Consider the following 54,021-nt stretch of genomic DNA (forward strand, 5'->3'; position numbering starts at 1 on the left):
AAATTCCTGATGGTGAATGGATTACAGTCTCATTAATAATTATAATATTGCCAATTTCGATTTATATAGGGATTTGATATATACTAATTCAGTTTCATTTGGCGTGATTTTTGTAATCCATTGCAGTTGTTTCTCCATATATGCACATATGTATGCATGTGTGTGTGTGTGTGTGTGTGTGTATATACATATATATATATATAAGAGCAACATTCCTATTGCTTCCACGTTCAATTGTTTAAAGTGAAACATTTCACCTAGCGAACACCCTTTTTCACAAACATTCACTTAAGGACATCGGTTGTACTGAACGCTTTCGCTTTTGTAGACTGCACAAACAGTGAGTGACGTGAATCTACTGCGCATCATACAGCACGGCGGCTTTGAAAATGGAAGCTGGTTGGACGATTGCATTTAGAAATAATGTCAGGTTGCACGGTGTAATCGTGGTTAAACAATGCAATAGCATCAACAAAGCGCCGATTAAAAAAGCCAACCTGTCTGTTTAGCTTTCAACCTAAAATGAAAATGTCCAGCAGGTGAGTTTCTCGTGATTCGGTGTCTTTTTCAGTATGCACAGCAGGTGAAAAGGCCGACAGTGCGTTTACTGAAATAAAGTTACATAATAATTCAGCCAGCATTTTGTAATGCAATTACTATATCTTGTTATTATTATGTTTTATATTTTGCAATAATATAACTACGACAATGAGCGGTTTACAATCTATCTATCTATCTATCTATCTATCTATATATATATATATATATTAGACCCGAATGCTGCTTGGTTAAACGTGCACATGCGCGAATCTCGCAAAGGCCTTCGGGTGCTGTAGTTTATTTATTTATTTCTTTTAAACTGGTACCTGTTATCAATGAACCACATCAATAGCAAATGGAATTGAAACTACAGCAGTTGCGTATTAAAAACACACACTATTACGTGGCTTATCATTTACAGATATTGAAAACACACAAATTAAAATACCCTCAACTTGTCATTCTGCTCATGCCGTCAGTCTGACTTGTGTTTACGCACAGAATGAGGTGCAGACTAATTTGGGTAGCTGCGCCTTTGATGATAGATTGTTGGTGAATTCACATTACTTCTGTTGAACCGTGATTTATTATTACTGTGTTAGTTAGTCTGCTACAAAAGCAGCTAACAAACTGAAAAATTATTGGTCTTTCTTTCCAGCCTACGTGGCAGGTTATTTGGAACCAGGGTGATTAAGGTTTCGATCTCAGACACATGAGACTGTATTTATTTGCATATTGCATATCTATTTGTGTGTTACAGCCTTTGGGCAGTTTACAGTCAGCAAGTGGGATGTTCCGATCAGCCCACGCATCCCAGCATTCCTTGGTGCAGTGGCTCCAATTTGTACCTTTATTTTACTGGTTGAAAAAAAAATGATGTATGTCATGATTTTTAATGACTACCCTACATATTGAACATCCCATAAATTTGCCAAGCGTACATGTGTGATAATTGCAGTTTGAAAGAAAGTGACGTGCTTTACCTGAAAGTAGCCTTACTTTCCAGTCATTTGATTGCCAGTGCTATCTTCCATGCTTAAATATGCAGCAGTCTTAAACAAATTCTAAATGAGAAATGTACATGTGGTTTTTGATTGTGTAAGTTCCAGCTATATACAATAAAGAGATGACTAGTGAACCTGCACGATGTTAAAGGAAAGGATTGTTGAGACTGCTCTCTTGAGTCATGTATAGGCTTCATGTATAAATCGCATGAATAATGTAACGTGCTGTCTACAGTTAGAAGATGGGTGGCTATTGTTTTTTTTTTTATTAATGGGATTTAAAATATTAAACTGTCTTGAGACTTTGCTATAACAAGTTCTGGGAAGGTCGTCACATTTCAAGTTTGAGAACCCCAATAAATCCTTGATTCCCCCCCCCCCCCCCCTCCCCTCGATCCTCACTGTTATGCTGAGTTTCTTAACTCACTGTTTGAGATTGACTAATGAAAGTAAACCGCCAGAGCTAAAATATTTTATAAAAAATGTGCTATCAAAAAAAAATAAAAAACACACAGACATACAGTGTTTTAATGAGTGTAAAAAGTATTGCCACATCACTTGTAGGTCCGCTGACATTGTTGAAACTTTTTTGATTCAGTGGCACTTGCTGTAATTTGAAACGCAGTAAACACAGTCTTTTAAAAACAGCTTTTATTACCACTGAATCCAGTTCCCCCTGCAGCCAGGACAGATTCATGATGTTAAAATTGGAAACAAAAACCCATTATGTGGTTTAGTCCTCTACCTTAAAGCACTGTTTCAATTTTATGACCTGAGACCTTTAGTGCTGATTATCTCCCTTTCAGAATACCTAAGATTTGGGGTCAGTAATTGCATGGTGTTTGTTGATTATGAGGCAAGCAAAACAGTCTCTGGTATTTCTTTTTGTAATTCCTTGAATTTTATGTTGCTAGACCGGCCGCTTTAGGGCTGTAAAGTGAGCCAGCTAGTAAGAGCTGGTAAAAAGGAACCCCTAATAGGTAATCACATACAGTGTAGATAAACCTGTTGAGGCTTTTCACTTTAAAATGCTTAATATACAGATGTAAATATATAGACTATTGTATTTAAAACAAAAATATGGTGATTTCTGTTGTTTATAAAGCAGTTTTGTTTTTAACCTGTTGCATTGCATTGCAAGTGGAAAATCTATTTATGTTCATTCAATATGCAGACTGGAAAAATAATTACTTTGCTAATAGACTAATGGAAAACTAATAGAAAACGATGATAAAGGAACCAGCTGTCTGCTGGAGATAAAGGTGGGGGCACACATTGTTGTCCAAATTGAAGAATACTTTAATTGTTTAGAATGTTACTGTTCGTGGCAGTTTAATCTGTAATTAGAACCATGACTTTTTCAAGACAGATTTGGAACGATTGCTGTGTCCCGCATTCCTGTTGTCATGGCACTTATAAATGATGAGGCTGGTGCTTATTAACTTGTCAGCTAATCCTCAGAATTAAACTCTTCTTTTTCTCACCCTGTATGTTCGATAGTCAGTGCTCCACCCAATAGCACTGTCAGGGATCACTGGTGGGGCAACTGTAATAGAAAACCTGTGTCGTCATGCCAGTTTTCTTTAATTTAAAATTAAAATACCCTTGTAAATCATTTTTCGGCACCACAAACAAGCTTTAAAATATATATATATATATATATATATATATGTACAAAAAAAAGTTTCACCCAATGTTTTTTTTTTTCAGATTCAAATAAAAAGTGTAAGTGAAGAAAATGTCCCTTAAAGGAAGTAAAAAAGATCAGAAGTGGTAAGTGTCCAACACAGGTGTGGATAAGACAACCTCAAATTCTCAAGCGATAGCGCTGAAATTGTTAAGGGCAGTTAAGGAGATATATGGGTTTAATCTATTTAGTGTGCTCCAGTGATCTGATATAACTAGGGACATACCTAAATCGCGATTTCGCGGATTTCGCGGAAATCGTGAAATTGAGGGATCACCGCGAAATACACCTCTTAGGGGCCAATGCATACAAACAAGTACGGAGAGGAAAAAAAAAGGAAACTTATTTAAATGAACTACTGCACAACGCAAGTGACGCAAACTACGTATCTTCTGTAGAAAAAAGGGCTATCTTCTGTAGCACTTTTTTATTCCTTTGCCGTCCCGTGTGCATTGCACTTAATTAAAAAACAAACAAACAAAAAATGTCCACAAGTAACATTTACAAAATATATTATCCAAAGCAGTTAACGTTCTTGTTTACTATTCAAATGACATCAATGCATCTTTACTGCTTTTATGTGACCTGTACTGTGCAGGAGGGGACAAAGTTGGTGCTGCATTGTTTTGATTTAGGTTGCTAAAATCTAGTTTTCAGCATTGGAGGTAAAATAGTAGAAATGGACGACAAAAAAAGCAAAGTATATTTCGGCTGATGATCGTTTTAAGATATTTCCCAGCTACATGCAGACTGAGGTCATTGTTTTCCATATCGTAATGTGTATTTGGAGAAAATACGATCGATCGCTATTTAGCTTCAGAATCACACATTAAACAAAAGGCTACTACAGAGGCTGCTGAACAGAACGTAAAATAAACAGCTTTCAGAAACCAAACTGTAAAGTCAGCGCAGACGTATTCCTGTCTGCAAGTTAAATCAGTACTAAAAGTATCCAGCACAGCCACCTTGCTTCAACCTGCTGCTTACAGTTTGAATTTTAGACCCGAATAGCCATGTCTTCTTTGTTTTGACTCGGTACAAATAAAATAAATGATTGGATGGGACAAATAATATGACAACGAACGTACTGCATACATTGACTTCATTAAAGTATGCCAGATGCCCTTGTGTAACCGAGTTTTTGGGCTGTTTCTAATCGATTTCCACATCTGTATAACTTGGCAAAGCTTTGCCTTAACTTCCAACCAATTCAGTGGATGCAGACGTGCAGTCTCAATGTATGGGCAAGTCAACTGCAGGGGGATGCTGCATGCTTGCCTTTAACAAATGCCAGCACTCTGTATTAGTAAGGAAGCAAGTACCACTGTTTTTAGGCTTTATAGTGTTCTGAAATACTGTCTACTTAGGTTTATTTAATGTTTAAACATGACCGCGAAATGTCTGCGAAATCCTAATTTTATTCCGCAACATACCCGTGAAAAATACGTAAATTTACCGCGATTTAAGTAGACCCCTAGATATAACACACTGTTAGCAAGGTTTCTTCTAGATATGATGAAGCCCACATTAAGTAATTGTCTTGCAACATAATAACTAGTACAATTACACTTGTCCATAAAGACCATTAAGGCTGGGAAAAATACTGTTCATAGCCAGAGGCAGGTAAACATGATATTAATGTGACCAATTTTATTATAGTAATTTGTATTTGTGTTTTTATGATATTGCTTTATTTCGTAACCAACTATGCTTATTCAAACCATTTCAAAATCACTTGAAAAATGTGTTGTATGTAATACGTGAGGTAAAAAAAAACAAAAACTTTAAAAACTTTTTCATAAACTTTTTCATAAACTTTTCTGCAGCTCTCACAGAACACAGCTATATATTGAGGTCCCATCGACATGTATGCCAATTGTCTACTCTCCAGAATACAACATTACTTTCATGGGACTTGAAAAAATGCATCCCTTTGATGCCGGAAAATGGGGGAAGGTTATTGGCTTTTTAAAAGGTATGCTGCATAATTACGATAATGAACACCTATTTGTGAAATAGCAGCAAGAATATTCCTGCAGTAGTAGAGAAGATGAAAGTTGAATGCAGTTGCAGGAGAAAGTTTTGTCCAATGTCACCTTTCAAATCTGTGAGTTGGAGAGAAAGATTGTGTCACGTCTACCTCTGTGGTGGAGCTGTGCAGTACAGCATGGATAATTAACAAAGACTAAAAACATGCGGCACGCTGCTGTTATACATGAACTGAAGGTCAAGGTGACTGAGATGTTGCCATGTGTGCATCTATGTCAGTGGTGTGCAGTGGTCCTTTTTTGTCTGACTAATTATCTTTGAAATCCATAACATTTAAAAAAAAAAAAACAACAACATTAGAGAACTATGATGCAGGGACACGTGTAATAATGGTACCTACTTAAATACTGTTGAAAATGTGTATATAAAACGGAACCCAATGACAGTGTTTTAGGCTCAATTCAGTGTGACCAGGGTAATATTGAATTATATTATAAAGGCATATCTTTTTGTAATTATTCATTTACATCTTTTTGTTTAAACATACACTATATCTATCTGTCTATCTTAGAAGAACAATTGATAACGGATGACAACATTGTGGAAGCCCGGGAGGCCACTGAGGATGACCTCCTAGTTGTCCACACAAGACGCTATCTTAACAAATTAAAGGTAATTCTTTTTCCCAATGTCCCATATATCTGGTGGTATGCAGAAACCATATAATAAAACCCAAATTAGAACACTATGACCACAAGCCATTGACCTTCCTGTTTCTATGTGGTACTCACTCCTACAATCCTCCCAGTCTTCATTTCAAGACCTGTCTTTGTACTGTCGGCAAAAGATTCTAGGCAAATACCAAAGATTAGCAGAAGCAAATTAAAATCCACTGTGTTACAGCTCAATAGCTTTGTTGGGTGTTGGGTGTTACCTCTTGTAGTCTTTGTCAAGGTATACTAACCTGCTAGTTTAGGGGAATAATGGCTGATCAATTTTAGCTAGTACCTGTTAGATTAATAAAAAACTGAAATGTAACATGGTTTGCCTTTTCTTTTTAAGCACCTCTAATATTATTATTAAGATTTACTTTATGTATGTATTTGCACTATGATATTGTGTGTAAATCTTCATTTTTATACTTTTACTGTTTTATTTATTAAATATTCAAGAAAGGTTTCCAGCATCTACAGATTCAATCTTAAAACACAAGTCACAACCACTTTAATTACAGTAGGGGGCACTGTTAGGCATGTTTGTTTGTTTTTTTTTCATTCCGTTGTACCGTCCGCTGGTAAGACACACAAGGGGTCATGAAAAAACAATAGCGATACGGTAAATTGTGAGCGTTTTTAACCCCTTAAGGTACACAAGGAATTTTGAGGTTTTTCAAAAGGTTTGTTCTTAAAATACATTTGAGAGTGGCTCAAGTACCACAAGGAGGAAACTGACAATTTGGATCACCAGATCCAAAACTTTAAATCCTGTTTCGGGCACCTTATTGCAAAAATAAGAAAGTTAACTTAATGTTATTTGTGGGACACATATGTCTCTTGTACCTTTAAAGGGTTAGAAGGCAAGGGAGGCACATTTTCACAGATCCCTGCAATGCAACACAACAATGGGCAAGAACAGCTGCCTGTTTGCCTTTGCCATGTACAGTAGCTGTGATGGTATCCGTTCATGAAATGGGTGACATTTATTATTAAAATATTCATTCATTTTAAAGATGTGACTATATTTTCTCCTTTTTTTTTAATGCATACAGAACCATATCTTGGAAGGCTCACGAGAGGTATCCTAGTAGATCATTCTGTGCTTCTGTTGTGATTCAATATACAGTTCAATCAAAATGTCAAATAAAGTGGATCCAGCGACTCTTTCTTGTAGTTAGTTAACATTTTGCCTGCAGTAATCGGTACCATTTGACAGTCATAACTAAAAACAGTAGTACAGAAACCGTCGCATTTGTGAATTCCATTCCAGGAACACCTTTCCCTACCACCAAGCTGATTCTGTGTTGGTTTTCTATGTGCTTTTAGATTTGAAATTGGTGATGCTTGTACTGCATACTGTGTTGAGAATGAATAACACCATTTCTCTCAGCAATGTAGGGTGTTAAACCCTTAACAACTTCTGTGTACTGTATATGTTGTATAGGATGAAAACATGCAGAGTTGCTGTGATGTGTCTCTGCACTTTGCAGCATCATCAATACTGCCAAGCATATGTATTTTTTCTCCTTTTAGTGGTCGTTCGTAGTGGCTACCATCACGGAAATCCCTCCGCTCCTGCTCCTGCCCAACTTCCTGGTTCAAAGAAGGGTGCTGCGGCCACTGAGAACTCAAACAGGAGGAACGATCATGGTAAGAGTGCACTGCCTGCATTCCCTTAGAGAGCAGCGCCTACCGTTCTGCTGCAGTGGGGTTTCAGAATTCTGCCCTTGAGAATGCCACCCTTCTGTTCTGCTGCCTCAGCCTGTAAAATACAGCAACACAGCACTGCAGTGTTCTCTTTCAGAACTGGACTGAGTGGGGTGTTAGGGGTGGGGGGAAAGGGTGATGACAGATCGTACTCTAAGCTATAGAATAAAGTACAGCATCACGGCATTGCAGTACTTTTTTTTTTTTTACCACTGGGCTCGAGTGGTTGGTGAGGGCAGACATAAGCAATCACAAATTATATTGTGCAGCTCCGTAACGCACTTATAGTTTGTTCCATATCAGTGGTATTTTTTTGTGCTGTTAGACCTATCTTTATACCTCCCAAGTTATCAATGGTTGTCAGACTTTCTGTACTTCATATCAAGCCACCTGTCATTATCTCAAGCGCTTGGTAAATGTAAGCAATTGACAACACTCCAGACAGGGTCTCGCTGTGTATTATCCAGTGAAAAGGGCTTGAAGAGACCCTTCGCAACTCTTCTATGCATGCACTATACCTTTCTGTTTGACGGATCTAGGCATTAATGCAGAATCTACATTTTGGGTGTCTACATAAGGACCAGTTAGCTGGCACAAAGAGTATTTATATAGGAAGGCTGAAAGACAAACAAATGTAATTTTACTGTGTTATTTTCCTCTGCCTATCTTTTTCTTGTTATGTTGAGAAGCATTCATCTGACCTCTGTTCTGCTGGACAAAGGAAGGCTGTATGTAGAGAAAACTGTTCAGGGAAAACCCATATGTGATGTGACCACATGTGTGATATGACCGAAAACAGAATCTTGTATAATAGCTCCCCCGACAGCCCGTAGCTCGCCTTCCTGCTCTCAGAGAAACGTCCGTACAGGGAGGTTAAAAAGACTTCCATTGACATAGCAGTCCGAGCCATGTCAGGCTTTACTGTGCTTGTGAGCTCTACTGTTTGTCTCATCAAGCTCTGGTATGACTAAACTCATGTTAAATGCATGCCACTCATTCTCTTCCCAAAGCATTGCTTATATGTCATGTGTGCAGTATTTACCGGTTTTAGTGCATATACATGTTTTTTTTAATCAGTGTTTCTTGCTTCAGATTATAAACCCTTTAAAAATCTAATGAATGGGTCTTTGTCAAAGATAGGTATTATCTTAAATGTGCTGGCATTTGCTAACATTAGCCTGTTTGCTAGTTAAATGTAAATTCGTTGAGGTAAATTTGCCAGTATGCAGCAGTTATTTCTGCAAAGCCGGCTCATTAGGAGTGTTGGGTTTGTTTACATGGTGTTAGCACTTACTTGACATTCACAGAAGTTAGGGTCTCATCCCATGCAAGCAGATGTGGCTATCAACATTGTCAATCAAAGTTTACAGGGTCTTGAAATAAGATGCAGCCTTGCAATAAAGTGTGTCAAGTGCTCCTTTCATTTCACATTTCTGCATGGCTGAAGAAAAGTGGGCGTCCTCTTGGGAGCTGGTAAGCTACCTTCAGAAAGAGAGAGAGCAAATTACAGGAGGCAAGTGAGAGGGGAATTACTTCATTGATTAAACTCCAAACATGATAGGGGACTTTCTTCTTATTTTTATTCTCAGTTTATTGGTAGTTTGTTTTCACCAGTTATTACTAATTTGGCAAATTAGAAGCTGTTTTGCTGTAGGATTTTTTTGGGCTATTTTTTGTCTATTAAGTGTCGAATAGCCATTTTCTTTGTGGACTGGTTTGTGCATATTCAGCAAAAGCTGAAGGAGAAACTGAAGGCCATTGCACCAAGGAAGACTATGTAAAGAGTTTATTAAGAAGTCAGTAGTGGCCCCAGAGGCAATGGACAGGCCAATGAATTGAATACATATGAAGCAGTAAAATAGTGGAAAATTGAATTTGCTGAAAGCCTTTACTATGTGTGGGGGGGAAAAAAAGCTATTTATCAAAGTTACAGCACAACAGATTAATAATTTGCCTAGCCTAAAACATATTTGGCATTATCTGACTTTTAGCAGCGAATGCAATACTGTACTATGATGTAGCATTCACTTGTGCTACATGAGAAACGCGTGCTTGATAAAGTCGGAAGCATGACTTGCCTGAAAATGTTTATTAAAACGATAAATCATCCTCCGTCTCTTAATAAAATGTGAAGTTAGGTAGCAGTAGTATTGCATGAGGTGACCTCCTCTTCCTCTTTGGCAGCAATACCCTTTCCACACACGCTATGCGATCAGTGCATGTTAAAAGCACAATCTCGTTTTCAAAACCTGATGGTCACATGCTATTTAGGTAGAGTGAATAGGATGTAATTGACTCTTGATGCTGAAAACAATTAAAAGAGCTTATGTGTACCGTATGTTAATAATATTGTGTTATGTAACCTGCTGTGTTTAGTGTTAATTTCAAGATGATGAACTGACACGCTGGTTCAACTCCTCCCAAACCTTTCTTTCACTCGACATCCTGAAGAACTTTTTTGGGGATGTTTGATGTATAAAGAGAGACAGGAAGTTAAAATGCTATAATTCCATCAAGGTGATCTGCACGAGAAAAAACAAAACAAATTAGACCTTAAAAAAAAAGTCAATTCCTGAGATGAAATAACAGAGTTAAACATTTCTTGTAATTTGTCATTTTTTTTTACAATATAAGAAGCCCATTGTAATGCATTTGATTGAAATAATGAGTGTATTAATCTGGAACAAATATGGAGGGAGTCCATTTAGCCAGCTGTACACAAAAACAATTTTTGGTTTGAAACAAAATCACTTTTGTTGAGAAAAAAAAAGCATCCTGATTTTCTGCATATCGTATATCTTCACACCTTTCCTTAATGTATAAGGCGTATACTATTTAAACAAACACAACATTTTTGATTACCTTGTCGGAGAAATTATAATGATTTAATTTCCTCTGGGACTGAAATATACTCACTTTACAAGCCATGCGTGAACTATAAGCAGAGCTTTAAATAGGTCATTATGCACAGACATGTGCTGGTTTCAATCCCTTCCATGGGATTAATTACAATAAAAAAAAAGAAAAACTACTTCAGTTTTACACACAGGGTAGGTATTGATGTATGAACTGCAAGACCCGTTAGGTATTTCAGATGCTTATGCACTGCTAAGTGTAGTTTCCTTTTCTATACATGGGAGTGGGGAGGTGTTGCTCGATTGCTGTTTGGAATATGTTGTGGTTTCCTAAATTTCCAAAACAGTAGTATTACAACAGTTTCTGCCTTGTATGATGTCAACAATAACTATGATGTGAAACAAAAAAAAACAAAAAAAGAACATATTTACCACCAGCCTGAAGGGATTTTATTACTGTTTAATTTGAAATAAATTACACAAAAAGCAGAACTGGTAATATAATCTTCAGTTGCGTGATATTGGATAAAAAACATTTGCAGCCCTACATAAAACCGTGTTTGTCATGTTTTATATATATGTTACTGTTCTGCACTTTTATAGATCATTCATTAAACTGTGCTGATCCTATTTGAGTGCCTGGATATGGATATGCAGAGTGCCATAACATCAATGTAATGTGCGAAGCAGCAATTTTAGCAGTGGAATTGTATGTCTGCATGAGGATTCCGGCTCCTGGAGTTTTGACCGATGACTGTGTTGTGAAGCAGATCACTTTATTCCCTTAGGTATAACTGAAAACGTAATGACCCTGGAACTGAATTTCAGTTTTACTGCTGCTCACTTACTATAAGCCATTTACTTTTATTTGTTCTTAGTCCTAATTGGTATACTTGCAAGGACTGCAGTGTCACTGCCCAGCATATGAGGTTTTCCTCATGGACAAACCTGCAGGGGGAGATGGGTAAAAGATTTGCCAAACAAGGCAAGTCACGCCAATGTGCACTCGCAAATGATTATTCTCTTAGATATATTAATAGCCAGTAGCTGGCTTTTGCAGTGTTTTGGGGGAATGCTTTGTTGTAACAATCTGCAACTGTGCATATTTCAGTCCCCCACCATTATGAAAGTGTGTGTGTATTTTCAAATCAATCCAACAAGTCAATCTCAAGTTGTAAGAGCCACAAGCCTGACAGTGAAACAAAGCGAGCAGCAAGAACTCGCATATATATATCATTTCATGAAATGTTTTTTGCCTTTACAAGTCATGCAAGCATGTGACATGGATCATAGAACAGCACAAGTTTTAATGTATGGCTCCTGCAGGCTGGATAATGAACATTTAAATGAACATTTAAAGCCATTCAAATGAGAAATTAAAACATTTTATGTGTTAAACTAACTGACTGCTGACCCCAGTGTTTAGTCAGTACCATGGTTATTTCTTAATTATTCATAGCAGCAGTTGCCACGCATATTGCTTTGTAAATGACTGATGGTCTTTCAATGCAGTCCCTAGCAATCTGATTGTAAAATTTGCAATTTATAGACCTTGTTTATTTTGTTTATTTGTAGGCAGGCAAGCTGGCTATTGACAGAGGATGGGCGATCAATGTCGGTAAGTAAAAATAATATTTGTACACATTTAAAAGCGTGTAAGCTGTGCTGGCCTATAGACCTAGAAAGCTACTTTGTTTTCTAAACTTACTTCATTGCTAGAAGAAATTTTCACCTCCAGCATTATAGATAGGGCAGTAAAAGCATCAGGATTAATTGACTCCAGTGTGTCATTAAACTTAATTCTTTACAGTTTACTTTCATTGAGTGGCAAGACTCATGTTGTTAGTACTGAAAATCAACCCACGTTCAATTATTTTGTACCCATTAGAGCCATTCATGCTGTTATTGTTTTTGGAAATGTGTTTCAGTTAAGCCACCACAACACAATTAATTTTCTATTAAATAATCACGTTAAAGTTCCCTTGGGAGTATGTTCTGTTATGGTCTTGTTTGAGGTGGCGGATGTAAGTTTCCAGTGAACAGTTCTCCTTAAGCATAGAGAAATGGAACATGTTGCTTGGCCTTAAAAAAAGAATTAACGACATTACAGACATTATCCTGATAGTATTCCATAACAGATTATGCTTATAAAACACGTAAAGGACACTGTAAATAGAAACAACGGACAAGACCAGCATGGCAATTTAACTACACCCTAGTTAGGTTGTGTTTTTTCCAAGAGTTTTAAAATAGAAACAAAATAGAGAAACACAACAGGTTCGGGTTGTCTGGTCCTGACATTAATCAGAGTCGCCCAAAGATGATGTGTTTTTTTTAATCTTACCTTTTACCTGAAACTCAGTTGGAGCTACAGAACACAATAGTTGCTTGGCAACATGGTCATGTGTGACAGTGCATGAAGATCCAATACATTGGTCAGCAGAGTGTATTAGCAGTGGCAAAACAAAGGGAAAGTGGTCACTAAGAGAGACAGCTGAGGAGGGAATAGAGAGCCCTGTCAGGTGTTACATATTAATGACTGAACGGATTAACGTCCCTCGAGACACATTCCAGCACCTTGTGGAATCGCTGCAGTGGTCATCAGAGCAAACTGTGGTCCAGCCTAATAGCAGGTCTAGGTCCTAATGAAGTGGCCAGGCAATGTACAACACCAATACAGTACAGTGTGTTCCAGCAACAATCACATTTTTATATACTGTTATTAAGATACACTGTGTTCAAATATACTCCATATGTGCTACAACAAAAGAAGAAAAGGATTACAGGAGAGTTCCCTTACTCACTGTTTACAGTCCCATTTTCGTGTGTATGGTCGTAATAAGAAATATACATTCCTGTTTTTTTTGGTTTTTTTTTTTTTTGGCAAAGCCTGTATTTGCAAATCATTTGGGGATTTTTATTTTTTATTTTTGTGTGTTGAGCTGAGAGAGGAACATTACTCTTTTAGGAGTTGTTGCTGCTGGCTCAGCCTCTTTCTGGATCTCCTGATGAATCAGGAAAAAGGAAGCCAATCCTTTACATTGATAAACATTATTTTGAAAGAGGTTGATTTATTCTGTGTATGTGTGTCTATCATCAGCATGCATGTCTTGGTGCCACGAATGCCCAATTTCATTTAAAGGTTTTCCCTTAGGGAGTATATTTAGGAATTCACTGATTAAAAAAAAAAAATGATGCAAATTCTTTCAACCCGTTACGAGCCAGTGTCCCAATTTCAAGACAGGCTGCTTTGTAATTTCTTGGAGCATTTTTAACTGGCTTCTACCTGCTATTTTAATTTTTTCTTTAACTATATTGTTATGATAACTTACTCCAATTATGGCAATGTATCAAATTGCATAAATACATTTTATTTGGTACTTACTGGGTTAAGGGAATGCAATGCTAAAATGAATTGAGGATTCATTGTGAATTCATATCCCACCATTAATTGCACATTTCGGATGCTGTAGGTGGTGGCTTTCACCATTGCTCCAGTGACAAAGGCGGAGGGTTTTGCGCCTATGCTGACATCACGCTGGCTATCAAGGTAATAAACATGTCTTGTCCTTTGCACTGAAATCATATGCTAGGTGTAATAGAATCCTTGATTTTAGGACTACTTCCTACAATTTATTTAACTTAACTGTTTACTGTTTTTTTTTTTTTTTTATCTCTGACAGCTCTCAAATTATTGTTGTTGGCACACATTTTGGCAAATACCTTCACCAGCCTGAATCAAAAGTCCTTGTGTAAAAAGTAATACCAGTAGAAATGCGAGGACTTACATTTACACAATGTAAAGTACCACCATAGAGCACTACTTGTTGAATGGTGTGAGAAAAATGTCACTTGGCTAATTAATTTACTACAGAACAAGACAGTGAAAAACACACACACAACAGTTCAACAATATTTATATTTTAATCTTCTTAAATTCACAGTTTTTGTTTGAGAGAGTAGAAGGAGTATCTAAGGCGACAATTATTGATCTGGATGCGCATCAGGTAAGCTGCAGTCATTGTCCATGTTGTTTGTCACTGAAACTGCTGTAAAACTAATCAACACAGTAGGCAAAATAATAGCCTTTAGTTAAGAGGAAGAATCAATTCAATAGGTTGCTGGTGCCATACCAAGAAGTTGCCATAACTGTGGAACACACTTTGAAGTGCAATACTCATATATCTTTAAATTGAACTATTGCTGCCTTATCCCCAAATCCTAAAATACTGTTTCAAAATATCTTCAATGGAATTTACAAATATATCGTATAGTATAGAAATACTGATGTGTTCATGTTCTTTTGTTGCTTTTTGGAATTTCTTTATATTTTTAATAAGCAGTAATGTGTGGCTAGGTGCTCATTTTACCATTCAGAACCTGTGACTTCTTTTTATGCTTGGCTTTAAAACCTTCATTTTTTTCAGTTTGCTTTGCGATAACGAGAGCATCCATTAGGAAGCTAGGTCAGGCCCGTTGAAATCTGGGAAAGATAAGATCGTTGACAGGAATGTAACCTTCAGCTTAGGTTTCGAACCGACTGGAAGAAATGCTGTGAACTCTCGTCTTCAAGAGTCTCCTCTGTCACCACAGAAAATGTATTCCGATAACAAAGCACGTACTGTATAAGAAAAAGATTTACATAGGCAGAAGGAATCTGTATATTACCATACTGCAATGAGGGAAATGGCATTTTGGGAATATATAGCACCTATTATGAGTGTTATGATCTGGAGAATAAAACAGGTTATGCACTTTGAAATGAAATCTGATTACAATGGCCTGCCATATGAATCATGATGCGCATAGTTACAAGTCCAGCCATTAAAGCTGCAGCACACTTGCCAGAGTACAGAGAGCACCACATACAAATGATGCACTGTGAATTGTTCTGTTGCCATACCTTTAATATATGATGTTTTGTGAAATGAAACAAATACTGTTCTGGGTTGTTTTTGGCTTCTTAAGCAACAGTTTACTAAATATCTAGTTTAATCAGAACATTCTTTAAATAAATAAGTAACCCCTCAAGTAAAGATGTGTGAATAGTGCCTGCCGAGTTTCCTTGTGTATGCTGAGATGTTTCCTGAGGTAGATCTGGGTTCTTGTAGATGTAGTGAGTGCTCCTCCAATCATTGTATAGGCACTATGATGGTTCATACTGTGATAAATTGACATTTCAATAGAGTTGGAAATTCTACTTGCAGTGATAATGCTGGAGCTGGGTTGACCATTCTGTCATGTTAATAAAAATAATGTGTAAAAAATAATGTAATTGTATGTAAAAATAATGTGATATCTTGTAACAATTGTAAGTCGCCCTGGATAAGGGCGTCTGCTAAGAAATAAATAATAATAATAATAATAATAATAATAATAATAATAATAATAATAATAATAATAATAATAATAATAATGTTGATGGGCCAAGTGATTAAAGACGATTGTTCATGTTTATGAGAAAAAAGCAAAAAAAATTAAAAAAAACGCAAACAATTAAGATTCAGCCTAATTTTTATATTTAAAATGTCATATTTGTGTCTCAGCAGTGCTCTTCACAGATTTAATCATCATATTTCCTGCTCACCAAGCACCTGGCCTGATTAAAACTGCTAATTTGTGGTACTGGGAAATTGAACATGAAACCTGTGGGGTTGTTGCTGAAGCTGTGATGTGTTATAGACTGGTCTAGGTTGTCATAGAAACACGGAGCAGTTCAACCCTAATGCATTGGGGTTCTGTCAAGAAAGCTTAATGACATCCTTTGCTTCTAGTGTACAGTATAATTAGCCATTTACCTTAAAATATTTTCCCCAACAATCAGGTGTCCCCTTTAAACACACATCAGTTCATTAATTGAGACGTATGAACAGCTTGCCATACTGTATGTACATCTTCAGGCTCACGACTAACCCATGACCGTCTATCATCCCAGGAGACCTGCATTAAAGGCTCTTGTCCCATACGCCACAATTGGGTGCCTCCAACATATGCTTTTGATGCAAGATCTGCAAGACACAACTATACGTTTGCTGCATCATTTTACATATTGGGTTTAGGCTTGTTCCTGGTGAGTGCCCTATCATATTAATTCATTTTGCAATTCTCATTTTACCGGTGCTTGGAAATAATGCCCAAAAGTAGCCAAGTACAATATCGAAGCTGGTTACACTACAAACATTGGATACAATATGAAATAGTGACTGGAGTGTGGGTGTTCTGATTAATATAACACAGTGTTCCATTTAAAGCCCTTCTCAGGGAACATGTACTGCACATTGTGGGCATTGCCAGTAATTCTAATTCGAACCGCTATTGTTGTATCCATGTCACTAAATAATATGCTGTGCGCAGCAGTCAAATAGCGCTTTCTAGAGTTTTGCAAATACCAACCGACGCCATGAGAATTGTTGCTGGGAACATAATCCACAATCATGAAGCACTTGAGCGCAAGAAGGATTCTTCGGAAGGATTCTGCTCATTGTGTGCCAGCTCCATCATGTGGTGAAAGTTGCCATATACGTCTGACATGAGACTAAATACTACACTTAACTGCTGTATGGTATGCATGTTTTTAGCTCTGCAGCATTATTCTTTTAGACGTGGTTAACTGATATGCATAGATTAGTACAAAATAGCAACTCCAGTTAAATTTATTGAACCTCTGGTTGTATTTATAATACAATTTATAATTGTTTTAAAGAACAGCCCTACAATTTAGCTGCAGAAAGGATTTTGCCTCCTCATCAAATTAGATGACAATGAAGCGTGTTTCAAAAGGGTCTTGGCTCCAGCCCTGAATTGTTAAAAAATTGCCTGATTATAATTCTGGCTCTTACTTATCGACAGAACAAGACAAGGTATTCTGATCAATAGTCATGCTCAGTAAATAATTCATGAACGCTCTGAAGAACAAGAGACTTGAAATCTGCTTGGGCATAAAAAATGGGAAGAAAATGCTGACTCTGCATCTACCAAGCTAATAAACAGAGGGCAGAAAAGTCAGAAAACCTATGCACCAATTAAGAGCCACGGGTTTGGACCTGAAAAACATTTTATATGCTATTACTGGAGGACTTCTTAAGAGCTGTTCTCCTGAGTATTGGAGTGATGCAGTGTGACAGGTAGCAGGGTATTATCTGATAAAGATAATCATTTGATGTCTTCTCGACAACTTTATCTTATCACCTTTTATAATTCTTTGTATAATTTTGGGGGATTCAAGATACACACTTTTTTCCCGTGTCTTTGCAAGACGCTCTTATCAGTAGCAAACCGCAGTGATCAAATGTAACTGAAATGCCCGTACAGCTACGCTTTGTATTTATGATTTGTGCCATAGACGAGGGAAAGAATAACAATAGTTTTTCATGTGTGTTGTCAACAAAATGTTTTACTGTACTGGAGAGTTGTGCCAGTATGAATACAAGAACGTTATAAAGGCGTTGTAATTATAGTCCAAGTACTGTTCCAGTGCCTTCATAAGCTGCTACACGTAAAATACAACTGACAGCCTCCAATCAATAAGGAACAAAGGTGAAAGGTTAGGGTTCATTTTGATGGTCAGTTACTGTAACCTGCCAGTCATCTTGATTACAGGTATGTTTTTTTTTTTATAGTATGTACTTGAGCAGCACTAGACAACATTCACTGACTTTATTAGGAACTTTTAGAGCAAAATGTTTAACCTCAGTTCAGTACCATATACTGTATTTTTCATGAAATACAGATTATTAAAAATATAATTATGACATGTTGTTTACACTGCAGTGTTTGTGTACCTGCCATCATCTTATGCTAGATGCTCTTTTTTGTTTTGAACAGTCATGCATTCCAGTTCACAAAGAACCAAAAATAAATAAATAAATATATACTATATATATATATATATATATATATATATATATATACTGTATATATTACATAATAGCATTAATTTGATATCCCGGCCCCTGGCATTACCTGCTACTGTATATAACCTTTCTTTCAACATGGGATACTTATTGTATCTGTTGTATTGGTTCATTATCTATAACAATAATGTCTACGGCTTTTGGTATTAATGCTTAAATTCAGTTGAACAGTTACCACAATCCCACAGTATAGATTGTTGGAAATAAGCCCTTCTGGCAAAGACAGAATCTCAATCAGTCTAACACTCTTCAGTGCACCATACAGTTCCTGTCGTCTTGATTATAAATGTATGAATCCAAGGCAGGGCCTCCTCCTTTTGGGAATTCCAGAAGTGAGCTGCACACGCCGTCATCTGTAAGATGAGTGATTCATGACGTCTTGAAAATACACTTTCATTTAGATTTATAGGTGCCCGGATACACTCAACATATACTTTCCACATATTTCTTCAACTCATTTAATCTACAATCCCAATCAGTGGCTGGTGGATGGACCCGGTGGCATTCATCACATGGGTTTCCTGTGTTGTAACAAGTGACACAAACGTCAACAAGGTTGATTTTTAATTATTTTTTACTCAGCGTTTTGTAATTAATTTAGGTTTCCTTTGAAGATGATGGATTTGATCAGTTCTGCCTGAAATAATCCAATTAACAGCAGATCAGGCACATTGCCTTGTCTAGGCAATTGAAGTCTGGCGTGAAAGGATCTCTTCCTTGGGATTTCTTTACAGTGCTTAATTCTTTGTTCTCCTGGATAAAAACCTTGAGATGCAGCATCTGGGAGTCCTAAGGGATGGTAGCATATCATTCAAATGTTCCATATGCACACCTTAGAGATTGCATTAGTCAAATACAGTATTCGGTAATCAGTAATCAACATTAGCTCGGCAGTTAAAAAGCGTGAAGAAATAGATGAAAGCTAAAGTTTAGTTTCTAACAAGTTTTACCTTGAATTAATTGGTTCTAGACACACTTGAACTGTTTCAGACCTATTTTTCATACTGTATACAGTTATAGCTTCATTGATCTCAAACCACACTGTTCAACCATACTTCTTCCTCGAAACAACATGCTTGGTAGATTTTGTGCAGGGGGTTTTAGGGGTATTTAGGGCAGCAGTGTGGAGCAGTGGTTAGGGCTTTCGACTCTTGACCAGAGGGTTGTGGGTTCAATCACAGGTGGAGGACACTGCTGCTGTACCTTTGAGCAAGGTACTTTACCTAGATTGCTCCAGTAAAAACCCAACTGTATAAATGGGTAATTGTATGTAAAAAATAACGTGATATCTTGTAACAATTGTAAGTCACCCTGGATAAGGGGGTCTGCTAAGAAATAAATAATAATAATAATAATAATTGATTCAGGGGTCACCATAATCATTTTGTCTTCATTTGAGCAAATAGTACACATTTATTGATTGGCTTATGGTGTATACCCGAAAAAGGGTATTTGGTCGAACTGTCAGTCTGTAAAGAAATGCGATCAGTAGATGCAGATTGTTCCCTATGATGTTCCTGTGATTAGCCATCTCATTGTACTGTGCAATGTAAAAACATTGAACAGTAGGCTGCTACCCCTTGGGGAAATTGAAATAATAGACCTCTCCCTTTGAAACCTAGTATTCTTAATGTGAAAGTGGAGCTGGAGGGGGATTCCTGAGGTATCATTGAATGTCTTCCACTTTCAAGATGTCCGCGTCTGGCTAAATTCCTTGTGGACGAATCCTCATCCATTGATGGAGAGTTCTGCTTGTGATGGAGTGTTTGGAGTTATCCCTAAAGATGATGCTGGAGGGGGATCCTGCTTTTTCATTGTCAGCCAGCTGTCAGATTTTGCTTAAAACCCTGCTTCATACTGATGTACAGGTGCTTTAGTGGCTAAATATTTTCCCTATATCTATATCTATATTTGAAAAGTAAAGAAGTGCAATTTCTTGTTGTTTTTTCATGGAGAGATTTTCTGTAACACATTTTCTTGTATTGCCCATGGTTTAATTTCCATAACTTTTCACTGTATTGAATAACTTTAGATAGTCTTTTGAAGATTCTGCTTTCCTCTGGATTGTAGATACATAAATAATGTACCGGAAGGTAACTTTAACTTCTGATGAACTTGACTGATTAGAGTGAAATACTTCATGCAGTGAGACAGATAGCAGGTGTGGTCCTGCAGTTTTATGACCTGTTATGCTGTTTTGAGCATACTAATATTTCACATGCCACTGAAAACATGCTCAAAAGGATTTTATTATTTCCTTGGTGATGCCACAGGACAATAAAAGGTAAAGCAAACTAAAAATAGACAAAAGGAAACAGGAGCTCAGAAGTTTTGCATTCTTTTCAACGGGACAGATCCTGATGTCAAGCAATTCTTTTTGCTGAAGCAAAAAACTACTCTCTGAAGAGTCAGATTCTTCAGTAGTGGATCGAACAAGCTCTTTTTATCTCCACTAAAGAAAGGAAGGCAATGGAATCTGAATTGGTCTACAAAGCGTCCATGTGTGCGGGCAACCCATGTCAAATCTGTATTAGTTCTGTACAATCGAGCCAAAAACAATGCAGTCACGCCTTGCAAAAATAATTACTGCTTAGTAAGTCAGCAGTCATCAGAATGATTGTCTTATGTGATGGCTTGAAAGCTCTGAATAAATGCATGTCATTTTGGATGAAACACTTTGTCATCCAAGTAAACAGTAAACATGCGTAGAAGCATTCTGTCGTTTTTGTGACAAAACATTTGATATATCCAGTAGGTCTAAGGAATGTAGTCATATGACAAAACCTAGTACATTGGTGCTAGAAACAGGCTCCAAACAAAGCTTTTGAAAGACTGCTAGCTGTTTGATATACTTAATATGTTAAGCTTTTACTTACATAGGCAGCAGCGTGATATGATGACACCTCACCTCCAACTGAATACGAGGATTTCTTTTGTATTGCCACATCTGACAAAGCTCCAGACCATCTAATGTGTGGATTTTATTGCCAAAGTGTTTGTGTTTCACTGTTATTTCTGTGTTAAATGCTGCAGTGTAAGCAACATGTTGCATTCACACGATCAAAAACAACTTTTCTTTTGTACCCTCGGGTTTCAGGGAAATGGTCACGAGAGAGATTTCATGGATGACAAAAGAGTGTATATCATGGACGTCTACAACAGATACATATATCCTGGGGACGGATTTGCGAAGCGTAAGTCAAGCCTTCCTGTTTGATGCCTGTCTGAAATATTGTCTACGAGAAAGCATGGCTGAGGCACCTAGCATGGATCGAATAAACAGTCGAACCCCAGTGGAAGTTCAAATTAATCTAGTGACTTGCAAGGCAATAGGCAGGAAAGGAATCAGTCATTGATTGAACCCCTATACGTATCATTGCTCAGTACTCTTGCATTACCGTGCAAATCATACTACGTGCTCCCAGCATTGGGTTTGAGGATCATTTACCTTAATGAATGCTGGTGGCCTGTTTTTGAAGTCCTTGCAGTAAGACTTGCCTTACATACTTCATGTAATTGAATGTTTGCAAGCAATGTACAAACAGGCTTTAAAAAGCTGCATGGCCGATCTGTCAAGTAATAGTTTATGAGTTGGGGAGTTTTTATTTTGTTTTTTTTTTACAAATCTTCAAAGTTGCTATAGCTGGTTCAGATATTGAAAGTATCAACAGTCATTCCTGTATTGTGACAGTAGATCCATGTAACAGCATGAACATTACACTCACTTTAACAAGTGTTTGTTTTTAGCACCAGCCCTTTCCAGTATTTTTCTTTGCTTTGAAAGAATGCATAATTAAAGTGAAACAAAACAGAAGTACATTAAGACATTTCCTGTACTAATTGCTGTGTGTTATTGATTTGTTTGTTTTATGAAAGTGCAGAATGTTTGTTTAACTCTTGCAGAATCAGGGGGGATGATGTGATAAGTAAGTGTGTCTGCGTCTGTTTACCTTTAAAAGGAACTGCAGGACTGATATATAGCAAGATTAAGCTCATCATTGAGGTTCACTAAAGTACCATTCAGTGAGCTAATTAGTCTTAATTAGTTTGCATGATGACAAGAAGATAACATTAAAATCATTACAATGTAAATTAACTGAATAATGTTAGTTATAAACAAACTCTTTTTAATTTCACAGGATGATGGACCGGACTGTATATTAAATAGCAAACCACTTACTGTAAAGCCATACATGTTTGCAAGCCTTTTATTATGCTTTTTTCACGTATGAAAGAAAACCGTAAACATTTTTGGCACGAATATCAAATTCCACCAACAATATATACTTCATATATTGCAACAGCTGGCCAACATTTCTGGAGCAACATCGGTTTTATGGGTGTGATTCGCCAAATATTTTGGTCGCAAGTATTTATGGCTTTACAATGTAGTTCAATTCATTTGTTGTCCAGCAGGTGGCAACACCTTGGTCACCATCTAACCCACTACATTATAACAAGGAGCCGAACAATAATTGCAGACCTAGGAACTGAAATCTATAAAATTACTAATTTGTGGAAGGAAATCTACACATAATGTGATTTGCTTTATTGAGTTGCTAAGCTTTAAAAAGAACTCCCTGCTAGACAAAAACTATGCAAAGTAGCCTTGGTATGACTTCAATTTAATATCAGAAGAGTTGCTCTCTTTGTACTCAGATATAGCAGACACCTGAGGTGCAGTATTTTTAAAACCTTGTCAATAACCAGTGCACTATCTTTTTAAAGTTTTCATTATTAACAACATTTTTGTACTGGACTATTTCCCCATTGTCATAAACGAGTTTGATCGTTCTGTTTCTGGCTTATTAAACATGAAATATATTGACATTTGAAGTCTGTTTATTCAGCTCAAAGTCAGTAACATTTATTGTTTTTAGATTTTATATATGATGTTATAAGGAAAACAGTAAAAAAAAAAAAAAAAAAAAAAAATCAACAAAACTCAAAAACATCTTGCTAATAACGCAACAGCAGACTCCTATATGAGTTGTAGGTCTCTGTGCATTACACGCCTGCGTTTGTCTATTGTGATGTGATTTTTTCTTTTATTGAACATAGTATGCTGTTGGAAGCAATTACTTTGTTAAATAATTGCGTTAGTATAGTTTCATGAGTCTTCTAGCAAGTCGGTATAAAAGTACTTTTGTATTGATTTTAGTTGCAACATTAAGACCTCTCTTATAACAATAAGAGACACCCTACACATAACTAATACTGGGTCATTAATAAGCTGGAATGCTGCTTTTGAACTCATTTCCCTTCTCAGCTAGCATAAAGGTGAGTGTTGCATTTCTGCACAACTAAATAGCAACATGTAAGTGTAACAATAGCATTAAGCTTCCATATTTGTAAACAGATGGTTTAAATGTTTAGTGACTAGTTCAATGTTACTAAACAGAAGCGTGTAAACCTGCAAACACCCCTCTAATAGCAATACATAAATATATAAGTAGAAATGAAAAAGCAAAACAGATACTGGGAAGACAGCTCCATCTTGGAGCAGTGTCCGAGATATTTAATGACCCACAATAGAAAGGTCAAAACCATGGTGGAACTGCAGCTATATAAGAAGCAGAGGCAGGTAGTGAGAATGTTGTATGTAATTCTGAATATTCTGTCTGCTACAAGGTATCGCATTCAAGTGCACTGGTTTCATCTGTCTGTAATACTTTGAGTATTTGATACAGATATTTGGGTGAACATATCTGTTTGGGCCCTCAGGACATTCCATCCAATTATATCCTTCTATAGTGTTCTGCACCACCTTTTTGTCTTCATCTGACAATGCCATAAATGTTTACATGTGTGAATTTGACAAGGCGGGTTTGGTTTTGTATGATTTCCATTTCTGTTTTTTATTTATAAATCCAACAAAATCAATTAAAATGCTCAGCTACAGACCTGTATCGAATCTAGAAAGGGTTGAACTGTAAACCATGTTACTGATGTTTTGTTTATTATAATTAAGAGCTTGAATTCTGTGAGAACTGTGCATGGTTTGTATATGCAATATTCTTCAGAACTTAATATCAAATGAGGGACATTTTATCCATCAGGATTAAATCGGGAGACTAAAAAGTTTACACTTTTTATGTTTTATTCAAACCATAACTGTCAGTAGTTTATACTTTTTAGTAGCTATCTTAATTATTAAGCTATCTTATAAGCTGGCTGTTTTATTAGGCTTCTTGTTTTAATGTGGAGATTGAAAACACCATACCTTCATGGCTGATTCAAATGCTGATTCTCTTCAGGGGCTATAAAGAGAAAGGTTGAGCTGGATTGGGGTACTGAGGACCAAGAATATCTGCAGAAGGTGGAAATGCACGTGGAGGGAGCACTGAATGAAGTGAAACCAGACGTCCTTGTCTACAACGCAGGCACTGATATCTTGGATGGGGATCCGCTGGGAGGCCTTGCCATTTCTCCTCAGGTGTGCAGAACGACTTACCCCTGTCATTATCGACCAGTTTACCTGCTTCCAGTGATCTATTAGGCCTTGGAAAGTTAGGGATTGATTTTACTGTTGATGTTTTAACTGATGCCTACAGTCCCTAGTCTTAAATCCTTACATCGCTTGCTTAATTAAAATAAGAGATTGGGAAGAAAAAGGGTGAAATGCAGACTGTTAAAATATTAAAGGCCAGTCAGCATAATGGATGTCATGGGTAGAATACCTCATACTTCTAATGCTGTCCTATTATTTTAGCATCAAGTGCCGTGAGTTAATATAATATTTATATCATTTTTTACAGTTTAAGAATACAAAATTACAGACACAGGAAAGAAAAGGATTATAGCATGAACCATGCACCGTGCTTAAGGCTACAGCTATGGCCAAATTTTTGCATTACCTATAATTTTAGGATTGAGACATAATTAAATTATATATATATATATATATATATATATATATATATATATATATATATATATATATATATATATATGATATTTTATTTAACATAATTTAATCACAGAATCTACAAAATTATATTACAAAAGTCTTAGCAAAATGTCATGTTAGATTTTGAAATGTCACATTTTTCAATTTTTGTCAGCTTTCCGTTAAGTATAAGGAAAACTACAAAGCGGTATATTATTCATTATGTTAACGTAACATTATTCAGCAGGTTTCAGTCGACTTTATGGAGCAAAACTAGTTAATTCTATAGGGTGATGCAAAACTTTTGGCCATAGCTGAATGTTAAATCACAAGCAGCTATAATTGTCCCCCATTTATTATTCCTGTAATATTATACCTCGCCTTCAAACAAATATTGGGAGAGTGTCTGTAATGTCACAAAACATTTACTCTTCAGTTTCTCCATATTACCTTTTCATTTTAAGCCTAAGAATCACAAAAAGAAACTACAATATTAAAAAAAGCAAGCCTTTCCCATGGTTCCGAGTAGAAGAAATGAATTGATTATTCTGCAGGCAACTCAATTAGATCAGCCTGTCTTGATTGCTGAGGATCAGCACACTGCTGCTATCATCCCTGACTCCAGTGTCAGGACTGCACCAGTACCCTCCCACTGCACCTCGTTGCCAGGAGTAACCAGTGGATAGCACTGAGGACTGGAGGGCCCAGATCCTGGTTTTGAAATAAATGCTTTAAAGATGTTTTACCAAAACTAAAAAATTGAGGAATGAGGAAAGCAGGAACAAAGAGTAGGTTATTTTCTGTACAGCTTTAGTTACAGCACCAATCCCTTATTGAGCTAAAATAATTCACCCCGCCCTATACCAACTGACAAAAAAATATGCATTTTTCCACATATTTAACATATACTTACTAGCAACCTCATCTCTATGAGCGTCACTGAGCAAAGTATACTCAGCAGAGACAAGAATATATTAAGTGCCTGATGGTCGGTTCCTCTTTTTGAAAAAAGCTTTGCTGTGCATGAATGCCTTCAAGAATATTGTTTCAGTTTATATTTAAGAAGATCCTATTGAAATATGCATTGCACTGTTCATGCAAGAACTTTAGATTAATGATAATAAAAAATATGATTCTCTTGAATACCCAGGGCATTATTAAACGGGATGAAATCCTGTTTAAAGCTGCTCGTAGGAGGAAGATCCCGATCCTCATGGTGACGTCTGGAGGCTATCAGAAGAGGACTGCGCGGATAATAGCTGATTCTATAATTAACTTGCATAACCTGGGGCTGGTGGACTGTGACTCCGCAGCAAGTGAAGCCAGGCCTTCCCAAGTCCCTTTTATGATGAGCAAGTCAATTTCATCAGCTGCAGCTTTGTCATCTCGCTGAGTATTTGCACTAATTGTACTTTTGTTATGTGATTATTACCCCCAAACAGTAGCGTGTTTTTATTCTCTGTTTTCCTCTCTCTATGGTAGGTTTATAATACCGTGGTCTACTTAAAGAAAACTACTAGAGTGACTGGGGCTTCAGCTGATAGTTGTCAGGCTTGCTGTCCATCTAGGTTGGACCAGCTTTTTTTTTTAACAAGATTTACTAACTGCACTACTGACGGAGGCAAAAAAAGTAGTTTTCTTCCACTTTAATATGTACACTTAAGATTTATTTTGCTCAGTTAAGTCACAATGTTTACACCTATAAACATAATTTCCTGGATAGTTTTTAGAATGTAGGCAGGAGGAGCTTCTAAATCCAAGGTTCTAAGCATGGAAAGCCAGGCTGTTTGGGGTTGGAATTACTGACAAGATGGACTTCCATTACATTTGAATTAATGTGCAGAGGCATTGTTTGTGTGTGGGCTATATACTCCATCATTCAGATCAATGCTTTTCTAGAGGTAAACACATAACCCAGATTCTTAGGTATTTGATTATGTATGTTTCTCTAGGGTGTCTTTTTAAGAATCAGGTTTTTGATATATTAAAAACAAAAAAAACAGCCTTAGGAGCATCTTGCCTCCATTTCTGTGAATATCCATTTTGGTAGCGATATTACCTAACGGAGAACAAACAGGGGAGCAACTGCAAATACAGTGCTTTCAAAATGGTACTGTTGCATTTAAATAATTATACTATTATGTTTAAATTGTATTTAATAACCAGAACTGAAAACCTGTTTTGTTTGTTCTGGCATGATAATGATCATGTGTCATGTAGGATGACATTAACTTGAAGTTAAAAAGGTACTAAGGCATGCTTCTTGGGGGCTGCCACATGCTTTAGTTTGCATTGTTTAACAATGATGTTGATTGATCGATTGTAATTCTGAATGCATTATTATTTTTACACAATTTTGACCACAAAATATTATTCATACACCCTAACAGCTTTTGTAAATGTATTTCTTGCAGCAGTAATAAACTTTAATTTATAAAACAAATTAAAAAAAGAAAATCATATCAAATATGATTTTAATACCAACAGCTGCTTGATTTTCTCTGCAAAAGCCCCTGAGAATCGAAGCATTCATTTGGCGTGGCCTAAAGAGTTTTTTGACACTACCTGCTTTAATAGAACATCTGTCTGTTAAACTGTTTTCTTAGAAAGGGAATGACAACTTCTAAATTCTACTGGGAAAGATACTGTGAGAGTGTTAACTCCACTAATGAATACGATTATTCAGTAGCTTCATATATTTCAAAATCTGTTTACAGACAGTTATGTAGAAATGGTAGATTCAATTGAAAAACATTGCCATTATATGACCTGTAATATTACCCTGCTGGTCTAATGCACAGGACTTAAGTAAAGCTAGTTTGATTTGAGAAGTGGGCAGTGCTAGGAGAACCTTGGAGAGATGAGTTTATTTCCACAGTGAGTGGCGCAGAAGATAACTTTCACCTCTGGCTCACAAGGCTATAGGTTCAGATTCTGTTGAAAGAGAAAAAAACATGTACTCAACCGACCACAAGTGCTTTAACATGGCAGATCAGTACTCTGTGGTGTGCTTTTAATGATATATGTGCTCTTACAGTTAAAACAAACACTGCGCCTGCCTGGCATATCATATCTAAGTAGCTTTTGCTTTCATCTGTCACTTTAATTGGTGCGCATAGAAATACACTAAGCAGCCCCTGAATAAAAAACAGGGTCAGCATGACTGGGTTTGTTTTTATTCCACTTTTTCTGTTTACTCTCAAGAAAACAGAAGAAATGTTCTTTATATCAATATCAAGTTTGACCTTAATTAAGAGCACAGTAGAGGTCATACATGTAGCTGAAAAGTACTCTATTACTTTGATTCATTGTGCTCGTTACCCAAGCAGTTGCTTACTGTACTTGTCTCAAATGGGATTGCACCCTATCTGGGAATTTAGAAGTTCAGAACCCAGTCTGAATGACTCATTTGCAAATTGAATTTAGTGGTAAATAAACTAGCACCAACTTACTCAGCATTGTCCCCATTGTTCTGTTTGATTCCACTTTGTTTCAACACAGTTTTTCACAGTTTTTTTAATTGTAGTCCTAGCTAAGGAGAGCCTAGTAATTGGATGTTTGTAAGTACACTGACTTGCTGTTCCTTAAAGATAATTCTGTATGACAACAATTGTGGGAAAAAAAGTGCCAAAGCGATGTCGTTTGTGTTACATTGATAAAATAATGGTCTTTACTGCTTATCGTGTGTTATTTCTTTACATATGCTCAAATGTATTAAGACACATGCTGCTTTAAACCTGGACTTGTATCCCATTACATTTGTATTTATGAGGAGCACACTGCTGTGACACTGAACCCAGAAATTATTGAAAAAAGGTGCATTAGGAGTATTTGATAAGATATGTGGATTTATGTGGTGGTAGAGAAGGTTTAGTGACAGATGCCAGCCTCCTACTAGCTACAGATAGAACCCAGATGGCTTTTCAGCTTTGCATGATGAGTGGTCAGCAGCTGACCCTGACTGCAGAAACATCCAGCAATGCATGTCAGTTTTTGGCTGACGGTGAGAACCGGCATCTCATTACACAATCACAGATGATCATTTATTATTATAGTGATGCAAAGCAACATCTGTACACCTGACATCATTTACCCAGCTTGTTCACAACCCCATATAAAGGAAGCAATGCAGAACCAAATGAATGACGATATAAGAGTTAGCACCACTCATTATATCCCATTGCATAGATTTCCTTTTTTTCTCCCTTTTTTATTGACAGTTCAATTAAATGTTATCTGCATACAATGCAGAGTTGAATTTACTTTACTAGCAAGCGAGACCTTTCGCTAAGGGAGTTAATAGCCTGTCATTGTTGAAGAAATCATTTAGCTGCTTGCTGTGTTACTCATTTAGATGCTACTTTATCCTATTTATATTTTCAAACCAAGGGGCTGTAACTTAATAACACAAAGACCAGGTACAGCAAGTAGGCCTATTTTGTACTAATACATACTCTGTTCAAGTCCTTTTAGGTGCTTCAGGTCTTTAAGTACTAAGGGTATAACATGTAGTCTTGTAGAGTGGTAAACTGAACCTCATAGGATATAGTGTCTAGTGACTGTTCTTTAAAGAAGGATATGAAGACTACACTAAGCTTGGGTAGCCACTGGATAAAACATGAGAAGGTGCACTTTCCATCACATGTGGCCAAACATTTAAAAACCGAATTGTCTTCCTTTATTTACAACGGTAGCCTTTGATCTTCTCGGCTTTCAACATTTACCCGCCTGAACTCAAATCACGATTATCATAGGCTTCGTCTTTCAGATTTCTTTTCTCTGAGAACTTGAAATACAACCTTTTTTCTGATTACATATTCTGGATAGTTTTTGCCCTGTACCCCTTGATTAGCACTCCTTTAGGAGACCTTGTCATACTCATTCTGTGACTCTCTACATGCCAACCCCCAGAATTACAGGAGTTAATAACAAACTGCCAGACATGATGTCCTGAGAGCGAACCAGAGACCAGTGATGGTTTGTGTTCCATTCACTCCCAATCCTCCATTCCTGTTATCAAATAGCAAACACCATATGCAGTATATTACTAATAATCCACTGGACAACACCATGGGTATTCCTGTACAAAATGCTCTAATGTTTAATACTGATGTAAAAATCCATCCTACATCTTTTTATTTTTACCACCTGGACTCTTGAGTGGCAGTTAACTTTTATTATTTTCAGCCAGTTTATTTAAAAAATCCTCAACCCCCTTGTAAAATACACATAATACTTCCTGCTCAATTGATTTCAGTCCTTGTGGTCCTGTAACAGTTGTTAATGTGCAGCAACCACAGTGTAAAACTATAGCAACTATTGGCGCTAATTGGCACTTATGTTGCAGAGTTGGGGAGAGAGAAAGAGAGAGAGCAGGCTATTGCCTGTGAATGTATTGCTCATGAAGTTGAGGTCCTGGTCGAAATTCATTAGGAGTCGAGAGAATGAAGAAGCAGTCGTGCATAGTAGCTGTCCTGCACCACCTGATCAAGTCTCCCAGCACAATTAGGATTTCCAGGCGCAGGAGACAGTGGTCCAATATCGAATTTGTCGTTTCATCAGCTGCTGCAAGCAAAACGTTTGAAATAATAATGGCTTTAAAATTGACCATAAGGCAAGTGTAATTTAATTCTTCTCTAGAAAACAATTTTATTGCTGTTTGAACCATTTTATATGGAATTACACTTTGCAAAGACTGACCAACATTTGATTTTCCTGCATTTTTTTTTTTTTTCTGACACAGTAGCTGTTGTTTCATTGAGTTATATTACATTATGGAAGCTGCTGTATTGTTCTTATTTATAGATGAAAGGCCCTAGTATAACTCACTAGGAATTTAGGATTTTAACCCCTTAATCTCCAACCATTATTTATATAATCTGTTCAGAACCAAGCAAACACAATAACATGTTGTCTGCAAAGCATTTTTACATGAAATATATACTGTGGTTGTAAACGAGTGCCAGATTAGCAGAAACAGTAGCTTCTTGATGAACAGGGACACATATTGGAGGTATTGGAAATTGACAAGCCCAAACCATTTTTGCCCTCAAGTTCCCTAAAAGAATTTGAGGCAGTACTCATCAAGGGCTCTCTTCAGGGTCTTGGGACTAGAAAGAGCACTGCATAAAGACGCCTGATATGCATTGAAACCCTGGCATGCCTTTATTTAAATCCTGCTAATTATTTTTGAATGTTGTCTTGACCCCTACGAGAAATGAAAATTCAGTCCCCATAGACGCTTACAATAAAATGTGGCAAGGCTGAAGTGTTTGCTGGTGGCAACTCATTTACGTTGTCCAAGGAAGAGATGAAAAAGTGTTGTAGTCATGATCAATTATTCAAATATATCCTGGAGAAGGCTACATTAAATTGCAACCAAATTATTTCTTTTTTTTTTTCACAGACTCATTATGTTATCCCTCTAGTATTCAGCATTTTAATATTGGCTGTTAGGAATCAGTATTGTTCCTTTTTAAATTAGGTTTTGGTACGTTTGAAAAAAAAAAAGTATATAAAAATATAGGATCTGGGCTGACTGGTGGTTCATCCCATTGTTCATACTGATAGACAACAGTAAGCAACAATCATCTGCAAATGAACACTAGATTCTCTAAATGAATCAATTTCCTAGACAGAGCCCAAATATAATAAAATAAGATGAAAACTGGAAACCTTGATAAGAAAAGAAAAACAAACCCTACCACCAGGTGGCATATGCTTTATTAATGCTCACATTTAAAGACATGGAAGTTACACGTTTTGCTCATTGAGTGGCACTAAGGTAGTTGTATGGACAGTACATATAAACATGGTAAATATTAACATTAATGTAACAGTTTAGCCATGCTTAACCCATGCTTACATTTCACTGGCTTTGCCATGGTATTTACTATACTTATTACTGATTTTCTGTACCATACTTTATTATACTTTTCCACGTTGTACCACATTAAACTAGACTGTATGGTTTTCCTACCTCGAAAAAAAAAGAAAGGTAATGACATTTTACAGCAGCTAAATATTTCACTAAAATTGAATCAAATATTGTACTAAATTAACCCAAGCAAACACTTATGCGATATGCTTAAAGTGGAGGACTAAATCCCTTCTCTACCTGCACAAACAACAAATGCAGAGATACTGAATACCAGTATATTGATCACAGGGATCACTGAACAACTCTGTAAGGACTTCACTATCTACTGCATTAGTATGTTGCATGTGTGAGCAACACTGTCCGCCCACCATCCACCACAAATGAATATGGACCACAGCAGGAGATTGTCTTGACGAAGTCAATTGTCTCTAGCCAACTGACAACTGACTGTGACAGTATGGTTAATACACGCAATGGACCCCCTGTGTGATAGAATGAGATCTGATGTGGGCTGCATTGCTTTTTACCTCCCTGGTCACTGTTTGCATTAATACAATAAGCCACAGAGATGCCACACCAATGGGTTTTAACCCAGTAAATCCCAGTAGCGTTTTTCATTGCGAGCCCGATAAATGATCATGTGTGCAAGGCAGGCTCAAAATCCTCAACAGCAACATATGTGATACATTATTATGTGTCTCCAAATAGACAACCCCAGCTTTCTTATTGTGGGGCTTAAACTGTCAGCTGTCTCTGTGAAGTGCTGGAGGATAATGTCTGGATAAGAGCTGAATAGATTGGAGCTGGTGGGTGTCGTGTTTGTTGTCAATGTGTAGAATGCCTCCCTCCAGGAAAGTCTGGTCTGCTGCGTGCAGTTAAAGATTGTCGGTATTTTTTATTTTCTTTCCATGTGGGCGACACATTTCTGTATTTAACCCAGTTTATAGTTCTATATTTCTACCTTGCTAATGAATACATCTGTAAAGGATCACACTGTCACAGAAAGGTTTTAGAAGAGCAGTGGCGAGGTAGCCATTAAAATACAGTGCCGATCATGTCTGATCGACAGACAAGGGTGCATGCTGGGAATTCCAGCAGCTAAAGTCCACTGTGGCCGATTATTATTACAAACTATATAAATCATGCTTGTTAACTGAGCTGGGTTACATAAAGGGTAATCCAGTATATCAACAGTATTAACCACCCTCTACAATGAGTATGAGATTTGTAATCCAGTTTGAACACAGTGGCGACTGTTTCATTCATCTAAATAGTGTTGTCGTTTTCAAGACTAATAGCAAGTTTTAAAATGGCGACTCAAAAGAAAATGTGATTCAACCCAGGCTCTGGTTAAGGTTAAGTTTGCCTTATTTGAATTAACCGTAAAACTGTGGCTACCTCCCAATCACAAGAAAGAGACTTAACCACTGTGCAGAAGGATCAGATCCGTTTAAATGAGGATTAGTGAGTCATCTCACCAGCAGGGGGCAGCATTATCCCTAACAGATGTGTTTCACAAGACACAGCACTGTCTGTTACACAGATGTCTGTTTTCTGATGTAGTCCCAAAATGTTTTAAAGTCATTATATTCCAAAGCTCACTGTAAAAAACCTGCAAACATATTCAACTATGGAGAGATCTAACTTGCTGTATCTGCACACAAATGGTTGTGAATTTTCTTGTCCCTCCATGGCTATCCTGTCATGGTCACAAAACCCAAGGCCTGTATATTTTTTATAATCGATAAATATATTAGCGCTCATTTTTGAAGAATGAAAGATTGTGCTGTCAAAACAATCATTTTCATTAACACCTTGCAAGTAAGCACAGCTGTTTCTGCATCTGACAATCCATGCTGTTTTCCAGTGGGACCCGAAGGCAAAAGGTCAACTACAGTCACACGTTACTTCAAACGTACCAAAACATTCTGAGTTATACTGCGGTTACAGTGAATGCGGCCAGTCTGTTTACAGATGCTTCAGCAGAGATGATGCTGATAGGTCTTCGGAAGCATTTGAAGAATAGAGGACATGAAGATGAACTCCAATTATTTCTGAAAAAGTCTGACTTTAAGAAACTTCAGGGTGTAAAATGTCCTCGGGTTGTCATTGTACACTCTAACATATCTGAAGAGCTAGACAAAGCTAGAGGCTTTTAGTAATTTAGAGTGGTTTTGTATAAATAAATACCTCAATGTTAGTGGCTCTACACTGTATTCAAGTGTTTGTACGTATGTATTCACTCAATGCATGGCTGAACTAGTAAATTGTGTTAACTATGGTTGTCATTCTCTCTTCAAAGCTACCGGTAGTTACATTTTTCATATGTCTTTTATTATTTTATCAGCCTCAGTTGCACTGGATATTCTTATTCCCAAATGTACCTGTTTTAATAGCCCAGAAGGTGGATGATAGCATTATTATTATGATTTATTTCTTAGCAGACGCCCTTATCCAGGGTGAGTAATACAGAGGTAATGTTTTAAGAGTACAGCTGATGGGTAGGAATAATATAGAATACAGGTGTAATAGAGCAGGGACCAACCAATCACCTTCCTTGATGTTTTCTGTTCATGTTGCCAGTCATCTGCACTGCTGCCCTGCAAAACCTGAAAAAGAAATGACCTTTTCAACAACTGTACAATGACCACTATTAGAACACGCCCACTGTTCTTTATTTGAATGTGTCATTTTTATTCTGGGCTTCTTTTGAAAAAGCTGCCTTTTCCAAACGGGTCTGGCACCACTGTTCTACTTCTATTGAGACACCTGATACCAAAATATAAAATGACATCACAGATACTGATGCAGTCAAGGAATAAAAAAAAAAGATGAAAGCTGAGCCTATAAATAACACTCCTGTACTATTCTTAATAAGAGAAGCGGCAACTCAAGGACAAAGTCTATTTCTGTTGCAGAAGGTCACTGAGATACAAAAACACGCTCTAATACAGGGATCAAAGATTTACACCCGAGACTCTCGCACGTGGAAATCCTCTCTCATTTGAGAAACGTTGAAGTCATGCAACACTAATCTCCATGACATGACAGGCTACTGAAAATGTAATTATGATCTGATCAATTTTCTCTCGCCTCGTGCTAGTATTTGAAGCTCTGCTGGTGTCAAAATAAAAATTGCAGAGCTGCGTTGACTTGCTCGGGGCAGCGCTCGCTACATCCAACCTGCCTAAAAGAAATACATCCCAGTTTCTATTTCTCCATCTCAAATGTGTGCGGCAGCTGTCTGGGAGTCATAATAAAGAACTGAAGGATGATATCCAAATATTGCACAATACTGATATCCTCGGCTCACCACTGGGGATGTTTTCCAAGTCTTTACATTAAACAAATAAAGGGTACAAAGAAAAGACAGAAAAGGCAACATTGCAGCTAAAGCCGTCAGAATCCTTTAGTTGTGATTTTTAAAATTGTCAATAATTCACTTCCTGTAGATGCATAGATTTAACTTGCTTTAGGTTCTCTCTTCAGATCTTTTCAATTCATTTTTATCAAATACAATCTGAACAGGTTTTAAATTGTGTATGCTATTTTATTTATTGTCTATTTAATATTTCTTAACATGTCATCTGTTCATTTTTGTTAAATCCATTACATCATGCTACATGAAATGAACCAGAATCACTAATACATTTCACCACTTTGTAATATTAAACATATCCATACAACATGCACCACAATTCAGAACATTATTTTAATGCAAAAAAAAATATGTTATATGATAGAAATTAAGGCATTTGCTTAAATTCTGTTTCATAAACACAGTGTTGGTACCTCTGAAGTCAATACAACAGAAAAAGCCTTGTATTGCTCTCACCCCAGCCAATAGCTTGTGCCACATTACCTCAAAACAAACCTGGGTGTACTATTTAATATTGGATAAACTCCAGAGAGGAATGCTAAGCTGATTATTACATGAGGTACGATAAATTAGCTTGGCTGCCTTTTCATACAGTAATGGGAGGTTGTTTTACATAATAGTTATTGCTGTGTTCTATGTCGGATGACAAATCCATGCTGTTATTTATTTTTTTTTGTTTTGCATTATTATAATACATTTAACTGATGCCCTTTTTGTATTTCCCATGCTCAGTTATTTTCCCAGAAGCAATAGGCTGATGCGCTAGTTGTTTAGGAATTTATTATAAGACATCTTAGGAGTTGCGTTATTCTCCTGTCTGTAAGAACAAAAATCCATGAGAATGCTATAAAACTGAGAAAGAAGCAACCTGAGTGTGCTAATGAGGCCTTCGTGCTGTTTGCAATTAGTTTTGTAAAATGTGATGCCTTTATCCTTTCAAAAAATAAATACATTATATAATAGTACAGTGGCTCATTAAGGATGGGAATTTTTATTTTTTACCCACATTTTGTTTTCTGTATTTAAAAAACACCTTGAAAAAGGCTGCATAACACTGTCTAAGTAATCTCTTCAAAAATCAATAATCAACATGATTGAGGTATATACTTTCCCTTGATAACTCTCTAAGAAACTGATCGATTTTATTGCAAACTGTGGCTTCTTCAGGGAGAGGCCAGGATAGCCATTTCAGGAATGTTGAATGAGTCTGCAAGGCCCTCCGGCTTGAAGGTGGAAAGTGTATTGGCTAACCTTCCTCCTGCAGCAAGAAGGATTAGCATTACTGGTCCTGTTTTATAGAGGATCATCCATTTAGAGCTGCTTAATCCAGAGAGCCTTGCCCTTTAATAATGAATCGATGTGTCAGATTGATCAAACTGACAAAGCCGCTGTGCCTTATAATCCTACAATACATCACAGCTGTCTCTTTCAGAAAACACATATACCCTTTGTATTGTAGAAATGTTCAAGATAGAGGCCGTCCGTTTCAGCAAATAAGGACAAAACAGTAAACTTCTGTATTGGGTAGTAGAGTACAGTACAATAGAATTAGCAGACATTTAAATAATCGATTAAATTGCACTGTAAAATTAGCTCAAATTAGTGACAAGTGACTAAAAGGGTGTTTATAATATTCTTTAGTAGTGTAATGTAAAATACAGTACAGTGCCATGAGCAGGGGTGAAAATATTCACTTACATGCATTTTCCGTATTAAGAAAACTTTTATGGCTTATATATTTTCCTCTTTGAAGTTTCCCTCTGTCGTATAATGCTGTGGGTTGTGTTCTAATCTTGCAGTTGTGTTCTCTGGATTGTGTTTGCAATGGGATTGCTCATGGGATTGAGGAACGAGGTATCATGTTGCACACATGACTTGCATGAATGCAAAACCAGATGTTGGAGGAATAGTGTTACAATTTTGTCCCCAGTACTAAACCTTCAAAGAAATGCAAAAGAATAACAGTTATTCTCTTGATACTACTTCACTGTGAAATTTGCCAATGCCTTTTTTTCGTTGGAAAGAAAATGCAAAAAAATATGTAGCTGAAATATTGTTGGATTATTATTGTCATTTTTCACAACTGATTTAACATATTAGCCACCTGTTAGACAGTAGTTTACATGATATTAAATGTACATGGTATTAAGAAATTACATTTTGTGGTCTACCCAAATTAGTCTGCAGCTTGAAAATCTCCTTGCACAGTGTTATTGTTTGTAAGTTTCCTACTTAAAAATAACAATGAATTTATCAACCACAGACGTCTGTGTTTGCTTTGCAGTTGGCCTGTGGCAGTGCTTTTGCCTTCACATGAAAACGTGCAAACAGAATGAAATCATAGTGTTGTTTTGCTATGGAACTGCATTCTTATTATGCCATGTAATGGATTTAAACTGTAACTCTATCCATGTGTTTACAGAATAAAAAAAAAAAAAACTGTAAAACTGAATACACCTGAATACACCATTACTACTATTACTATGACCACTACTGCGACTACTACCAACACGACTGCTTTAAAAACCACTATGATTACTTCTAACAATCATACACATCTTTAATTATGTATATTTTCACAGTCTCTTGCCCGATACATTTTGTTTAGTTTGTCCTTGAAATTAACATGGATGGATTCCGCAACTGTATCTAAGCTGTCATTGTCAGTCATTTTAGGTCTTGCAGGAAGTCCACTGCCGAACTAAATAAAATGTAATTTGTTGGGTGACAACGGTACCTGTCATTCTATGTATTTTAATTGGAAACTTTTGGTCTGCTTTTCTGTTTTTTTTCTTGAAGTCAAAGGCAGGCACACATAAGATTTGACGGCTGTTGTATTGTGTTGATGAAAATGTCTGTAGATGTCAGTTGAGAGTACAGCTCTTAATTTCTTTCTTTCTCTGTATTTAGAGAGGATCCCAATGGCTGTGTGAAATGCTCAGTGACATTGGCAGCTTTGGATTAATTAATTTTTTGGGTTTGTACTTGGCGTCACTTTCTTCCATTTGGCTGTGCTGCTTTATAGTGTGAGGTATATCATCTTGTGAATAACTAGGTCAGTGTTTTAGCATGCGTAGTGGTACAGTGGTTAAATACTGGGGCCAAAATTCCACTCACCATCCCATTGGCACAGATAATCAGATAAAATGGAGGGGGGGGGATAAAGGTGTCTGCTAAATAAACAAATAATAATAATAATAAAAAAATATCACTGTAGAAAAAAAAACATAAAAAAAAGAAGTTGGAGAAAATATTTTTGTTTTTGTTACATCACTGATTTCTTTTGTGGGCCCCATACTGACTCAATTGAATTTACATTACAATTGAAAACAGGCCTGACATAGTTATTTTTTCTATCAGTTTCATTTCCAGCTGAAAGCCTTTGTGTTCTCTGACTGGATACATTGCAAACAAAAAAAAAAAATGTTTCTACCGACTACAGTGTACCTTTAAAGAAAAAAAAAAGACATATTTGCTAACTACATATCTATTTACTGTTGCAGTGAAAATGACCGGTCGGAATTAACAACAAAGTAAATTTAAAAAGCCCCTGTGCTGTGTTCTCAATACAAGATTCCGTGTTGTGTGCCAATAAGTGCTGTTTGTTCCAAGGAGGAATGAAGGCACACATACATATTTTTTCAAGTGCCAGTGTTTTTCAAGAGCCCCAAACAATGCTGCTTACAGTATGTACACTCTAGCTCCTTGGCATGTTTGACTGGAAATGCACTACATAAATGTTTTTAATATGATTGTTATTGCAGTTAGCATGAAAAACACATGGTTTTACCTAAGAATGCAACAGTGGAACCACACTGACTATTCAGTGCACTGATGCTGCTGTAACTACACAGATGAGACATAGAGGAGACACAACTAGTAATAGTACTTATCATATAACCTAATCTGAAATGCCTGCTGTAAAAGAACCCAGGTTGCATGAATTACAGATATTTCAAGCATTTAAACAAATGTGAGCATCCCTTCACATATACACAATTCACATTTTGTTTGTTTGTTGTAATTTTTCAAATAAACGCACTTTCTGTTAACGGTTACCATCTGGAGCCAATATGGAAAAAAATATGTCAGTCTGGACTGCTGGTGTTTTCGGTGTCTTAATAGAATAGTGTAATATATTGTTTGACAAAAGCAATTACTGTTTTTTATGCATTGCTTAAATTGTCATTGCAAAGCCTCTGCCTTTGTTTTCTTTCACAAATAGTAAAATGAATTATTTGAACGAGAGGGGAAAACATTTAGTATAAGTGCTAAGTTAGTGGATTCTTTTACAGAGAGGTCAGTGTAGAACTTTCCCCAGAGGAAAGCTGGTAATGGGATACTCATGGACACGTATATGTAGGGAATACTAATGAAAAACATACTTTGCATGTTAAAAATTGTAAAAGATTTTGGTTTGCTAAAGACCTGAAGGACAAGGTCTCGGGGAGAAAAAAAAAGCTACTGGAAAACAAACTTGGATCCTGCCAAGGAAACCAGAATGACACTTTTTAAACTTTTGAGAATTTTGATAAGAATCTAGAAGGGTGGTTCTGCAACGTCAGGGTGAGATTATTAAGGTTTTTGACAGATGGTAGAAAAAAAAGATAGTTACCAGAAATGATTCCTGAAGCATAGCCTTATTGTATTCACATAAGTGGTTCCACATGACTTACATCAGTTTGTTTTTGAAATAAATGTTTTAAAGATAAAATAATTGAGTACTGTGCTCACGTCTGTTTAAGTGAAGCAGTAATACAGTAATAGACCCAACATAAAGGGGATTGTTTGAAATGATGGACTGCATGGTTTGACAATTAAAACATCCTCATCTGTAATCCCAGGTGCGCTCATGTTGGTGAACACATAGCATTGGCATTTGTTTTGTGGTGATGAGGTAAAAAAAATGAATACATTCCTTATTTTCATACTTGTATGTCATTACATCATTTGGTCGACCTTGCCTCCACTTTGCAGTTGGCCTTACCTGGCAATGCTGAGCCACCTGTCCTATCTGCTGGTGCTTGAAACTTCATTTATCATTCGTATATTCATTCATCCAGCTTCAGTACTACCATGTATTAGTACTAGTCAAGTATCTACAAGAAAAGCATACATATCAAATGGATTCATCACATCAATAAACCATATGCCCACTTATTGTAAAAAAAAAAAAAAAAAAAAAAAATGACATCATTCAGTTTTAGAGCTTAACAAAATGTATAAGAGAATGTCATGCTATTGTGTCTGGAGAATTGGGGTACAGTTTATACTGAGTGAAATCATATGCCCTGTAATGCAGTTTTTATATTTTGAATTGATTCTAAAGACACTTCCTCAAAGTACTAAATATATTAATCCATAAATGAACAAAACCACACTTCAACTGCAATAAAAGATGCTGTCTAATAAACAGCAGTTAATGTAAAACGTACAACTGAATGTAAATATAAAATGGACACGAGTTGTAGACATAAAGATCATTTCAAAATAATTGGACTATTAGACTTGTTTTATTACTTCATGCCCCAATCATCTCTGCCTGAACCTTGTCAGTTTTGCTTTAATTTCCACAGTGTGGCCCGTCACAGATTCCTTGCTGGAAATGGCTGTCTGGGAATATAGCACAACGATATTCCTGAGGTGTTACAATGGGCCACATAACTGCAAAGCAACACAACGTTCATCCATGTGGCACAATAAAGTGTGTGGCATTTATAACACTGAGCAATAATACTGATTCTTAAACTGCTTTTAAGCTACATAGTGTAGCTACAGTATGTGAACCTCCTACTGCAGGAATATGTGTTTGATTTTCAAGATAATCACACTACACAACAGGAGGCTTGTTTGAATTGGGGTAAAAGGTTCAGCCTAAAATCCCACAAGATTATTTTTCCTCCTAGTTTAAATGTCAGTATTTAAGTTTAAGGTCAAATGTCTAAAGAACTATAGTACACTAATGAGGGCGCTAGCCAAAATCTTTGTCAACTTAGCCATTAAACAGTTGTAGCTTATCACTGTGATTGTTTCTAAAGTTATAGTTGTATTTGGGCATGCACAGTATATATTCATGTATGTATCATATGCTGAATGTGTATATGATCATTATTATTTATTTCTTAGCAGACGCCCTTATCCAGGGCGACTTACAATTGTTAACATTATACATTATTTCACATTATACAGATATCACATTATTTTACATACAATTACCCATTTATACAGTTGGGTTTTTACTGGAGCAATCTAGGTAAAGTACCTTGCTCAAGGGTACAGCAGCAGTGTCCCCCACTGGGGATTGAACCCACAACCCTCCGGTCCAGAGTCCAGAGCCCTAACCACTACTCCACACTGCTGCCCTATAGTTTACATCATATAGTTTACACATGCAAGTGCAGTGAATTTCACAGTTCCTTATAGCATATGGCTATTTAAAATATGCATTAACTAGCCTAGATAACATATGTACCTCAATAAAATAACATTTGATTAAATCATGATAGGATAAATCAAATAAATGGATAATATAAACCATGAAATACCCCTCTCATTGGTGTACCAGTATTGGTTAAGTAACCTTGTATGTTTAATCATAGCATTCAATCCATTCCTACATCGTACTCAAAAGTATAATGAAATATGACATGTGGATTTTGAATGCAATTGTTTTGGGGAAAAGATGAAAAGAAAATGCTTTCACATTTGATACATATTGAATTCCAAAAACATTAATGGAAGGCAGACTTTGACAGAGACACACATAAGCTGGATGGAATTGAGAAACTGAATGTAAAGAGCAATTTGGAATAGCTCTGAAATGCCACAGTTATCATAAGAAATGTACTATTCTTCTTGTGTAGAATCACTTGGTATATAAGTGTATGTTTCAGGCATCACATCATATCCACTTCTTAAACTCTGAAGTCTGAAGCACCCCTGTGACTTTAAAAGAGACGTCAAAACATCTCTTCTGTTTAAGTTAAGCTGGCACACCAGGGTGTAACCATGAAAGTTCCTCCCAGGTAACTCTGCTCCAAGTGGCTTTAACAAATACATCAGTAAGACATATCACATGGAAGGAATTTTAGTTGCTCTCTGAGATTCAAATTGTCAATCAAAATACATTTGCAATTACTTTCCAGAACTTATTATTTAACATTTCATTCTTCCCCAAAGACAAAATAAACTGAACTCCTAACTTTCAGTAAGATATTCAGTACATACAATTAACATTAGCTTAGCTGAATACTGCAAATCCCAAACATAGTTATTTTGCTTAAATTGCATGTTAGGTATATGCTTGCATTGTGGTTGACCCAGGTCTCTATAAAGTTGCTGTCAAGCCCAATTTTAAAAAGATAAAATATTTAAAATATGACTCCATCATCATGCAAAAGACGTAAATTCACATGAAACATGCTTGTTAACATTCTCATCACAGATTGCTTGCATGAAGCTTTGGATGACATGCATAGCTTATAAAAAAAACATTTACATATACACGTGCATTGTCAGGCTAAGCACTTTTACTTAAAAGCCTTGACACATCAACATTCAAGAATAGATGGCTATTGGTGTAAGCATGCAGGGAATGTCATTGAACTGATTAGCTGATTGGAAATGAATGCACCTGTAGTCTCTATCAAAATGATGAGTTTGCATAGTTAACCACTGTGAAATCCCAACCGAAACAGAGCGATCAGGAGCACAAAAAACACACAGATGGTGCGGGAGTAAAATGTCCCAGGTTTAAACTACAATTAAGACCAGGAAAGTTATATGAGCAATATGGAAAGGCCTGGTAAATAAGGGTATTACAGTCCTGGAAATGTACTGTAGGCCATCTGAGATGTTTGACTTTTAAATCTACTTTTAAAAATATATATTATTAATAAGCCTACAGTACAACATACAGTTCAGCATTTATGTTTTGGAGCAATTGGTTTAGTGAGGCGATTTCACTTCCAATCCTCCCTTTAAAGTGAGCACAAGTGAAATGCTAAAGCACTGCATGGTCGAGTTTCCCTGCTTGATTGTGACCGATATATACAAATGGCAGGTAGGTTGACAGGTTCAAACGAGTTAGCTCCCTAAACCATTGCTTGCTTTACATTCTTCATATCTTTGCATATTATCTTGTGATCTGTACTCCAGAGGATGTCAAGAAAGAGGTTTTGATTGTCAGTGTTAAAAAAGTACCGCTCTACTGCTTGTGCCTCTCTTGTACAGTTTCCATGTGAGGCAGTGAGGCATCTCGATACAGCCATCTGATATGTGTTGTATCAGTAAGCTTGTATCAAATGGTTGTGTTGATATGGAACAGAGGAGGCTACTGGGAAATTACATCACATTAAGATATGGTGTGGCAGTGAGTCTCTCAAATGTGGCTTACCTCACTGTTGATCACATAATAATCAAACAATGTTTTCCAAGTTCCCTGTGTTTGGAGTTTGATTAATTTATTCTTTCAGCCTGATCTTATTGAAATACACTTCAATTCCTGTGAAATTAAATGCATGCTCGACTAGAAAGTGTCCCTAAAAAAAACCCAAAAAAACCAAAAAAAAACCTAATTGCACTGGAGGAGGTTTTTTCAAGATACAACACATTTTGTTCAAAGCAATTAAAAATAAAAATGATGTTACTAATAAATCAGCATTGGGTAGAACTTAGAACGAGTGCTCCTGTAGCTTGCTGGTAGTAAACCCCCTGGTTTTCTGAGAAAAATCAGTATAGTTGGTATAAAGTTTTTTCAGCAATAACCAAAACCAAAGACGTTTGATGTAAGATCTGTAAACAATGCATAGGACGCTATTAAGGAGAAAGACTATTTGTACTGTAGCAGGATGAGTTATTTGCCCTCAGATTACTTCAGTGTGAATCTAGCCGCTGGTTTTAATTTAGCACAAGAGGATCATTGTCTCTGGAATTAATGCAAGAAAAATAAAAGGAGACATGCAGCAAATGTAGGAATAAAAGACTTATAACAGACAGTAGCTGGCATTTTAAATTGCAAGCATTTCTGTCCAAATAACTCGTTATTTCTGCAAGATAATTTGCATTAAAATTAATTAACACCGTCCATAGTGGTATGAATTATTCAGAGCACAGATTAACAAAGTCTTAAATTATGTCTTAACAAGCTATTTTTCCTGTTCCATTTCCTGAACAGAAAATCACTTTTTACCTGCAATGTTGTTTATTTATAAAATGCACTGATGACAGCTCTCATTGCCGATTTTTCTTCTGGATGCACCAGCTTCAAAGGAATTTTCCTTTGAGAAGAAAACAGGATTCCTAACCATTCTGTCAAAACATCACTTTTATCCAGGAGTTCTGTGCAGATTGTAGGTGTCTACTTAAGAAGAGCTTTGGAGGGCAAAGGTTGGAGGAAGGCAAAGAAAGACATCTTCACAGGGTTCCGGGTGTGATGGAGACCCCAACATGAGGTGCAGCAGTGGTCTACCCCCCACTGAAACATTAAAGATATCTTATATAACCACTGCGTAACTCCATTGTGTTCTGTATTCTTGGAAAAACAATTACCATCTAAAGTGTGACAGCGACACTTTAAACATTATATAGTATAATTGTATGTTGCTAATCATAACCCCCACTTAGCTTGTAGTCTATGGTCCCATGGTACACAGGAGAACTGAGATCTTATCCTTTCTATTTTGCTGCTCAATGACACAGGAGTAAATGCGTGCTTTAAGATGACTAGGTAACGAGGACCGGCACCCCTGGGCATGGATCATTTGGCAGAATTGCTTGTGTTTCCCTATAGAAGAGATGCCATACCTAAAGTAAACAGTGAGCCGCTCGTTTGATATCTGCTCTGACAGGGGACTGTTGTAGGCTGTCAAGATCATACAGTTCATATGTCTATGTTTGTTTGTGAGTAAGCCGTGTTGACAGCTGAGGCGGTGCTAGGTTGTCTTGCACAGGCCTCCAAAGTGAACCTTTGAAAACACTGACTTCTGTGTCTGAACTGTTTAAGAAGAGATGAGTGTCATTTCCATCTTTACAAGACACAGCTACTGCTGCTGATGGATTCACTATTCAGGTCCAACTGGCACCTAGCAATAGACTCAGAATTAATGATATACTCTTAATGTAAACCATGACGAAGATACAAACACATAATCATTTGAAAACAACACCTTCACACATGCATTATAGATAACTTATTTGATAGTGTTTCTGCATTTCTTAAACATTCTAAACTCAGTACAGTTTAAGTAAAATGCACGATGAGGTCAGCTGAACAGATTCTTCAGATGGTCTGTCTGATGGAGTCTGCATGAGCTCTACAGTTAAAATATTATATTTCTGGACAGACATGGCAAATAACCCTGCAGTACCATATATCAATCTCAAATCCTAGTAATTTACTAGATAAACTACTTTTCTGCTTACTGGGGTTTTGCTTCATACTGCATGTTGTGTTTCTCTCAATGAAATAGTAGAAAATTGACTAATTCTAGGTTTGAAACCGGTGGGATACAATGACTGTCCTTCTTCATATTCTATATTAACAGTGACATTTTTAGTGTCCTGCTGTTTTTCTGTTTACCATTTACAATTTTTTGAAAAAACCTGAAGCAGCCTCTGGAGAGACCGGTCTATGTTGTATTTGAGCATTAAAGACTGACATTGTTTTGTGTGCATGGTGTATTATAGCATAACTCCTTGCTCCAGATTCCCAGTTACTGTCCCACAGAAAGACCAGTTAGCCTGAAAATAAGCCACCTGGAAACATATCAGTGCTGCACTGGGGCAGATCATATTGGCACAGAGTGATGCTTTGCTGCTTAAAAAAAGAATGCAGCTGCACACCAGCAGAATGTGGTCAAATCAAGTAGAAATCATGGAAAAAGAATGAAGCTGTCTCTGACTCCAATGTAATTACATGTGTGGTTACATTGTAATTACATTGTTAATACACCATTAAACAGGGTATTGAACATCTTGCATGGCCACTCTAGCTTTACTTGTTCTCTCTATATGAAATGAAATGAATGCATTTAAATATAGTTTAACATAACGTTGCCCATACAAATTCCATGAAAAGTAAAAGCCAATGTTTATTTATAAAACACACTGATAACTGTGTCTATTATCTAGCTGTTTGTTTTTTTTACAGGATGCTGTACAGGGTTTAACTCAAGGGGTCATTAGAGGCTTTGTAGATTAAATTAGCTTGCGTAACGTAGCGCAGCTGACTTCATTAGGGTTAAGGGATTTTGAAAAAAAAAAGGTCAGCCTTATTCCAAAGGAAATCATTGACTTTTGCATGACTGGGCAATAGGGCTGGAGGCTAGATCCATCCTAGCTGCACTGTCAGTGGCGTGCACTGCAGCAGCAGGTATGCATATCTTATTGTTTTCCTTTGTCTGAAGGGAAGTGTCTTGAAGAATGTCGGCTCTGCATGCAGTTCCCAATGTTTGTTCATATGAGAAAGGTCAGCTGGAGCATTACAATAGGGAGAGGAAGCTTTTAGAATTCCTCTGGATTAGGCTGGTGACAGTTACAGCTCCGTCCCTTTTCAGCACCCGGTGCTTTCTCTAGGTTCTTTAGCTTGCAACAATAAAATATGAGCATCCTGTGTGGCTCGGCAGGGTTTGCTCTTTTAAACTGCTCATTTACTGTTCTCAAGATGCTTTTCATATATTGACCCGTAGTTGCTCTTCTTCATTTGGAATGGGAAAATAACACCCTCATTAGATGAAATAGACCACTGTGAAAGGATTCTACACAGCATGTGAGAAATAAAGAGAACACTGTCATGTTTAATAATTAGATGCATTGGCAATTTCAAAAGCAGAAAGGAGAATAATAGGGCTGTTTTAATAATAAAGCTAATTTACAAGACTGTCCTCTTTCCCGCGGCCCATGAAAACAATAGTACGGCAATTTTTCTTTTATATAATTCAATTACATTGCAGCCCCATGGTCTCTTGTGTAAAGAAATAATTAAGGTTCTTACATGTTGGTTGTTGTTTTAACAGTCCAAAGTCTAGTTTCACATACATTGTATTCAAATATAACATTTATGACTCTTCCTAAATTAACACTCAACAGCCATTTCACTTGATAATTTGTGGTTCTCTTTGCAGTTAAAGTGTCGTTCTCCGAACTTGAGAAACTCCATGCTTAGCTATCTCACGACTGACAGTTTGAACAGCTTGTTATCCAGTTTGTTCTGACCCCTCAGAACTTCCTGTCACATGAGAAAACCTGATGTCTGTGAAATATGATAGTGAGGCTAAGCTGTTTCTGAAGTACACCGCAAGAACCTCTCCTTCAATCATTTAAACCTCCTCCAGCTACAGTTTAAATACGTGCCAGTTGTTGCATGTCGGAAATTGTATTATTTTGAGTTCAAGATTTGTATTAGTCTGCCGTGTTTAGAAGTATCCATGCTAAGATGCCATTGTTTTGCATTGAATTCAGAAGTGGCCATCTTACTGAGCCATTGGTTGCTAGTACTTACTAATTTAAGGACAAACCCGTCATAGTGCCCTTCAGTTCACACGCGTCCACAGTCCAAAATCAGCCCCTCAGAAATGAAGGTAAAACCTGAAGCTCAAAGATCTGATCCTGAAATTTCATATTTCCGTCATCTTTGGAATACTGTATGCTACAGTCAATAGAATTGTCACATTAATGGATTTCAATTGGCTATTAATTTGGTTAAGTATAACTAGGGCTTAAACTTTTTGGTTTCTATTTTCCAAATCTCTACCTCTCTTTAAATGTTAATTGATAGTAGTTAAGCTGTCTCTACATCCTAATAAAGAGAAAACTATTCAATCACAAACTGAGTTTACGATCGTTTTTTTCTTTGCTACAAATCAAGGAGATTTTAAATGATGGACTTGCTATCAGTGTACACTTCATATTGGGTATTTTTTGCTGAAAAGAAAATCTGTGAGGAATAACTCTGTTAAACAAGTGAAAAAAACTAACTATAAATGATAAACTAGGTGACTGCAAGAATGAAATGCAATCAGCCATGAGCAATTAAAGTAATTTGTCACATCTGTTTGAAATAAAAATTAAGCTAAACAGAATCAGGTTCAGTCGCGACATGAAGGTAAAAATAAATGACATTGCTTTGTAATTAACAGATGTTTCTGAGTTTAATTAGGAAACAGAATCTGCTCAAAATAAATTTAAAGGGTCATCTTGTGATCAATAATAAAACCTGAAAACTTCAAGCCCTAAGTAAAATGTTTTTGTTTATCTTAACCCTATATTTTGATATGGTTTGGATTAATTGATCTTGTATCTGTTTGATTCCCAATAAAATACGCTGAATTAAAATCTTTGTGGTTTTTCGTTGATGAAAAATGTTGATGGGTATTTTAAAGTAGATTCACTAACTACCCCGCCATTTTAGATAACCTGTATTACTGAATAGTCCATATTCCGGAGACATTCCACAAAAGCTGAAAGCTGACAAGCATAGCCTTAGTATTATTTCAACACATATAATCAGGCAAGCCTATAATCCTAATGTAGGAAATTGTGTCACTGAAGCATTAATGCGCCCAGTATGAAAACATCCTAAGTGGGTCTGTGAAATCGGCTAATCGCATTTACCAGATATACAGATACATTGCTTTGTCTCTAATATCTCCTTACATTGGGGCCGGATTTAAAAAACTGTGCAAAATCACAAAGCAAGGTCTTATATATGATAATACTACTTTTTTGGGTGGGTATATTCCATATACATTTGCCAGTTCTATTTGCTGCTAAACCGATTTCATTTTTTTTTTCAGGGAAAATGTTAGCTTAATTTGTTTGCAGGGCTTTTTACATTCCTAAATGCTGCCTTTGTGCAAAAAAACCTAAAAAAAAACCAAACGTCACATACATGTTAAAATAATTTACAATAACGTTAAAAGGAAATACATAATTTATATTTTCACTGTTTGTAAACTGGATGCATTCCAACTTGAAAATCTATATACAATATGCAATAAAATCTTTTATGCTACTCATGCAAAATTCTTTTACATACTCCTTGATATATAGTTAACAATTTCTGCAGATTTATACGCACAGTTCCAAAAGTGTGTAATCTGAGATTAATAAACCCAGTATTTGAATGAAAAGTCCCCATTAATAGAGAACGGAACAACCAGATGTATAAGATGTAATAAGTTAGGAGAGTTAGCAGAGCACATTGGTGTTTATATAATACAAGGCTACAACAGGGCAAGTAAACAAACTCTGGTGTGTTTTCCTTTTAAAGATGTTCTGCCATCTTTCTCATTTCAGAATAAAAAGACATACCTTAGTTTCCCTGTTAAAATTGTACAGCTTTTTTTATGTGTTATGGAAACGTTTAGCTTCTCTCTGCTGGCTGTATGCTGAATTATGGAAGGTTGACAGGCTCAGGTGTGTTGACTTCCTGAACAGCGTTGAAGGTCTACAGTACTGTAAACGTTGATGTGTTGGTGAGTAGGTCAGGGATGAACAAGAGTAGCTGGAGCAGTGGACCTTTGTGACATCACTGTTTTATTCTGCCATGGAGACACGCTGTAGCCAGCACATCTGAGTGCATGGTTTGTGGCTAGTGCTGAAACTTTCAGTAGACAGTGACCTGTACATGAAAAACATGTCATCTGGAAGAGATTCATCTTCATCAATTTAACTGTAGCCTCCTCTCTTACTAACATTTAGCAGCTAATTGAACCAACACTTTCTTACAGGTCTATAAAGTTAACATAATATAATATTGTAAAAATATGATGATACATATGAACAGTAGGCCACAGTATTTGTCTTGCTTGCAAAGCCAAAAACAGCCTAGACCAATAGGTTTTGGATGCAGTGAGCTAGTTCATGGGGATCAAGCACATGGAAATATTTGTGGCTTTAGGGTATTTGTCAAACACTAATAAATAACAAGTTCACTTGAAACAGCCGGGTTCTGTTGTTGTATATAGTGATATCTGAGCAAAGGCAACTCCTGTTTTCCAGCTCACTGAACTGGGAAACTTAATACATTTAGCAAGGGAAGAAATATTTCAATACATCAGGATTTATTTTGGATGTCTGAACTGTACCCCAGTCTTCTTTTCTGCCCACAGAATGCCTTGTGTGCCATTAAAAATGGCCTGTCAGTCAAACAGAACGAAAAAAATATTATTTCTGGAACTGTAAATGTACCATACTTTACTGACTCATACTGACTTTCACAGGGGGAAATAGCCACACTACTATGTGACTTGGGTTTTCTATTCGTAGAATGTTTGTATGTGGCTGGCCTGTTAGTGTTTTTTCCAATTTTAAGATAAACAAGAATAGTAACCATACAAACAGATTGTTTACTTGAGAAAGGTACACCTGGAAGCTTATTTAGAAGAACACCTTTGCAGGATTGTACCGCTGCATTATGGGCTAATACGTATTCCCATCACACACCAGAGCAAGGCAGGATCTTTAATTGATAGCTGTAATGGGCAGCAGAGGCAGTATTTTACAAAGCAGCCATTGGCTCAATGGGGAAAACCCAAGTCACATTAACACATAAGTCTGGAAACGTATTCTGATTGGTTGCCACTATGCTGAACAAATAAAAAATCCAATTTACACATTGGGGATGGAGATAAGACTTCCCACAGGCTCTACTTTTAGAGTTCCCCAGACTGACACCGCTAATGTATGTACATAGGATAGGGGAGAGATGAGAGAGGCAGTCTGAACCATAGGGGTGCAATAAGCATGTGTGTGTTTGTAGCCATGACTGACTTACTGCTATAGCCTAATATTATTCCGAAATATTCTGTTTACTTTCATTACCATACATCAAAGTGAATGTGGCTTGATTAATGGATGGATGAATTGATCCTCCTGGGCAGCTATGTGGACATGAGTTAACTTAGTAGACATGACCAGACACTCCCTTCAGGCTTTCCTAGACATATTGGCAGTGTGCAGCATGTTTGAAATCAGCCTTCCAAGGCAATAGCAGTATTATCATAATAAAGGAAAACAGTTCATAACATCTCTAGTGAGAGAAATCATATTTGGAAGCCTCTCAAAATGCATGATGAGAATATGATTTACAATAGGAATTATGTTTTTTTTTTTTCTTGATTCTTGAAATAATAATATACAGGAGAGGATAGTAAATCAACAGACACAATGATCATATGGAGCATTAAATGTTCAATCATATCTAATATAATGATTCTAATGGGCCATGGCAATTACAGAAGAAGGGGGTCAGTGCTTTAAGGGTTTCATATACTGTAGTTCAATTTAACACATTAAATAAAGTTTCTGGAGCTTGATATATGTTTTATATATTGATTAACCATGGTAAACTCACAATAAGTCCCTTGATTGTTTATGTACACAATACTAGATATACATCTTAAAAAATAAATAAATACATGAATTAAAATGACATTACAGTACAGTATTTTACTGTCACAACTACCACTGCATTTAAGCATCTGTGGCTTACTTATTTTCAGTTGCGATGCAAATCACACAATAACAGTGCTGTACTCAGTATGTATTCAATGAATGCGTATACACTTCATTGAAATACATTTTCACTAACAGAGAACACAAAAAAAACATACCCGCATAATGCAGTGGGCGCGGGCACTGTTTGATTACAAACATCCAGTGTTCCTTGCATCATTGCACGGTCCACGCTGCGTACATGCCTAATCACGCGAGATGTGATAAAATTCAAATTCAAAAACAGCTTTAGTGGCTGTACACGTCATTGCCCTTGATACAGTACCATATTACATGTGGTCAGCTACCCTTAAATGATTCTTATAAGTGGATTTCTTGAGTCTTACAAGCAGATTGTTTTAGCATGGTTAGTAAAGGAATCATTTTGTCAAGTGGTTTTGATCACTATATATCATATATATGTAGTGCACTGTAGTATATCCAATTCTCAAGCATAAATAGCACATATAGCCACTATCCAGAATTTCCTTTGATGGACATTAAATTGAAAAGGTTTAAGGGCAGCATCCTTCATTGGGCTGCATATCCTCCTTATCAGTAATGCCCAATCCACACCCACTTCCCTTCCCCACAGTGTCCTTAGACCATTACCGCTAGATAACTACTGTACCTATTACCAAATAAGGCAAAGGGCTTGCACATGATTGCCCTACTAACACAGAGGTTAGAGGATGTTTATCTAATTGGTATTCTATTTGCACGCCTCCTAATTCCATTGTGGAGGTAGAAGACAATTCCAATTCTGCAGGGATTCCCTAGTTATTTGTACAGTAATCGTATGCCTTAAGGTTACTTAGACAGCCAAATGTACCATGCACTGTGCAATGGAATCCATTATGACAGTGTTTTTAATATTAGAAGTGATTACTTTCTGTAAGCCACTAAGATCTATACTGTGAAGAAGTGCAGGAACATGATGGTCTACAGCAAAGTTAAGAGCAGCAGCACTTTCCTGAGTGGAGGAGAGAGCAGTGTCGCAGTGTCAGGGCAGCATGCAGAGTCTTTTGAACGGGCATCTTACCGTGAAACGAAAAGGAGCTTGGGCAGCCAACAACAGAATGAATCAAGAAGCATCTGCACTGTGACTTCAAAGGAAACCCTATGCTGTGTACAGGCCACAATGGCAATCTGTGAAATCATATTGTACTGTAAACAGTGGGGATACAATTTTGCTCCAGGAAACATATTTTTCATATCATTAAATCCTTTATTTATTAATTAATTAGGTCAACAATAATGTATAATTATATCAGCTGAAAGTAAATGCCAGGTACTATTTGAGATCTTTATTGACCCTTAGCGACCCCAATCTCTGGATACTCTGGTCAGTACATTCTAAACAGTAACACTGTATACAGGTAATACAGTAGATGTGTTCACGTGTTGTATACCAGTACTGCTTTACTGTCAAACTGTGCTTTTTAAAATAACAAATTATTTATTTCTTAGGAGTACCAGATGTTCTTACCACAAAGCACAATGGGCTACATTAATTAAGCCTTTTCTCTTGTGCGTACTTTATTTGTAATTTTGCGACAGAAGAATGCTACAGAACATTACAGTCCTTTGTCCTTTTTTCACAGTTATTATTCATGTTGGATCTGGCTTTCTATATGCTTGGAATCTGATATGCACTTTTTACAACTTATACTATATACTGTGCAGTACCTTGAGTACTAGGTATGCTTTACCTTTGTATGGATTTAAATATTTGTCTTTTTATAGTGTTGCCCTGTCCAGGCCGGATTGCAAATAATGTGTCAATAAAACTGAAATACCGAAATGTAGAAATGAAGGTGTTCTTGAACATTATGTATAATTATTAGAACACCATTGTAACAGACTGGTCTGATTGGAGGGCATTTGATTGTGTATACACTGTGGCAGGGCAGGGGCCCTACAAGTGTAAATATGCATATTCTGTGGCAGGGAAAGGGTTAAAAGCCT

General features: G+C 36.7%; 1 protein-coding gene across 3 annotated transcripts; it reads left to right on the forward strand.

Annotated features, from left to right (window-relative positions):
- The first annotated feature begins 353 nt into the window (after positions 1-353).
- LOC117412432 (histone deacetylase 11-like) lies at positions 354-28,980 on the forward strand. 3 transcript variants are annotated; one of them, XM_059000108.1, is made up of 12 exons: positions 355-539; positions 3,255-3,317; positions 5,058-5,206; positions 5,792-5,892; positions 6,989-7,015; positions 7,470-7,586; positions 12,074-12,116; positions 13,972-14,048; positions 14,443-14,505; positions 21,509-21,605; positions 24,669-24,847; positions 26,451-28,980. In XM_059000108.1, exons 2-12 carry the CDS (start codon positions 3,283-3,285, stop codon positions 26,691-26,693), a joined length of 1,131 nt encoding a protein of 376 aa, XP_058856091.1. In that variant the 5' UTR covers positions 355-539; positions 3,255-3,282; the 3' UTR covers positions 26,694-28,980. The 3 variants fall into 3 exon arrangements, with proteins under 3 accessions (XP_058856093.1, XP_058856091.1, XP_058856092.1); XM_059000110.1 differs by lacking the exon at positions 14,443-14,505 and having other exon boundaries at positions 354-539; XM_059000109.1 differs by lacking the exon at positions 6,989-7,015.
- The last annotated feature ends 25,041 nt before the right edge of the window (positions 28,981-54,021 follow it).

This window comes from Acipenser ruthenus, chromosome 25 (genome assembly GCF_902713425.1).
Source record: "Acipenser ruthenus chromosome 25, fAciRut3.2 maternal haplotype, whole genome shotgun sequence".
NCBI lineage: Eukaryota > Metazoa > Chordata > Actinopteri > Acipenseriformes > Acipenseridae > Acipenser > Acipenser ruthenus.

What these genes read in the sequence shown, in the direction of transcription:
- LOC117412432 (XM_059000108.1), top strand. Translation starts at nt 3,283, where the DNA reads ATGTCCCTTAAAGGAAGTAAAAAAGATCAGAAGTG. An exon ending in AAACAGGAGGAACGATCATG is followed by an intron (nt 7,587 to 12,073) that starts GTAAGAGTGCAC and finishes GTTTATTTGTAG; the next exon opens with GCAGGCAAGCTGGCTATTGA. An exon ending in TGGGGACGGATTTGCGAAGC is followed by an intron (nt 21,606 to 24,668) that starts GTAAGTCAAGCC and finishes GATTCTCTTCAG; the next exon opens with GGGCTATAAAGAGAAAGGTT.